Below are 69602 nucleotides of genomic sequence, written 5' to 3'. Positions count from 1 at the left end.
AGTGGGGATAGCTACAGGGTCCTGGTGGATGAGGCAGGGCCTGATATGCCAGGCCGCGTGGAGCGTTATGGGGCAGATTCTGGTTTCATTAGGACTGATGCTCTGTAACCCATCATGTGTCCTTCAGTTCCTGAGTACTATTTCCCCCTTCGCTTCCTAAAAAAGAAAAAAATCTATAGTTTTGTCTTGGCTGCAACAATAAGAAAAAAAGATTTATTCACATCAAAACCAGATTAAATGGAGAAACAAAGGGGCTCCTGGGTCAGGCAGGATGGTGGTAGCTGGGTCCACAGATCCAGCTGAGGGCCAGAGTGGTCCTGGAGGGCCTAGCATTGGCGGGTACCCGCCTGGGAACAGCTTTGATTAATCTTCCCCACCCTCCAGGGATGACTGCTCTTTGAAGATCTGTGTCATCAATCAGAGTGGCAGGAACCCTCCACCATGCAGCAAAGATCAAACATGATGCATTAAAACTGAGGACAGAGGAGGTACCCACAGAGCCCTGCCCTGAACAATCTCCCGCTCTTGCCGGTCTTGCGAGTCCACCACTGGGTCTTGATGGAGAAGTCAGTGGCCATCATATGCTGCCACACTGATTCTGCAGGACCAAAGGGGCCCCTTGCCGCTCCTGATGAGATGCCAAGGCTGGTCCTCCAACAGGGCAGCTTGTGCCACCCTCTCAGCCTGGCTGTTGACCTAAGGATGCTCAGGCCAGCCCTTGGTTGAGATTCTTGCCCACCAGCCCCCTTCCCTGAATTGATCTAAAGGCAGTCTCCTGCCAGGGAAAACGGCATGTAACCAGCCACAAGACCGTTGCCCCAGAGACGCTGGGACCAAAATGGAGGTCCAGAGAGAAAAGAGGAAAGAAAGCTGAGAACAGACTAGGTGAGGCTGGGCTTGGGGGAACTGAATTACATGGCAGGCAGGCCTCTGTCAGGAGAGGAGGGACTGAATTACAGCTGACAAAGGAGCTAGTGAACTTGAATTTGATTTGGGCTTGGATAACCACAAGGAGGTCCAGCTGGCAGGTGGGGCATTGGGCTGGGCAGACTGCTGATCCTGTAGTGGTTGACTTCCTGCTCTTCCAGCTGGCAGTACTAACCACATGCAGCCAGTCATTAGAAAAGGCTGTAGCCAAAAGCAAGAGGGAAAACTTCTAATCCAACCAACAGCTGGTTGGATGTTCCAGGGAGCAGAATGGGCCATATCAACCAATGGAAAAACTCGGGCCCAGTCAGGAGCTGCCTCACCCTTCCTAGGAGATATCAGAATTTCTTCAACTGAGTCAGTCCTGGTATGGAAACCCAAGAGACCAGCTGCTGGACCGGCAGCCTGAGATCCCAGCTGATGGCCCTCCCAGGGTCACCAACATGGGCTCAAGAGCTTCTCAGCTGTAAGAATATCACCCTGGACATTTTGGACATTAAGTCCATTTCCTAACAAATGCTCCTGGGACTCCTAGACAAGTCAACCCATTATTCTCACTCACAGGAGACTGATTAAGAGTTAAGGGTCGGGTATAGCAGGACTCAGGGTCAGGCAGGGAGCACACAGCAGCAGGACCAGATCCGAGGGTGGCAGGGGCTCTTTGCCTTGGAGAGAACTAGAGAATGTCCAGGGAGCCACGAGCCAGCTGTCAGCCCTGCCCCTCCCTTGGCCTCTCCAAAATACTGTCCCCCATTGACACCCTTAATATACTTGTGTCTTCCCACCCAGCAGAATTCTGTACCTCAGATTCAGTAACTGATGGCTTGAGGCTGTGTCTGGCATTTTCAGTTGGTTTGGACACAAGGTGCTCAAAAGAGGCCTGGGAGGCAACGGGCAGGTGGCTGGGTGATGGGAGGGCCAGGCTGAATGGAGGCTGAGAGCTGGCCCTGCAGCCCTAGCTCTGGGCACCGGCTTCCTGGCAGGATGGCAGCTGCCCATCAGACGCCAGCGTCTGTCAGGAGTGGTGTGTCTGCAGTGACAACCCTGGGGCCAGGAAGCGGGGTGTGGGAGCCAAGACGAGAAGAGGAAGGCTCCAGCCTGGAGAGTTGTGGGGAAATGGAAACAAGGCCCTGGCCTATGGCTTCTCACTAAGCTTAGGTGCTGGGGATCTGGTCTTCAGCCCTGAGACCCTCTGGCCCCTTGGCTGAGGAAAGGCAGAAGCGACCGAGCTGGGTTCTTTGCCAGACAGGAACCAGTGGCCCAAGAACAGGGCCTGGTGGGAATCCCGTGGGTTGGCAGATCGGCTCTTCTCACCCAGCTGCTTGAGGGGTCACAGAGTGGTCAGTGCAGGAATCGCCCGAGCTGTCCACCACAGTGCACCCTCTCCAGCTCATGGCTGGGGAGAAGGGTAAAAGGGGATCTGGGTTCAGAAGGATTTAAGGTAACATTTAGGGAGAAATTTCTGATATGAAACTGGGATGCTGTTTTGTGTAAACTTTTAGCAATAAAGAGAACAAGCCCTGTTTAATCGAACCAGTTAGCCAGAAGCAGGAGGATGGAGACGCAGATGACCTCGACAAGCAGATGCCCTTGACAAGCCTTCATGGTAAACTCAAGCAGGGGTGCCAGGACAGAAAGACCCCTGCACTCCGGTCCACCAGGCCTCAGCCTAATGCAACAGGAAAAGAACAACTGAGATGTAATCCTTGTGTTCTGCTCAGTAGAAGAGGTGATGAGATGGCCCTGCTGTGGCCTAGCCTGGGGACCCCTGGGTGGTAGAATCACAGATTGCCAGAGAGAAAGGGGAGCTCAAAGAACAAGACCTGCTACCCCTATCAAGACACTGGGACCAGAGAGGTAACTTGCTATTTTCAGCCCTATTTTGGAGGGGTTTCCATGCCCATGGACCCCTGGGAGAATGCCTTCCAGGAGAGGAGCTGAAGCCCAGCCCAAGGAAATGAGGGAGGACAGCCATGGGGAGCTGGGTGTGGGGAATGGTCCCCAAGGCCCCAGCCAAGCTTCTGGGCCCCAGATGAAGAGTGAATCGCTGGTTCCCCCTGGAGGGGAGTAGTCAGTCACCCCGTAGAAGTTTATTTTTATACATGTCTGATCTATTTCACATCCTCTCAGATATTTTGACACATATACAGGAAATGTAACTCTCCCCCATATGGCAGTGTTTGGTTGGCCAGCCCTGGGGAAACTCAATAGGGTCACAGAGGAGCAGAGGGGAGCTGCAGCATCAGGGAAGAATGCCAGAGGCCTGAGGCCACAATGGGCACCTGGGGCCAGCAGGCCAGGGACAGGGGTCAGAGCGAAGTCAATGCAGAAATCCCCCTGCCTGGGTACAGGGCCCCAGGGCCCCAAGCCTAGGAGGCTGAATGTGCTCTGGCTGCTGCTCCCCAGGCGGGATGAAGCGATCCAGGAGAGGGCAGCTAGAGCCAGGCAATGGGGCTGCTAGAAAGACAAGGACAAGTCAGGCCTGAGAGCCAAAGGCTGAGACACCTCAGACATCAGCAGGGCTTTTCTCCCCGCCCCCCCCCCCCGCACCCTGGCCTCCGAGCACGAGGACTGAGGGAGACCTACAGCTCAAATGAAACAAAGGGAGGGGGAGAGAGCTCTGGGCTGGGCACTACCCACCTGGACCTTCCCTGACTCATTGAACTTCTATTGGCCTCAGTTTTCTCATATACAAATCAGGGTTGATATTATTCAGCTGGGAGGCCGGGAAGATTAAAGGGGAGAATGAATGTACAGTTTCTCAAAAGGGTCTGATAAAGGAGAAGAGCTTGGCAAATGCTAGTTCTCTGTCCTGAACTATAAAATGCAGAGGATGCTGGTGTCTCCTGCGCAGGGCAGTGGGAGGTTGAAATGGGACGATGTGAGTGAATCACCCGGCACGATGCCTGGCTCCAGGGGTGGCCAGACTCTTTGGTTCTTTCCTTCAGAACACACTGGGTCTTTACACAATGCTGGCAGTCCGCGTAGGGGTGTGAGCACAGGACGCTGTGGAAGAATAGAGAGGGGCAGCTTGCCCCGCCACACGGGTCAGGGAGGGTCCTTCTCAGCTCTCCCAGAGAGGAAAGTAAACTCATCATTCCATGAGGGACAGTGGCCAGAATAGCACACTCACTTTATGGGGCCTTTCCCTTTTTTATTTTTTGAAGTTTAAATTCATGGACATCGCATTCCTACAGGGTGCCCTGTGGAGACAGGCTGATGGACGGGCATCCCTAACTCACAGAGTTGAGATGGGGGCAGATGCCCAGCGCTCTCCCCATGATCCCTTAATGCTGGCATCAGACATAGGGCATGGCAAGATGGGCCATGGAACAAACTCTCCAAATGAAGCCATTTGGATTGTCCTGCTCCTACGTGCTTGAAAACCACACGGGTAGCCTGGCCTCTGCCTATGTTTCCAGGGCTTCCTTCCCCCTGGCTGTGGGCATTGCTGGCCTGGAATATGTCCCTGCCTTGGTCACCACTGCCCCAGCGAGCTGGTTCAGGATCTCAAAGAACCGAGGAAGAGCCTCACAGTCGCTGCTTGGTAAATGGAGTGTGACAGCTGAGAAGTCGCTAAGCCCTCCCCTTCCTCCCTTCTCCTCTGGGACCCAGAGGGTTGAAGCTCCGAAAAGCCTGGGGAGTGTCAGTAGGTGGAGGCTGCACTTGGCCTCACCTCACCCCATTCCCCCACCCACCTCCCTGTAAATCCTGGCGACACAACAGGAAGGCCCTTTAACTAGCACATAAAAGTGCTTTGGGCTTTCAAAGGCCTGCTCTGCATTTATGGGGAGCCCGAGACTTTTACGGGCCATTTCTAGTCCTCCTCTCCCTGACCTACTGATACATCGTGGTTTCTAGCTGTGGTGTGGGGAATTGTCACAGCCCAAAGCAAGTGATCATGGGGCAGGGAAGGAGAATGAGAGAGCCCTGAACCTGAGAGGTGAGGATGTCTCCGCAAGGCCAAGCTGGCCACCCATCCTCAATGGGCCAGGCAGCCTGACAGGGTGTCCCTCTGATTGGTCCCTCTGTCCTTCAGATAGGGCTCAAAATAAGGTCGCACAAAGTTGGTATTGATCAACTGACTGATTTGCACTCACAGTAACTGTGGATCAGTCTTGGAAGGGGCCCGGCAAACTCCTCTGAAGGACAGGGAGGGTCTTGTCCTAAGAGGTATTCAGCCCATTCTGGAGTTGGCCAGGCAGGCGAGCTGTTCAGACTAGCATTCAAACAATGGATTTTTAAGATCTTGTTTAGCCCTGAAAGACTGAAGCTATAGACATCTAAGGATTTGGGGGAAAGATGATTAAGCATCTCTCCAATGTAGAGCTACAGCTTCATCCCAGCAGCCTCACAGAAGAGCCCAGGAGAGTTTTCCCCACCTGGGCCTCTGATCCTACTTGGTGAAGAGATTTCTCTGGCTCAGTGCATGGGCAGTGGGGATGGGGTGGGGCAGCCTGGGAGCTGACAGAAGCCTGGTGGAGAGGAAGCAGCGGCCAGGGTCTCCACCTGCTCCCAGGGTCTCCCTGCTTCTCCTGCCTGGAGACCTCAGCCAAGGAGGAAGCCCAGCCCTACAGGCTCCCAAGGCAGACCCAGAGACCCCTCACTGACATCTGCCTGTGTCCCCTCTCCATCCTGCTCACTGCCCCTCCTTTCTTGACTGTCTTCTCTATCAAGCTCCTTCTCTGTTATTTTTGTGGCTGCTGTTGTTAGTTTTTCCTTTCCCTCCTCATTCTCTCTTTTTCCTTTGCATTAGTCTCACCCCTATTCTCATTCTCTGGATCATTCCACTTTGTATGTACCTTTTCTTTCTCCTCTTTCCCTTTCTTTTTTATTTTATCTAACCATCTTATTCCCTCCTCTCTTGGACAAGACTGTCCCTTAAGGTCTCATTTAACAATGAAATCACATAATTTTTAAGATTCAATAAACACAGCACTTTCGTGGTTATTATTACATTTAAACCTCACCATCATTCTCTGAGGTTGAGTCTGCTCCCATTTTACAGGTGCCAAACTGAGGCTCAGAGAACAGGTATGATTTGCTTAGAACCACACAGCTATTAGACGACTGATCTAGGATTACCTCTACCTGCCTTCAATAATAACAATGATCAAGATTTCTTATAGTAGCGGTATATAGTAGAGTGCCAGAATACAGTATAGTATATGCCAAATACAGATGGTATATTTAGTATAGTATACAATACAGGGCCACATACTGTTCTGAGTGTTTGTGTTCCCAGCTCACACCCCTATGAGGTAGGTACTGCTGTTACTACCCCATTTTACAGATGATGAAACTGAAGTGCAAAGAGATGAAATAACTTGCCTACATAACTAGTAAGTAGCAGAGTAAGATTCAAGCCCAGGCACCTGGCCTCCGGACTCTGTACGCACCATCTGCACCATCACTGGGCCCTCCCTCCCCTCCATGCTCTCCAGCAGGCGGTCCCTTCATCAGGAAATTCAGGGTGATGCAGACATCACCTCTGGCTCAGACAGTAACAGAGTTCTTAGGGGCCTATGGGCCTAGCCTACCAGGGGAAGGTGTCCACAGTGTGTGTCTGGGTCTGTGTGTCCTGAGGAACTCCAAGGCCAAGTGCTGAGCAGGGATGTCACAGGGGTCGGCTGAGACAAGAGGATTCTGTCTCATTTCCAGACTAGAGAGAATAAAGGCCTCTATTTGGAGCCCCTGCCCCCCATCTGGCCACTCTGCTCCCAGAAGGGCCTCTCGTTCCCCTTCTGGGAAGGCCTGGAGAATCTGTCCCTCCTCCTGACCTGCCCGGGGAGCAGCAACTGAATCCTGCTCAGGGAGGGGCCCATCCACTACTGTCGGACAGCACCCCACTTGGACGCATGGCCTCCCCAGCTGCTGGGGACTTCTTGGCGGGTACCTGGTCTGGCTCTCCCCCCCTGGCATGGCGAGGAATGTGCTTTTGTCATCCTATCCTCCCTCCCCAACCCTAGCCCAGCGCACAATTGGATTAAGAACAAAAATATGAGCTGTGTTTGTTTTAATCAGCTTCAAGACTTGGGGGCCTTTAAAGGGAAGGAGAGCAGGCCGGAGCTGGCCCCGGGGCAGGCAGGCTGGGCGGTGATGCCATCCCAGGGTCAGGAGCACGCCGAGCGGTGAGTGCATCTGCAGGTCAGATCCTGGGGCAGATAAGGGCTGAGAGGCAGAGGACCTGGGGGGCCAGGGGGCTGGGGGCTGAGGGAGGATGAAAAGGATAGGAAGGAGGGAGGGAAAGACACAGGTTTTCCCTAAGAGTGCAGAGGGCTGGCAGCCTACAGTCCCCGTGCTGGCACTGGTGTGAGGCAGGAGGGGAGGGTGCTGTGAGGCTGGGGCAGCCCCCTGGAGCCCAGAAGAGCCAACGGGGAGTCATTTTTTCCAGAGAAGAGGCTTCCCTCCTGGCCTTTGGAATGAGGGATGATGGGAAAGAGGTGAGGGAGAGTCAACCCCGGTCTCCACCACCCAATGGCAGGAAAAACCCTTGCCAGACTCCACCACGGAGTCTGAGCAGTGGTGTCTGGACTCAAGCTTCATGCCAGATGTGCCAGCACCAGAGGGGACAGGTGCTGACGGTGAGTCAAACACGCAGAGCCCAGTGGAAATTGCGAGGTGTCAGGGTCAGGTTGAGGGAATCAAGGCCTGAAGGAGCAAGAGGCTGGAAAAATAATGACATCCCTGGGCAGATCTCAGGTTTGATGAAGACCTGGAGGCTGTGGGGTGTAGAGGAAGGGCTCTGATGTCGAGCCAGTGGGTGCTCTGGGATCCTGGAGCAACTGCTTTTTAAAAAGCCCCTGTGGCTACACTGCTGTACACTTGCTATCCGAGTGGCTCTCCTCACATTTGCCCTGTGAGCCAAGGAAAGCGGCCCAGAGAGGTTCAGGGACTGGTCCAAGGTCACACAGCCAAGGAGAGAAGAAGCTGGTACAATCACCGAAGCCTCAGGATATGTAGCCAGTGCTCCAACCCCCATGAATGGAACAGCCTCGGCTAGTTCTCAGGTCAAAGCCTCCAGATGGAAACAATAACGTCAGACAGTTAAGGGCAGAGCCCCCAGAGGCCCTTCCCAGAACCCTCCTGCTCCCCGGCCTTCCGAGCACCAGGAGAAAGGCCTGGACTGGCTCTGCCCATGCCCCAGTCACACTCCAACACTTTGGGCCACCCTTGCCTGGAGGCGACTATGAGGTGATAGCTGGACCTCTGGGCCAATCCTCACTCCCCCTTAGACCAAAGCATGGGCTCCCTGGGACAGAACTGGGTCTTCTAATTCAGGTCCAAGGAAGGGCTTTTGTCCACGATGATGCTTTTACCAGTCAGAGGTGAAAGAGAAAAATCGATAATGAATTCTGTATATGGTAACATTTAGTCAGCTTTTAAATTTGAAATATCGTCCCTTTTCTGATTTAAAATGTTCTTCTTTCTTGTTACAAAACATGATGAAAGTAGGACTTCTAGAAAACCTATTCTTGGCAAAATTATAATTGTCAAACCTATGTCCATCCCCTTAATTTTTAATTGGTCCATAAAATCCACAAGTTTGGGAACAACTGTTATTATTTTATTTGGAGACATTCTTACCTAGCCTGAGGCACAGTTCAGACCTCTGCACGCTGCAAGTGCTTAATACATGTGGAGCATGGGACATATTACAGCCTGGGTCAGCAGGGACTTGGGGTGGGGAGATCTGGGCCATGGAATCTCAAATGGCTGGGCAAGCCTGAGCAAATTACTGCACTTTCAGCCTCAGTTTCCTCTTCTGGAGGAAGAGACAGAGGAGGAGACAGGACTTTCAGGCAACCTCAAAGATGAATCCCAAGGGCAACATTCCACGGCTCCGGGAAGGGTGACTGAGCTCCCGGGAAAGAGACTGGCCAGTCTCAAGCGCTGAGTCTGCAGCTCTGCTCCAGGCAGAGGCCTGAAGGGGGTAGGGGAGAGGCACCTGTTCAGTCAGCCCACATGAGAGAAGTTCTAATAACAACAACCAAGGGTCTGCTGACCATGAGAAAAGAGCTTAACTGGACAGTAGCCAAGACTTAGGCCCAAACCAAATGAATGCCCACTGGCCCACTGGCCCACGCCTTTGGATGCATCTCTCAGCCCCGCCAGGCTGGGACCAGGCTGAGAGCCGTCCTTCCACTGTGAGTCTCCCCACCCCTCTGTAGGTCAAGTGGATCTAGTCCAATGCAGCCAGCCTCCACTTAGCCCCTGCTCTGTGCCAAGGGCAGGGGACACACACATTATCCAGGAAAACGGTGCATGCAGTAGTGCCACATCAGTTAAATTTAGAATAGAAGAATTCATGAGTATCCAAGTGTGTTAAGAGGCAATTAGACTAAACAAAATACGAGCAGTCTCCACACTCAAGGACCAGTCCTCGGAAAATAACCCTACTGACCTGAGGGGGATACAGAGGAGAGAGGAGACCCAGTCCTCCCCTAACGAGAATTCTGGACAACAGAAAAGGTGGCTGTCGTGCACAGACCCAGCAACAAGGTGAAAGCAGAGGCAGAAGGCACGGACTGTTGGCCATCCATGGGGCCTGGGATGCAGCCATCTCTCTGAATGCCGGAGCAAGATTAAAAAGGACGTGTGCCGGCCCAGAGCCAGGCACTGTCACCCCAGGCACTGTCTCCAGCGTGTGGGTGACTTTTTAGCCTTGGTCCAGTTGTGAAGCAGGAAAGAGGTGTCTTTGCCAGGGTCCTTGGGTGCAGGGCAAGTGGGCACAGATGTCTGCACTGAGTATGGAAGGAACAGGGAGCCGTGGGGGCAGGGTGGTCATAGCCCTTCCACCCCCTCGGGCGGCTCAGCTCTGCACAGTCTCAGCCCCATTCCCCAGACACCAAGGGACACCCGCTGCTGACACCATGGCATTGGGTTTCCCCTGGGCTGGCTCAGGCTACTGTCACCAGGCCTGCCAGGAAATTGCTGCTGACACTCAGGGAAGGGCCCCGGGAGTAGGGAGGCTAGGGATTGTGAAGTCGGTGAGTTCTGAGCAGGCATTAGATGGGGCTGGAGCAGGGGAGTCAGCTATAGGTCTGAGGGGGATTCTAGCCATGTGAGTACAGGGTGGGAGTGTGGGAGTCCAGCCAGGGGACCCCAGAAGGTGATGGACAGGTCCTGGTACCAGGCTGGCAGCCTCCGACCTTACCAGCTGGCAGCTTGGAGCCTTCACCCCAAAGACAGGTCTCTCTCCAGGAACCCCTCAAGGGCAGGGATAGAGCATCTCTGCAGATGACCAATCCATCTGTCCACCCATCAGCAGGTGTTTTAAATACCTGCCATAGGCCTGACACAGTGACAAACAAGCAGAATTTTCTCGAAAAGGCCTATCTCTCCCTCAATCTAGGAGACTCAGGGAGGCACCTGAGAGCAGCGCCGGGCAGGGGAAGGCAGGGGGTGGTGTCTAACTTGCTTGAAATTATTATTCAATGTTCTTACTTTTCATTTAATCAAGTAAGGATATTAAAGAACAGACAAAAGAAAAGTATTTTAACACTTTTTTAAAAAACTAAAGAGGATAAAAGACAGTTTTTCCCAATATCAGTTAGTGATAGAGGTTAGACTAAGGGTTACTTTGTGGGGAACTGAATCAAAGGGACAGCAGGAGGCCTGGGGGGCACTAGGCAAGTACTAGTTCCAGATCTGGGAGTACATGGAAATTTGTTGATTTGTACTCTTGGTTAGTGCACTTGGCCCACGTAAGTTATACCTCAATGAAAAGAGCAAATAGAGACAGAAGTCGGATATTAGGTTCATGGAAGCTCATGGACTTGGGGCCACGCTTCATGAGTTCAAATTCTAGCTCCACTTCTTGGTATCTGTATGACTTTGAACAAATTACTTAACCTCTCTGTGCCTCAGTTTCCTCATCTCTAAATGAGGATAATAATTATACTTTAAAGAGTTCTTGTGAGGGTTAACTGAGTTAATACATGCGAAGCCCATCAAAGTGTTTGCCATGTAGTAATCACTCAGTAAGTGCTAGTCATTGTTATTAATATTATTCCAAGAAAGTGCAGCTGCCAACTTCATGCTGAAATATAAAAATAGATTAAACAACCTCAAATTAAGAAAACATAAAGTGACATTTTATAGTATGAATTACATTACATGATACTGCTTTCTTACACAAACTTATTAGAGGCTCTATATTTGATTGCTCATTCACTACTCAAGAAATATTTATTGAATGACACTAGCTTCCAAAACTATTCCAGACAGCGGAATAAAGCAGTGAATTAGACAAAGTCCCTGTCCTCATGAATTCACATTCTCATGTGGGAGACAGTCAGGACAGAAATAATCAAATAAGTATATAATACAGCATCAACAGAGGACACCAAGCAGGATAAATACCAAAAAATCTACACAAAGCCACGCCACACTGAAATGGCAGAAAATCAAGACAAATAGCAAATCTCGAAAGAAGTCAGAAGGAAAAAAAATGCTTTACCCACAGAGGAATGAGGTAAGAACTACATCAGACTTCTCCTCAGACTCTTCATCATGCAAACAAGATGAAAGGGGAGTGAAATATTTAACGTGCGGAAAGAATTCTGTATCCCGTGAAATTATCTCTGTAAAGTGAAAGAGAAATAGACTTTCTCAGGCAAGCGATGTCAACAGTGGTAAATGCCGTGAGGAAAAAGAAAGCAGCATAAAGGGCAGGTGCCGTCTCAGAGAGGTCAGGGCATCTAGCAAAGGAGGTGCCATTTCCATGGAGACCTGAATAAAGGGAAGGAGCAAAGCAGGAGCCGTGTGAGGATCAGGAATGAGAGCGCCCGGGCAGAGAGAACAGCAGGGGCCACGGCCCCGAGGTGGGTGGGGTGTTGGAGAAGTAGAATGAAGCCAGCACTGCTGGAGCATGACGAGCCCAGGGCAGAGGGTGCAGTGAAGAAGGAAAGGCCCAGGGCCCGGGTTACGGGAGGAGTTTGAGTTTCGTTCTGAGTGCCAGGAGAAGCCACTGGAGGAGTCTGAGCTGAGTGGTGATACAATAAGGCCTCTCACTTCCAAAGATCACCCTTGGCCTTGGTGTGTGGAGAACGGGGAGGAGCAGGGAGACCAGGTACGGGGCAGAGTCCAGGCGAGAGATGGTGGGGACACGGAGCAGGACGGGGGCAGAGGGGGTGGGGAGAGTCATTGGATTCTGGATACTTTTGGAAGGTGGAGCCAACAGGATGAGGGATGGACTGGATCTGGGGAGTGAGGAAAGGGGTCACGTGGGTCTTTGGCCTGAGCAACCGGGGAGGGGCAGTGCCTGTAGCTGAGGGGGGGCGCCTGCGAGAGAAGCTGGTTTGCGGCGGAGTGGAGAGTTCTGCTTTGTTGAGACGCCTTTTAGGCCTGCAAGTGGAGAAGACACACGGACAGCTGGACATACCAGTCTAGAACTCAAGGGAACAGGAAGAGCGGAAAATACCACTGGGAATCAGCAGCAGCAGGAAGTCAAGCTCAAATGACCTGCCTGTTCTCACGCTTGGGGTTTTCTCATAATCATGGAAAATTGCCTGTAGCTCTGCTAAGAAAAGTGGAAACATTCTTTCTAGGGTTGTCTCATTAAGGTTGGAATACTCTGCGCAACATCAGAGAAGGGGAGACCGGCACCCCTTGTCTCCAGCAACTCCATCAGTCCTCTCCCTGTGGGTGGGTGAGCAGACCTCTGACGGCAGGAGCTCCAGGAAAGGTGTGGTCAGGAAATCAGCTGAGAGGGATGCTTTGGGCCAGTGGCCAGAGAAAAATACCTCCTGGGCAGAACCACTCAGTGCTCTGGGCAGAACTGGAGACAATCTTAGATGGTGCCCTGAAGAGACAGTGAAATAATCATTCCGGTCCAATTCTCTCTCGGACCTGATCACAATGTGACCTTAGAATAATAGCTGCATCTGGTCACTAAAACTGTGGCCGATGGGACTTTAACTGCCGCTAACACTTGCTGACATTCCTGTTTAAGGGAAGAAAGCAAACCTTAGACTCAAAGCCTTCCAAAGGCAACTCTAGCTACAATGTAATCACATTCTATGCTTTAGTTTTATTTATTTTTCTGGCTACCCTCTGTTTAAGACAAGTGCTACTGGTGTCCCATTTGGAGTTAAGAATGTACAATGTCCTTTTGAAAGATATTTGTGTGTATGTGTGCATGCATATGTGTGTGTGTGTGTGTGTAGTCAGTTAAAGAAAAATGTTAACAGTACAAGTGGCACTCCTTTGTGGCCAAAATCATGAAGATGCTACTCATATGACTACAGCCTGAAAAACCATGGCTATAAAAGATGCAGAAATGGAAATAAGAGGGCTTCCCTGATGGTGCAGTGGTTAAGAATCCGCCTGCCAATGCAAGGGACACGGGTTCGAGCCCTGGTCCGGGAAGATCCCACATGCTGTGGAGCAACTAGGCCCGTATGCCACAACTTCTGAGCCTGTGCTCTAGAGCCTGCGAGCCACAACTACTTAAGCCCGCGAGCCACAACTACTGAGCCCGTGCACCACAACTACTGAAGCCCGCACGCCTAGAGCCCGTGCTCCACAACAAGAGAAGCCACCGCAATGAGAAGCCCGCACACCGCAACGAAGAGTAGCCCCTGCTCACCGCAACTAGAGAAAGTCCACGCGCAGCAACGAAGACCCAATGCAGCCAATAAATAAATAAATAAATAAATAAAATAAGTTCATTAAAAAAAAGAAAAAGAAATGGAAATAAGAGCACTGAGCCTCATATTCATACACAAAGCTCATAATCTCCCAAATCACCCGAGATCAAGGGCGAGAGCATTTTCCTTTCCCTTTGTAGCCCTGGCAGGCTGCAGGTGGATAACTTTTTCTTTTCAATGTTGCTTTTGGTATTTGCTGTGGCTAGATTTCACCAAAGGCAAAAATTCTCCGCATATAGAATTCTCACCATCTCAAGGCCACGAATTTGATGTTACCAATGTTATTTCCCCAAACGCTGCAAACTTACGAAATGCCTTCTGAATCAGCAAAGATTATTACGTGCCCTTTAAATAACAGCTGCATCTGATCACACTTCTAATTCATGGGGATGGAAGTTCTGGACCAAAACGTCCCCAAATGATGCACTTACCAAAAATAAGGAGTGGGTTTGGGCATGACTCAGGGCCTTGAGCAGGGCCTGGCCTAGACCAGACCTCAGGTCTGTGTATCAGGTGGTCCCTGCACCGCATTGCCTGCCCAAGTCAGATGACAGTGTCCACGTGCGGTCCATAGACCCAGGTAGAGAACAGAGCTCGGGAAGAACAAGAACAGAAGATATTCAGATGCGAGTCCTGCTGACCTCTTAGGACCCCAAAGAAGCCACCACACCCCTTCCCTGGAGACCTCTTGGCCCAGTGATGTTATCCCAAAAGTAGGAATTGTGGGTCCTGGGTTCTCAGCACCCCCAGCTGTGCAGCTAGGCTGAGGGAGGCACAGCTGTCTTGCCCGAGGCTGTGTCTCTTGCGAAGGAGAAACATCCGGCCAATTCCACCAAGAATGTCAGTCAAAATGCAGCGCAGGACTCGGTCAGCTCAGCCATCCTGCCCAGCAGCTCTTGTGTCCTGGGAGCAGGCGCCTGGACCGTTCTCGGCCAGGATAGGGAGAGGCTCGTGTCCCAAGGGCTGCGGCCTTTGCAGCCCCCTCATCCCCGCAGTCCTCTCCCACCTAAAACCTGCAGCCTGGGGGAGCTGCAGGACTTGGAGGATGTGACATAGGATGTGGGGACCCGGGGGCTCCGTGGAGAGATATGCAGAGGTGAAAGGGCAAACCTGCTTCTAGTCTCCTTATCAGGAATGGCCGAGGGAAAGGGAAGTGGGTAGCCCTGGAGGTCAGGCTGGGGGGTCATGGCTGGGGCAGGGTAAGACCCAGGAGACCTAAGAGGAGACCCTGCTGGGTTGGGGGAAAAGGAGAAAGGGGTGGGAGACTAGAGGAGGGCCAAGGAGGAACCAGCGGCTTGGCCCTTTCCCGAGGGGTTGGGGGGGCAGAAGCTAGGGTGGCCAACCCTCCAGGTTTGCCTGGGACCAAAGGGCTTCCTGAGAGACAAGACTTCCAGGTTTAAAACCTGTATGGTTGGTCACCCGAGGAGTAGTCCTGGCTAGGGACTCACCATGCCACCCTGTTGGAATGCCTTCTACTTCTCCCCCTCCCTTTATCCATGCAACAAAGAATAAAGTGTCCCCTCTGTGTCAGGCCTGCTGCCAGGCACAGGGGTCTCAGCAGTGAAAGGACAGGCATGACCTGGCCATTGAAGTCCGCAGACTGGGCCTCCCTTACAGCTCAGGCCCCTGAAAATGGGGACTGCGTCTAGCTCATGGCTCCACCTCCCACTGAGCTGGCCCTGGGCCCTGAGTAGGACAGGTGCTGAATACATGTCTTTGGCTTGAGGGGCTAAGGCACCGAGGGCAGGCTGGAAGTGGGGACACTTCGGCAATCGGTGAATGCCCACAGCCTCTCACCCACACCAGCCCACAAGCACACGCACTTATGCACACGGGCCCACCTAGTCTTTGAGCGACATTCTTCCTGACCCAGCACAGAGGGCACCCACCCCTCTCAGCTGGGAAGGGGGAAGAGGACACACGCAGGCCTGTAGGCAGACGCCAGCCTAGGTTAGGGGAAGGTGGTCCCCTAGATGAGGGGTCCAGAGCTGGCTTGTTTTCCCCTAGCTGCGAGGTCTTAGCCTCGGGCTCCAGCATCCTGTTCCCTCAGGGGCCCCACCTGCAAGGAGCCCACAATAGTCAATGTACCCCACGTATGTCTGGGGTCATCACGGGAAGGCAGAGCCAAGCCGAGGCTCCCTTGGCCTTGGTTCTTGCAGCTGGAGAAACCAGCGGGGACCCTGAGCGGAGGCTAGGCCTCTGGGGCACAGCAGGGACTGCTGGGGTAGGGGGCGGTGCTGGAAGAGGCTAGGGGTTCCAGCTACAACTCCGACTAACTCCTCTGCCCACTTAAGGAATAGGGAACTATATTACTGAAGTCACCATGGGACTGTAAGTTTCTTGCAGGCAGGGGCTATGTGCACTCATCTTAGTCTACCCTGAAGGGCAGTGCTTAGATGGGCTATGGACTCTCCACACTGTCCGTGGACAATGCCCTTAGAGAGCAGCACCCCACGTTTCTGTCCTGCCCCCTGGTGGCGTTTTATCATATTGCAACTCATGAGATACAACAAAAAGCAAGGGGTAGAATTTCTGATCGGCTGCGTTCAGCCCACTGTACTCCCAATTTGGGGAGCTGGGTCTTGGGATATCATTAGGATAAGACCCTCTGAGTGTTCTAGTAATAGCTGGAACCTAGCCACTCCCAACCAGCTGAGGAGTGGGAGAAAAGAGCAGGATGTGGGAAGACAACTTTAGAGAAAACAGCAGCCTGGGACCTGATACACACTCTATCCACAGACCACAGACAGACAGTGAAAGCACAGAAGGGACCTTGGATCTTTTAAATCAAAACTTAGGTGTCCAGAATTAGATTATCACAGTCTTTGGCAAACACACACTCATGCTTTCATTTAGTTAACTATTCACTTAGTTATTTTTCATAAGTCATAAGTACCTATGAACTAGGGATTTTCTTTCTTTCTTTTTAAGCGGTAGAGCCCCGCTTTTCTTCTAAAGGAAATTTCACAGGAACCCCGGTATATAAAAAGTGGAACTGCCCTGGCTGCAGTGGGGGCTGGCTGCTGGCTGCTTGGCCTCCCTTTCACTGCCCCAACGGCCCTGAGTAGCCCCTTAGAATTCTGTGGAACATGATCTATAGCAACATGATCGATCTATGCCAGGATGGCAGAAACCTGTCTCCTTCATTCCTATGCCCCAGTGCCCAGCACATGCCCAGCTCGGTGCCCGGTTTCAACGAATGTTGGGTGAAATGAATTGAATGAGAGAAGCTTGCTCTAATAACTGCCCAGGTCTGATTTGGAGAGAGGGCACCAAAAAGTGCCTCTGCCTCCAAATGTCTCCCCCATCAGCCTACCACAGTGCCTACCGTTCTGCATTACCACGCAGTCTAACCCTGCATGTTCTCCAGGACCCAGAGCAGACGCTACCTCCCCCGTGAAGCCTTCCCAGATGTCTCCAGCCAGAGTCATCTTGCTGCCTTTGAACACTGGGGCCACTTTATTACACTTCTTTCCTGCATTCTTCACACTCACTCAGCCCTCAGCCCAAGTTATTTGCATACATGTCTCCTTTCCCCAACGGTGCAGATGCTGCACTCCTTAAAGGTAGGACACGTTTGACTGACATTTGCTTCCATCTCAGTGCCTTCGAACAGTAATATTCAATACATTTGTTTGAGGAAGAAGGAAGTCTCCTGACACTCCTAAGGACACTGTGTCTCCAGAAAGTCCCGTTAAAGTTCTCAAGAAAGGCACCTGGAATCAATTTGACCTACTGAGACACGAGCATGAAGTGGTTTCTCCACTTCACAAACCGTCACCAAGCAGAGAGCATGGAAGGAGATCCAAAATAGGCAAGTTTGGGTGGAAAAGAGACACCTAGAGCCGCACTAGTGCCTGAGCTGTGTGCAGAGGATGGGTCCCTGGCCCTGAGAGAGATTCGAAAAATGTGGCCATGGAAGAGCTGGAGGAAGGGGCCACAAGAGGAGAGAAGGGCTGGAGGAGGGTCCTGGGTCCTGAGGCACTTGAGTTCGCCTCCCCACGCCCGTCTCCAGTGCCTGACAGGCTGGGACAGGGGAACTGGTTCCCTTTTTCTCCCCCAGAACATCTGGGGCTGCATCAGACATAACGATCTGGTAAAGAAAATTGTTATGGAAATATGTAACCGTGAGACGTTATCAAAGGCGTCTTTAAAGTTCCTTTCAACCCCCAGCCGGGTGGAGGGGATTGGAAATTGGAAAACTGGGAGACGATTACAGGACCATCAAAGTGGTCGAAATTCAATCCAATCTGCAGGTTTAAGGATGGCTAGCAGACCCCTGCCCCAGCCCAGAAGGCTGCAAACCCACTGTTTAAAAACCAAATCAACGGCATCATCAGATCCGGGTCTGGAGCAAACAAACGGCGCCCACAAAGGCTTCCCTGGATTTCCCTTGCATTGAGGAAATCTGAGAAGTGAGGCCCTGGGGAGGCGCCTAGCCCTGGGAAGGCTCCCAGCTTCCAAGGCTTCTATCTTCTCCTCTCCAGCCCACCCCACCCCCATTCTGGGCTCCGCTCTTTGTCTCTCCATCCTTCTTGATGCCTTTCTTCTACATCTATTTGTGCCTACCCTTTCTCCTTCCATCTGTCCCTCTTCTCCTTCCATCTCTCTTTATATATTTCTTGTCCTAACAATGTTCTACCTCTCTCCTTTCCCCCTCTGTTTCCCTCTCAAAATCTGTCTTTTTGTGACATTTCCATCCCTTTGTTGTGAATTTCTATCCCTTTTGTCTTTCAGCACTGCATCTGTCTCTTTACATTTTGTCTTTTCTTTCTTTCTTTTTCTTTCTTTCTCTCTTTCTCTTTCTCTCTCTGTCCCTCTCGTTCTTTTTCTCTCTTTCTTTCTCTCTCTCTGTCTCTCTCTTTCTCTCTCTCTTTCTTTTTCTTTCTTTCACAGCAACAACCTCTTTTCTTCAGCCTCTCTTTATTTTTTCTGCCCTTTTTCTGCTTGTGGATTTCCTGTCATTTCAGGCTATGTATGAGAGGAAATCCTCTTTGGCTGGTGTATTTACCATTATGAGTCCTGGGTATTTCTCCCAAGTGTCCAAACACAAAGAGTGCTCCATGCATGCTCATCGAAGGACTCTTGTCCCAACGTCCATCGCCACGAACTGTCCATGGCGGCAAGACTACTGTGCCAGCATACACAGGCACACAAAATAGACATGTGGTTTTACCTATGAGCAGGCTCTGCAGACATGTAAATTTATGTCCGGAGGGGTGGAATGCTACAGCACATAAAATTGATACAGGCAGAGAACGTCGGTAATTTACAATTCTTTTTTATGTGGAGTGAGAGAAAGAGACTATAATTTTGCTACTAATAAAGTTCTCCATATTTATCCTCAAGATGTGAGGGTTTATCTTCATTCATATTTCTTGTGGTCGTAACTTTGAAGCCTCTATGAGATTGCAGGTTTATAATTAGAAAAGAGCTCAATTTGCACGTCTCATTGGAAACACCGGGGAGTTTCATTCCACCCTGCAAAAGTTGTCGGTGACTAAGCACGAGAAGAAAGCTCCATTTAGTCATTCACCCTAGAAGAATCGTTTTGGGGACGCAAAGGGAAACACACGTATGTTTATGGAAGAACGGAACGGAGAAAACGAAAGCAAACGCACAGTCCGCGCCGCAGGAACCCAGGGAACTCGGCGCGCACAACCGACGGAAAGTGGCAATTAGCTGCCGGGCCGCTCGCCACGGCCTGCGGCCCGGAAGAGAGCGGGACGCGAGCTGCAGCGGCGGGTTCGGAGCAGCCGGCACCCGCCCTCCTGTCTGCCACCCGCCCGTCGTGCCGTCTGCCCGTCGCGGGTCGCGGGCCCCGCGCGCCGCGCTCCCGGCTCGCGCGTTTCCTCTGCCCGCCGCCTCCAGCTCGGCTCCCGGAGAACCTCGACGCGCGGCGGACAACCTGCGGGCCGCTCTTAATTCACCAGGCCCCAAGTTCACGGGCGCCGCCCCGGTTCCGCTCGCGTGCGCCCCGGCCGGGCTCAGGCCCCGGGCTGCGGTGCTGGAATCCTCGGCCCCGGGTGGAGAGAAGAACGCACCGGGCGGCCGCGGGCTCGACCCCCGGGGCCCCCTGAGCCCCAAGGCCCCCGGCGATCCCGGAAGAAACCAAGCGCCTGTTCTCTTTGATCTGGTTTTATAGAGATTTGATGCTGACATTAAACTTCGAATGCTTTTATCTATTTCAATCTCTTATTCCTACTTTGGGCGGGGACTCCTGTGCCAGCGCGACAATGTCTAAGGGCTGGCGAGGGCGCGCGGTTGGGACTAGGGCACCGGGGTCAGCGGGCCCGATGGCATGTCGGCGCGAGGGCGACGCTGGGCGCAGCCATCTACCCACCTTCACACGCAACTCCCGATAGCCCCACGTATCCCTCCTTCCTCCCACTCGCGCTCCAGGCCGCTCTCTCCGCAACGCCGGCGCGGGAGGCCGAGCAGGGTTGAGGCGCGGCGGAGAGACCGGGGCTCGGAGAGGCGCAGAGCATAGGGCCGGAGAGGAACTAGGAGCCGCCGCCGCCGCCGCCGCCGCCGCCGCCGCCGCCGCCGCCGCCGCCGCCGCCGCCGCCGCCGCCGCCGCCGCCGCCACTCCGTTCTCCCTCCGCAGCCCCTGTACCCATGCCGAGACTCTCAATTACTTTCAGGTGTGGACCACTTAATAAAAGAAATCTTCCGGGGCAGGAGGCAAGTTTTCAGGGGCCTAATTCAAATCAGCAGACTTCGCATTTGTAAAGAGGGGCTTCCCTAAAATCCCTACGGTTGGGGGACGCGAGGGAGTCGAGAATAGAGGTCTCTTCCTGGGATGATACTGTCAGTGGCTGTGTTGGGGGACCCGGAGAGCCCCTCTCTTTGTCTCTTTCCGTCGCTCCTTGGCTGTGTCTTTTCTCTCTCTGTTCCCGGTACATCAGAACGGAATCAACCATTTTTGGACTGAATCACTGTTTAACTAACTAGAGCCCTCCAGCCCAGACAGGAGACCCAGTGGAAACAAAAGGTTCTGCCTCTCCCCACCCCCCCGCCCCCCACCCCCACCTCTTGCTCTCTTTTCTCCTCCTTTGTCTCCATCATCCGTTGCCCAATGTCCTCTTGATCTGAGATTTCCAAACCTGGTTTTGCAGCACTCTAGGGAAACTCCAATTATCTCCAGGGCTTTGTGAAATGCTCAAAATGAAATAAACTTTAATTAACTTGAATTATTTAACTGCAGGTTATGGACCCCTGATTGGCAGGAAAAGCAGGGGAGAAGGTAGGTGAATCAAATAACACACCCCTGGGCGTCACAGCTCCCTGAAGGTGAGAAATGCCAGCTTCAGAGATTTCAGGGCTCAGGAAAGAATCCCAGGCTCGGGAAAAGAAAGTCAAGTTCCCAGAAGGGCAGCGGGGAGGGCTCTCTAACAAGAGAGGCCAGGGACTCTGTCCTTCCCCCGGGCTTCCTCCCCTCACCCTCTTAGCAAACCATCTCCATCTAGGCCTTTGGAGGAGGAAGGGAGTGGGTTTCTCCCTTCCTACACCACCCTACTCCCATTTAAAATCCTTCAGTAAGGTCCAGTTTACACTGGACAAAGCAAACTGGTTCCTTCCTCTTTTGCTAGGAAATTTAGACCGCAACAGAATTTTTGTATGAATTTCCCAGGAATCTGAGCTGATGTAAACATGCTATCTATCATGGTTCTGCTCTTTTAGAGGAGTTACTCACCCCAAAGTCTTGAAGGGCCCCTCATCCTCCTCGCACCACCAGATCTAGGAAATTGCCCTTCTCCTGAGCACAGGTACGGGAGCCCCAAGAGGTGACCCGATGGCCATGGTGGAGGGCAACTCGCTCCCACGGCGTCTGACAAGGGCCCACATGTTTCCCGTACAGAGAACAAATCTGCCCCATTAAAGCGTTACTCTGTTGGGGAAAACACTGATGCAATATTGGAAACATGCTGGGCCCACTGTGAGAGCCGGAAGCAGAGGCAGGTCTTCTCAGGAAGGCAGAGAAGGCCAGTGGGCGAAACTAATCCCACCACGTCCACCCTTGCTTGGCCCTGCAAATTGAGGGAGGGATTATTGACCAAAACATCCGCACATAGAGAGCCTATGGGGCTGGTGGTGCAGTTACAGAGAAAGCGACTGGGGATAGACAGGGGAAGAAGGTGCTGGTGACTTGGGGGCAGCTGCAGGAATGGGACCTGGCTGCCTGGACTTGGGGCCAAACTGGAAGGAGAGTCCATTTCCCTGAGCCTAAACTTTACAACCAATAACTCCAAGGTTTGGGCCCCAGCGACACTGCTGATCTAAATAGTTTATTAACAAATGGAAAATATATAAACACATAACAATTGCCTCTAAGAAAAAACTTATTAAAATCCCCCCGTGTTATTTGCAAGATAAATAGCTGAGACCATATGGGTGAGGGGGAAAGTGGCTGTGTCCTAATTAGCTCTCTGCTCCTGGCAAAAGTTCCCTCTTTAGGCCTCAGTTCCCTCGTTTCTAAATGAAGATGACAACCTAGATCAGTGATTCTCAAGCTTTAGTCTGCATCTGTATCACCCGGAAAAAAACTGTTAAAACAAAAATTGCTGGCTCCACTCCAAGAGTTTCTGACTTAGTAGGTCTCAGGGAGCACCAGTAATCTGCCTTTCTCCCAAGTTCCTAGATGCTACTGCTGCTGGCCTGAGGACCATACTTTGATAACCTTTGGGCTAGATGATGTTTAAACTCCCATCCAGATCTAACACTCTATCCCCATGCCCCTGTATCTCCCCCTCATCCCTTGAGGTGTTTGGAGCCACATAAGAGAGGGCTGATGCTTTCGCACTCAAGCTTGTATCCCCTGTCATCAGTGCAGGATAAATCTTTCGCTGGCCAATAGGGACTGGTCACCCTGCCCACTGAGGAATCCCTGCCCTCTCAGTACACATATTCCAGTTTGAATTAACCCCAGCTGGCTGACTGCAGGGCCTGAATCTCCAACAGTGGCTAATGCTTCTTTCCCTTTGTACCAAGCAGGGCTGGGCCTAATCCTAGCTAAATCTCAAGCAGGCCTTCAGAGGGGTTGGCAAGGGCCCAGGGTACACCTTCAGGCCCCTCGATGTAGCCTAGTATCTGCCAAACACTTGGCCTGCCACACACATGCGCACACTCCGTCACACAGAGAACCCCAGTCGTCAGGAGAACTAGTTTTACTTTGATGTACCTCTCGCCGCACATTTGTTTCAGCTCCTCTCCTGGAGCCAGGGCCTTATTTATCTTCTTGGCATGGGTTCTTAGAATACTTCCATTCAGGCAGCAGCAAAATCACTCAGCTCCACTGTTTTACGAAGTTTATCAAACAGCAAAATATCCGGTCTCTTTGTCCAATGGATCTGGTGTGAATGTGCCTACAGAGCTGCCTTTCCCCAGATGCCCTGGGGTCTGTGTGTGGTTATAGATACCCTCCCCTCTGAGGACCCCACGAAATCCAGGGCTTGCCTACTTATGCTGCAAGGGGCCCCCAGAGCAAACGCAGGGCTTCGCGGCATCTTCCCGAATAGGGAGACCCAGCCACCCGTACTCCACACGCGCACGCGCTATGCTCACATCCACCAGCAGAGCCTCAGCCGCCCACAGCGGACTCACAACCCGGCACCTCACCCCCGTGCCCCCTCCCCAGGCCTGGCAGAGCACCCCCAGCCCCAAAGGACGGAGCTGCTTCTAAAATCACCACTGTCATCTCAGTCCTGAAGTTTGGGAGCTTGGTGGAGGGAACCACCTCTCCCGCAGCTGAGGGCTCAGGCCCTCTCCACCCACTTAAAGGCACCAAGGTTTCGACTCAGAACAAGGTCTCCTCCGCTGCTCTCCGCCCACCTCAATCATCCTGCTTGCTTCCCAGGAGTCATCCCCCGGGCTGGGCTCCCTACCTCCGACATCCCCTGCAGCCTCGAAGCCAGGGCTCTTGGAAAAGCAAGAGAGTCAGTAGCCAGGCCCACTCTCACTCAGCACCTGGGATGCCCCGTGCTGTCACCAGGATGGCACTGATCACAGGGTTCCAGAGTCCAGAAAGTCCACTCGGTGCCCTGCTCCCTCTGCCCCTTAAGGAGATCCCCAACGTCCAGCGGGTAGCCGGGGGCTTTGTAGATGCACTGGCTTTACAGCTGACAACGTGTACTGAGTGAAGGACCCCTTTCAGGATGGAAATCTGGCTCAGAGGTTCAAAACGTCCCCTGAAGCCATGTCTCTGTGCCCTGTCTCTGCAGCCCCCATTCTCTGGGCTGCCAGTCATCCATACACCCCACCACCCATGTGGCAATAAGTCTGGTCACTCCTTCCCACTAACTACCTCTTCCCTTCAGCCGTCCCTCTTCATTTCCTCGGCCACACCCCAGTCAGGCCTTAGTCACCTCATGCCTGGACCACTTTCCTATATGCTGACTATGTCCCTTTCTCGTATGTCCCCTGGCTACTTTGGGCAAGTTACTTACACTCTGTGTGCCCTAGTTTTCTCATCTGGAGAAACAATGGTACCTGCCTCATAAGGAATTACCATAAGACAATGTACTTAAAAGACCTGGCTCACAGTAAGTGTTCAATAAATGTCAGGTACCATCATTACTATTATTGTTCTGCTCAAGCTACCAAAATTATATTCCCAAAGCACAGCTCTCATTCTCCTGCTAAATAACAACAACAACGATGACAACGGTAATAATACTAACACTTACTGAACACTTATTATGGGCCAGGCCCTGCTCCAAGTGCCTCTCAATACCCTCCCCACTGCCCAAAAGAAAGTAGGCTCCATATTCTGCATGTGCCACCTTCTGGTGCTGCCCAGCCTATGTGTTTTCATGTCTGCTACTCCTTCACAAAACCCCCTGCAGGAGGCAGCCGAGCTCCTTGTGCCCAGACGCACCCTGCCCACTTGACCCACGCTCAGCAGCTACCCTCCTCTCCATCGGCCCACATTTTCCTGGCCCTTCACATTTTCCTGGGCTGCTCAGAGATCTCCCAGGATTCCCTGAGAGGGGGAATGATCCTTTGCCTTGGTCCTCGGGGTGTGCAGTTGGGAGTCCAGGGTTCGGTGCTAATGTGCTCATGACCACCGAGTGGTGTCCTTCTGCACCTGGAAGTGACCTGGGAGTGCAGCAGCCCCTCCCTGCTCACGTCTGTTCCTCAGCAAGGGCAGCCTGTCTCACCCTTAGCAGTTATCTTAGAGGACTACTGTTCACGTGTCCAAATCTCATCTCCCCAGGAGAAAAAAAATCTCAGAAGAAGGACCCACTCTGGCTTTGGAGTCGGGGTGCATCCCCCTGGCCTGCAATTCTGCCCAGCACGGTCTCTGCCTCACCGAATGTTCAGATCTGCTGAATGGCTGGAGCAGGTGCGGCCCTTGTCTGTCTTCGAAGACTCAGGCAGTGTGCCTGCTGGAGATGGTGCAAGCTGACCAGGCCACCTGCCTGGGGGCCTCCCGGTTCTGTCATTTAGGAAGTATGTGACACCTTGGGCAACTTACTTCATTTCTCTGAGTTCTATATTGTCATCTGTAAAGTAGAAGTAATAATAGCTACCTCCAGAGCAGATTATATGAAATTTTAAAATGTAGAGTGCCTAGTTCAGACCGACCTCACAATGGGCTCTCAACACTATTTCCCCTCCCCATCGCTCAGCTCAAACTCTAAGGCCAGGGTTCCCTCTGCTAAGCTGACAGCAAGGCAAACAGGCAATCTGAATACGCTTCTCAGATGAAAGGTGAGTCTGCTTCCTTCCTTCACCCATGTGAACAAAGAGCCCCCGTGGAGCCCTGATATCAGCTCACTGTACTGAGGGAGCCCCCTAGGAGTTTGCCTGCTGTGACAGCTGAACACTCAGAGTACACAAACATGTATGGTCCCATTTGGGGATCTCCCCAGTCTCCCTCAGGACAGTCAGCGTGGCTCTCACTGCCCAGTGGGCTTTACCACTTGCCTGCCAGGCACCCCATCATGCCCCTTGAAGTCCCCTTCTTAACCCATCAATGCGGCCACTCCTCCTGACCCAACATCCGGCATTAGAGCCTTGCCTTCGGGGTCAGGCAACTTGGGTTGGAACCCGAGCAGCACTCAGCAATGGTGGGATACACAGTGGCACCCAAGGAGCCGCAGTGTGGGATCCTCTCCTACGCAAAATCGGGACTGATTTGTGTGGCCAGTAGAATATGGCAGCAGTAATGGTGTGTGAGTTCCGAGGTTGGGCCATAAACGGCATCTCAGCTTCTACCTTGGTCTCTTGGCTCATTCTCTGTGGGGCAAGCCAGATGCCAGGGTATGAGGACACGCAAGCAGCCACGTGGAAAGGCCCACATGGGGCGGAATCGAGGCCTCCCGTCAACAGTCAACACCAACCTGCCAACAATGTGAGCGGGCCACCTTGGAAGCAAATCCTCCGTAGCCTGGCCAATGTCTGACATGGGGTCATGAGGCACCCCGAGACAGACCACTCAGCCAAGATGCTCCTGAATCCCTGACCCACAGTCACTGACTATTGCTGTTTTAAGCCACTAAGTTTTGGAGTGATTTGTTATGCAGCATTAGATAACTAATACACAGACCAATCTCAGCTTCTTCATTCTGTAAAATGGGAATATTAATACCGACTTTATAACACAGTTAAAGAGGATAGGAGATGGTGTGTGCCTGGCACGCTGTAGTTGCTCTGTGAGTGGTGGATACTATTATTATTACCCATCCTGCTCCCTCTCCTTCCCAGGAGACTCCAGAAGAGGCTGGGCAGAGGCCCTTCCACCCCCTTCACTTGCTTTTCTCCCAGTCCCTTGTAAGATTCAGGCCCGGCCTTCATATTCTCTCTTCCTCCAACGCAGGAGCAGACCCTGGGCTGGAGTGGATGTATGTGTGACATGGTGGTGAGCTCCATCCAGAACCCTGGGGTGGGTTCTGCTCACATTTCTAAGGGTGTTCAGTGGTTTGTGTTTGCATTTCCTTTGAAGGGCCCCAAATGTGATAATTACATACTTGTTAGCCCTGTAAAATAACAAATCTGGAATCTACACTCTGGAACCAATGGATTTCCTGCTGAAATGAGTTCAAGGGGTGCCCTGACCAGCATTCCCGGTAAGAGCCCTGCCCCACGAGGTCTTGCAAACCACCTGTCTGCCCACATCCCTCAGCTCCTCTGCCCCTCCGCTCAGCTCTCCACCTCACGGCTCTGGGAGCAGGTGTGCTTTTTTGTTGCTGTTGTTTTCATGTTTTCTTAATATCCGCCCTCTGGGTGTGGCTCCTGCATTCCCGCTTAGCATAGGGAGGCCTTTAGGGCCTGGGGCTTCCTCCTCTACGTCTCCCACTAGCCAATCCAGTGCTTGCAGCTGGGCTTGGCAGATGCTAGGGACTGACACCTGAGGTGCCAGCCTGCCCTCCCCCCAGGCCTTCCCTTGATTCCTGTGGACTCCTCTGCCTTTGTCTGTCTTCCTCCCACCCCACCCTTCCCAAACTCTCTGCCTGCCCAGGCCCCAGCAATATTCAACAAATCCAAGTTCCCCAAACTTGGCTTCCTCTTTCTCACCTCTGGGCTGTTCTCTCTGGAATACACCTTCCCCTGGTTGACCCTCACTCAACTTTCAGGTTTCAACCTGGAAGTGTTCCATGGCCAGCTGCCCCCAGCCCAAGGCTGGGACAGTGCCCGTCTCATGGCCCCCATAGCCCCCTGTGCTCTCCTGCCTCAGCACAACATACCCTGCTATATTACGTGTCTGTCGCTCGGTGTCTCTCCTGCTGGTGTGGAAAAGCCCTGAGAAAAAGTGGTCTGTGTCTCTGAGTCTATCCCCACCGCACAGCCCCACTGTCTGGCACGTGGCAGGCATTCAACAAATGCTTGATGACTAAACGAATACATAAAATCAATTGATCAAAGTGTGAAAATTGCCAAGAAGTCTAAACCTGCCCCCCTCTGTTTCACACCAAGAAAGAGTCCATCAAAAACACCCTCACAAAATGACTTCCCCTGGTCCGTGCCGGCACTTGCCTCAGAACCCATTCACCTTCACTCAAAGACAGTAAGGCACACATCAGGGCGAACCAGACCCTTGGGACACTGCCACATCCCAGACATAGCTCCACCTCGCTGGCCCCTGCCCCATTCCAACCCGACCCGAGGGAGGTGGGTGGAGAAAATGAGCAGACAAATACAGGTTTGGGGGGACTCAGGCTCAAGAAACATCTCTATGAATACTGTTTCATTCATTCCAGAAAAGCTGAACTATGGAATCATTCCTCTCAATTTTCCAGGGGAGAAACTGAGGTACAGACAGGTTAACTGGCTCTCCCAATGAAAGAGATCAAATCAACAGAAGAGGAAAAAATAGCTCTCTAACTTCCCAGAAATTTTACCCCAAAGCACAGACTTCAGCCTGGATTGTCCGAATGAAAGCCAAGGATTCTGGGTATCCACAGCACAAAGCTGCTGCTTTCTTCCCCCCCCCCCCCCCCCCCCGCCCCCCGCCCCACCCTTCCTTTCTTTCTTTTAAATATCATGGATGAGGAGGAAGTACCGGATCTGAAGGTTTATTTACCATTCCTTAGCCTGACCTTCCAGGAAGAATGTCACTAATGAGAAACAATCTACTTGGGCTCCCCAACCCAGAATTTTCATAGGGATCAATTTAGGATTTCAAAGTCTAAACAGGACAAGGGTAATACTGACTGTCTTGCCTTCAAAGAAAAAAAAAAAAAAAGCAACTGAGTTTTTCCTGTCTGGAAGGAAGTTTTGTATATGTCAAACAAATGTCAGATCTGAGGTTCCATCTTTCCCGTTGTTCTGACCGCTTTTGGACATCCACTGGGAGAGAAAGGAGCACATTTGCCTTCGTGTGGTGTAGGCTGAGAGAAGTCAAAAAGGAAAGGAAAGCTGAAGTTGGGACTGATGTTTCCCTAGTTCAAGAACTGACCTTACAGTTGAGCCTAGAAGCCAGGAACTCTGCTCTGGAGACCAGATTCCATTCTCATTCACATCCAAATGACGATTTTTTTTTTTCATTGTGGAGGAGACATTTCCATTCCAGCAAAGTTTACACTCCATGAAAGCAGGGGTCATGTCTGTCTTGCTCTCTGCTGTATCCCACTGCCAGCAGATGCCTGTCACATAATAGGTCCTCCTATTAAATGAATGAATGAATGAAACAATCAGTCACTGTAAAACAGTTGCCTAGAAACAGCCAATAAGTATCATTTCCTTTTTTTTTTTTTTTAATTTATTTTTTGGCTGCATTGGGTCTTTGTTGCGGTACGCGGGCTTCTCATTGCGGTGGCTTCTCTTGTTGCGGGGCATGGGCTCTAGGCATGCGGGCTTCAGTAGTTGTGGCACACAGTCTCAGTAGTTGTGGCTCGCGGGCCCTAGAGCACAGGCTCAGTAGTTGTGGCACACGGGCTTAGTTGCTCCGCGGCACGTGGGATCTTCCCGGGCCGGGGCTCGAACCCGTGTCCCCTGCATTGGCAGGCGGATTCTTAACCACTGCACCACCAGGGAAGTCCTTCATTCCCATTTTAAAAGTAGGTTTTCCTCAGCAGGTGGAAACATTTTTTTTACATGATAGGACCCAGAATTGTCTGGATCATCCTATCAGCTCATCTCACTGAGTCTTTGGACACTACATCAGTGACAAAATGCTATTGTAATTCAGCTGGTTATTAAATAGCACGAATGGTGAACTCACAAATTCTCTTAAAACTCTGCCCCACATCTGGCTGTGTTGGTGGGTCGTAAAACCTCTCAGGTGTTAGATGCTCTGTTTCATTTGGTCTCAGCTTAGCAGAAACCACCCTCCACCTACTGTCCTGGCCACCACAGCTGGGTATAGCGAGTCTCAATAAACTGTCACTTGGTGATCAGAAAGGAAGCAGCACGGCTCCATCTTGGACTGACTGTCTCCATCCACTCTGGCCTCAAATTCCCTCCCAGGAAGAAGTTCTGACCTTCCTCTGGGAGAAGGAGGGTGTGCATCGAATGATTCCAGCTTTGTCACGTTAGCTGAAGAACGACTGAGAGACAGCTGGTATCAGGTGGGAAACCATGGATGTGAGCGTAAATTTTGGTTCTGCCACTAAGTGGTTGTATCTACGCTAGACAGATGGCTCCCTTCTGTGGCCTCAGCCTCTCTCTGTAAAATGGGGATAATAACCGTGCCTCCTTCCTGGGGTTGTTGTGAGGGTTAAGTAAATCAATATAGAGAGGATACATTAGATAGTGCCTGGCACACTGTACATACTATGTGTTAGCTGTTGTTTTTATCTGTAAAATGAGGGCCCCTATACTTCATGATCTCTCAGCCCTCCTAAGAAGGGAAAACTTAATAACTCTGAGGTTGCATTTTTGTTTTTTCTATGCACCCGCCCAGACCATATATGGATAAAGGTAAGAGTTTGCACTAGTGGTTTAAAAGGAGAGAAGGAAAGGCTCCTCTCAGTGCTCTGTTTTGCATGGTCCTGGAAGAAAACCCTCCCAGAGGGGCAACCCCATCTACCTAACCCAACTTAAATGTAATCTGTGATTTCCTGCCACCTCAGTTCAATTGGCAACACCATCTCAGCATGGAAACTGGTTCTGTTCAAAGAGCGGGAGAATGGCAGGAGGAACTTCTGGGCTTGGGAAGGGGTGCAGGTCCCTAGGTCTCTCTGCTCAGCCCCAGATTCTGGCCCCTTCCATCTGGGGTCAGGAGCCTTCCACCAATTCAGTGATGTAACCCAGAAATCTGGGCTGCAGTTTCTGGATCGCTTAATGATAATAATAAGCTCTTAAATGAACACAGCTCATCACAGCCATCAAGATAAGTGCTTCTCAAATATCCCTCGTCCATGTGTGTGGCCCATTTTTATGATGAGTAGACTGAGCCTCAGAACGGTTATCACCGGAGGCAAAACACTTGGCATTTAAGCTAAGCTGCCTTGTTTAGACTGTTGATGATGTTTTTCCTGTGTCATACTTCCATCTTCCACAGTAAGCTGCTTGATTACTTTGTTAAACAGAAGAGGTGTCCTGAATTGACATTAACATGCTCCTAAAAAAGTCAACAATATCTACAGCCCTGACCCAATATCTGTTATTTTTTAAATTGAGGTATAGTTGACTTACTAACCCAATAACTATTGAAAAACCCTTATTAATGGGCAAAAGTGATCAATACAAGTTGGTTGCCCAGAGCTGGGATCCACTGGATCCTACAGAATGGATCCCCCTGGTGAGGCCAGAGAGGAAGCTTAATTCCAAGCTAAGCCTCCCTCTTGGCTGGAAATAGCAGCCCCAGGTGCTCCCATCTCACTACCCGAGTCTGCAGTCTGTGATTAGGGGCCCTAATGGCCATAATGCCTCCAATGTGGTGTTTAAACCAATAAGGCTTCAGAGAAGTTATGGTACGTTTAATAATGGCTTAATGACTACTTGTGAGATGCAAGGCTTCTGGTTCCTGTTTGGCCTTGATTTACAGCCCAACTCTGGCTGAGGACAGCCAAGAAACCCCCTCTAAGCCCCCAGCGGAAGAGGGAGGTGTTCACACCAGGGCCCTTGGATTCCTTTAAAAATTGAGAATTCAAATGAAATACAAATGATGTTTGACTCCCCACCCCTCTTGGTAGTCTCTGGAGGCATTGAAAATAAAAATCCGTGTAACCAGACCTAGGGACTCCTCAATCCACTGAAGTAAGCAGGGTCCTAGGGCCCTTGGGTATTTCTTCCCAGATCTTAGGTAGGGTGGAGGTTGTTTCACTTTTCGGAAATTCTAAGCTACTGCTTTAGTCCTCTGCTTCCTTTTGGCTAGGGAGACCCAACTCTTAGGAGACGTGGTTCCTACCTTGGCCTCCTTCCAAAGTGGCAGGCCTGGGGCAGCAGAGCCCCAAGGTCTGAGCTGCAGACAGCCTCTCTCCAGTGGTTCCCCAGGTACTTCCAGATCATTTGCCCACGAAAAGGCATTCACTCCCTGCCTGCTGTTCAAACACAAAACCCTCTAGGTATTCCTCCACCTGCTCCTAAGGTGACCTCTGCTGGACTCTGTTCAGTCCTGAGCTGCCTCTGGGAGCCCCCCTGTCTGCTCTGGCCCTGCCTCTGCTTCTGAAACCCACCAGGAATATACAGAAAGACTATGAGGATTGACTCTGTCCAACCTCCACAGTCAGATGAGGACACTAAGTGGCTAGTTCAAGCCTCCACAGCTAAGTAATGATCGTGCCCAGCTCCCAGCCCCCATTGCCAGATAAGAGCTGTTTCCACACAACACTCCCAATGACTCCTCTCCCCGAAACAAGAGCTCTCTAACGGAGGTGTTTTTGCTGGAGGCAAGTTTTTCCAACTCCCAGTAAAGAGAGTTAGATAAAGTCCCAGCCCAGCCCCTACCTGCTGCCTGGCCATTATCCCAGGCTAATGTCAGGAGACCAGGCCTAAAAGTATTTGTTGGGGGTGGAGGTGGTCTCTACCGCCGAACTGCCTCACCCCTCCAGGGTCAAGAGCCTCCGGGCCAGATATCAGGGCCAAGGGTGCTGTTCTAAACAAGGGACTCACCAAGATGGGCAGACAAAAGGGACTCTGCCCTCGAGAGGGGGTGCTTTCCTCCCCCTCTCCAACTGCTTCTGATACCGCGACTGGAGTGAATCAGGGGGCTCCCGGGCTCCGAGGGGTTAACCCGCGCGGGGCCGCACGTGACGTGGATGGTTCCAGCATTAAGTCAGAGTGCGGCCCCCTCCCCTGTCCCCCGCCCCCCGCGGCGCGCGCCGCTCCCGGGGGCTCCGCGCCCCCGCGCCCAGGTCCCTCCCCCTTGGCGGGCGCTCACAGGCCGCGCGGGCAGCGCGAGCCCCGGAGCCCCCGGCGGCCTGTGCGCCCCGAGCCGGCATGGACCCGGAGAGCTGCGCGCCTTTCGGCGTGGGGCCCGGGCCTCGCCCCTACGCGGCCGCCGGGGATGAGCCTCCGGGCCCCCAGGGAGCCCCGGCCTCCGCGCCTCACCTGCACCCCGCGCCACCCCGCGGCCCGCGGCTGACCCGCTTTCCGGCCTGCGGGCCCCTGGAGCCCTACCTCCCGGAGCCGGCCAAGCCGCCCGCCAAGTACCTGCAGGACCTCGGCCCCAGCCCGGCGCTCAACGGCGGCCACTTCTACGAGGGCCCCGCGGAAGGTAAAGCGCGGCGCGGGGCGTAGCGCGCAGCCCCTACCAGCTCTCCGTCTTCCACCCCCGGGCCCGCAGGGGCCTCCCCGCTTCCCTCTCCCGCTCGCCTATTCTTAACTTTTTACCTCTCTCGCCCTTCGCCACGGCTCCCTCTGAAGCCGGACCGGCGCTGGTCCCGGCCGGGCGAAAGCCAGCGCGGTGCGGGAGGCAGAGCCACGCGTGCCTCTGGTGGCGGGAATGGGAGGCGGGAGGTCGAGAGAGGGTGGAGTGGCGACGGCCCGGGGCCCACTCGGGCCCGAAGGCGGCCGGAACCGGGAAAGAGAGATCGTGCTTGGCCGGAGTTGGGCTGGAACTGACACCGACCCCGAAGCCCGGACCGGGCCCAGGGCCCGGGCGCTACACTTAACTCTTGGCCCCGATGCGGGGAGAGAAGCGCGGCTTTTGTGTCTGGCGCCCGCTGAGGGCCCTGAGGCGGGCCCCGACCTACATTGGCCACGCCGGGACTCAGCCGAGGGCTGCGGCCTGGCCTCCCCGGGAAAGGCGCTGCTGCCTGCGCCTTAGGCGCTCGGCGCAGTGGCCGCGGCTAGTGCCGCAATGCCGGGGCCGTTCTCAATACGGAATAACTGTGTTCTTATTTCCCAGACTAACCTGGCCTCCCCGTCGTTATGCACGGCGATGGCCGCCCTTCTCGCAGTCTTGGCTTCCTCGCACTGGATCGTCACCGCGGGGCCGTCGGGAGCGGGCCTAATCCCTGGGTGCCTCCGGCTCCTGGGCCGGTGCCCTATTCGCTAAGGCCAGTTGGACCGCGCCGTCTCCCAAGAACGCGCCTGAACTCCGGGGCCTGGCGGGCGGGTTCGCAACCCCGCCGCCGCCCGCTGCACCGGCTGACCTGTGGAAATGTCGGTGCCCGCGCCCGCCTCATCTTTGCTGCCACATCCCGCAGCTTAGGCCCAGAGCTGGATCCTCCGAGATCGGCTGCAACCCGCCTCCGCCCCGCTGGCGCCTCGCGGGCCTCCTCGGAGAGGCCAGGCAGCTCGGGCCTTCGCCCAGTCGGGGCGGTGGGAATGTGTAGGGGAGGGCTGGGAGGTGTGTGGGGGTCAGCGGAGGAAATGAGCGAGTCCGCGGAGCTTCGTGTCTGTGCCCTTTGAAAGAGGCTCTCCTGATAAAAACCACAGTTGGGACTTAATGAGAAGCAGTTGGCCTGGCTCCTCTGATCCCAGCCAGACGGCGGCGGCCGCGCAGCGCCGTGAGCACCGCCGGGGACAGGTACCCGGCCTGGCTTGGCGCGCCGCGTCCGGCAGGACCCACCCTGCAGGTCCGCGTCCCTGCTGGGCGCGACGGATCCCGCACGGACCGCCAGGATCGCGACCGGCCCCGGCCCCGGCGCCGAGCAAACTACGGAGAGCGCTGGAGCAGAACGAGCGGCGGGGAGGAATCTAGCGACGGCGAGGGTGTTAACAACGAAATGCGTGGAAAGAAAACCAAAAAGTGTAAACAACCACCAAAAAGAGGGAAAAGGAAATTGGACAAAACAACAGAGGAGAGAGGAAAGAAGGAGAGCTAAAAGGCGGTCGGCGAACTGGGCAGAACGGAAAGGAATAAATGAACGAATGAAAAAAAGAAAGCAAGGGGACGATCGAACGAAGCGGGTAAATGGAGAAGGAGGGAACGGAGGAAGAGAGAAGCAGCAGACAGACAATACGAAAGAAAGGACATCCTAAAAGAGTAGAAAATAGCAAAATGGGAACAAGTGGGAGAAGGAAATTAACGATTCCAATTGAGCAGAGGACAGACCAAACGAAAAGGAGGCGCGGCGGGTGCGAGCCGAGACTGGGTAGAGACCCCGGCCGCCACTGGCCTCCCCAGTGCCCTGGCCTGAACTCGGCAGGCGGGCGGGTGGTCTGCGTCCGTGTGGCAGAGCTGGGCTGCTAGGGAGGGACAGCCCCGGGGACTGGGGCCGCGCGGTCTGCTTGGTGGGAAATGTTGGTCAAAGGGGGAACCCGCTTAATTTCTTGGCTTTTAAAATAACGAGCTCCGAGCGTTTCCAGTTCAGACCAGTGGGCGCGCAGCTGCGCCCATCTGCTGCGCGATCCTTGCGAGGCCGGGCAATTGCGCGCTCGAGAGCCTGGCACGGCGCTCCTCTCCAGCCCTTGGCCGCCCTGTGCGGAGAGCGCCCAGCCCCGGTCTGCCCCGCGGTCGCGTCCTGGCGGCGCCAGCCATCTTCGCGCCCTCAGCGCGTGGCTGCTCAGAGGGACGGAGAAGTGCCTGGCTCTTCCTGCTCTGCCGGGGTCTGTCCCCTAGCTTGGCTTCTTGATCTTGGAACGCGCCCGCCGCCGCTGAGGCCCTGAGCCAGATAACCAGGCTGACCGTGGTCTCCGGGCCGGCCGCGGACTTCGAGAAGAGTCCTCAGCCGTTGGCCCCGGCTGAGGCCTCTAGGGCAAGACTGGGAACCTCGAGGGAGAGCACCAAGGCCCCACTGGGGGTTTACAAACGGCGTGTAGGTCCACACCAGCTTCGGATATTCAGCCGGAGCAGCGGAAGCCCAGGCTTCAGAGAGCTCTGCGGGTCGCTTGGGAAAGGGCGCGCGCGCGGAGCAAGGCTGCCGCGAAAGCTGAGAGCCGGATGGCTGGTCCTGCGGCGTCGATGGACGCCATCCATGGGGCCAGCGGGGCTCCCGGTAAGCAGCCCGAGCCGTGCGGCTCCCGACCTGCCAAGGCTTCGAGGCAGCCGCTAGGGGCTCTGGCAGCCCCCCGCGTGGGGGAGTGCACGGGGTGTGAGAGCCGAGTCAGGGACAGAGCTCTGCTGGTGCTCCTCCTGACTCTTGTCTTTCAGGCCCAACAGTCTGCTGCTGCGGTTCTGCGGTTGTGCAGGCCACGGACACCCCAGTGCTGAGCTCCGAGGCTTCCTATCTCCAACAGGAGCACTACCCTCTTAATCACCCAGTGTCCCCACCAGGCGCAAGTGACTCCTGTACAGAGCCTGTGCACATCTTAAACACGCTCTGGGCTTACAGTGCATCTTTCCCCTGATAAGCTTAGATTCCAACTGCTGGCTTCTATTCCTGCTCTGCCTTTCTTTGATCGCTGCCCTTCGTTTAGCCCACCTCCATCTCTTTTCTCCTCTGGGCCTTGCTCCTCAGGACGCTGCTTGGTGTTCTATGAGGCATGCCCCTGTCTCCAAAGTGGGGGATTGCTGCCCTTACACTGGAGACCTCCAGGTGGATGGAGGTTCCAGGACAATGGCAATGAAAAGGGAAGAAGTTCTGTGGTCCTCTGAGAGGGCTGCAGAATGGGCAGTCCTGGGAGGCCGACTCCCAGGAGGCCAGCAGGGGCCGGCAGGCTTGGCTCTTTTTTTGGATAGCTATTCTGAGACGGCCTGCTGCATTTTCATCCTTTACCCTGGTAGCTGGGTGGCTTAAGGTCAAGAAGGCAAGTCCCAGAGCTCCAGGTCTGATCACTTCCAATCTGGGCAGATCCTACTGAGACAGTCACTGAGGGCCCAAGAGGCAGATGAGCAAGCCCCAGAGCTTTGGGGAGCCCTCTGCAGTGACATCAGTGCTCCTCTGACCCCGTCCCTGAGCCACCCTCGCCCTTTTCTGCCTGGAGTCCAGTTGTCCCTCCCGCTGAATCCAAGATACCGAGACCCCTCCCTCTCAGGCCTGCTGTGTGTACAGTGCCCCCTCCCAGTCTCCCTGGTCTTCCTGACCATTTAAAATTATTTGGTTCAACTTCCATTGAGTCCTCCTTCCTCAGGTCCTACCAGGTGGAACTACCCCAGAACCAAAATGTGTTGCCCAGGAATAGAAGTCAGGGACTGAAGCATTTTCCCCACCTATGCGCCACCTGAATTATGAAAGAAGCCTGGTGTCTGGGCTGTCACTATGCACCGGCCTGAGGGCAGGCCCTCCCTGACTCTCCCCAGCCTCCAGGACACACTCGTGAAGCGTAGCTTATTTCACAGCCTGGGTGGTCCTGGGAGGTCACCCACCACCTTCCAGCTTGGGGGGACCTCGCCCAACTTGTCCTCCACAGGCAGACAGGAACCCATCAGACCCAGAACCCCAGAGCCCATCTCTCCAGTTCTATCCCCGCCCCCCACCCCCCACCCCCCCAAGCTGTGATCCCAACACTAAGTCCTGGGAAAGAAACTGCCTCTTGGTGCCAGCTCGCTGGGCCTCCTGGGGGCCAGGCCCCCACTGGGGATGGGCCTGGGGCCAGGGAAGAGGCTGTGTGAATCAGTGGGGCATCTTGGTGGCGCTGCTTCTGCCATCCCAGAGGACTGTTAAGAAGAGATTTCATGGCGACGCTGCTGGGGGTCCTTGCCAGAGGGAGAGGGCGGGGTGATCAGGGTGACCTATTTTTCACCATGCCCCAGTCGTGGTAGAGCTCCATCAAGTTTCCTGAGTGAGGGCTAGCACGTCAGAGTGGGGCTGCTTGTTAATCGTGGGCAATGGGGGAGCCGTCAGAAACTCCTGGGGAGGGGAGGGGCAGACGATGACACGAATGATGGGCTATGGAACTGTGCCCTGTTTCCACACTGTCCCCTACCTCTCCTTCTCCGAGCATAGCCTGTCTCCTATCTCCTGCTCTCTAATGCTGGAGCTTAAGTCCTTGCCCAAACATCAGTATTTTCAGAGGAATCTGACAATCCTTCTTGAAGCTTCTTTGCCCCATCTTGCCTTTCACACCCCAGGGCAGGGGGATTTGACATTGTCCTGAGACTTGGGGTTCAGAGAATAAGGCCCAGCCAGATCAGCCAAAGGTGGTCTGAGTATCCCTGTCCCTATCCAGTCCTGGAGCAGAGGCGTGGGCATGGGAGCCAAGGCCTGCAGAGTCAGGGGCAAGGAGGCCACCCCCTCTTCCCGCCCCTGTGCTAGGCCCTGCCATGGCATCAATCCTGGCACCTCCACGCCCTGTGGGACGCGCCACCACAGAATACTTCCCCGAAATGAACCCCCCTCCGTCCCCAGCAGATCCACCCAGACCACAGAGCACATGGTTCCCCAGGGCCCCCTCCCCAGCTGGAGGCTCAGCAGGCAGGCCTCCGAATGCCAGGCTCCCTTGAAGGGTGGCTGCCAGGAGGACGGGAGGAAAAAGGAAGGGGGAGGCGGGGACTGAAGCGTCAACGTTCTTCCCCCTCCCTCTATTCCACCCACAAAACCCCCCGGTTCGGTTTCCATCCTCCTTTTTGTGTTTTCCATTGCAGCTGAGGAGAAGGCCTCCAAAGCTGCCAGCTTCCCCCAGCTGCCCTTGGACTGCCGAGGGGGCCCCCGAGACGGGCCCTCTAACTTGCCAGGCTCCCCAGGCCCCTGCCTGGCCAGCCTGCGTGTCCCTCTGTCCCCGGGACTCCCTGACTCCATGGAGTTGGCCAAGAACAAGAGCAAGAAGCGCCGTAACCGCACGACCTTCAGCACGTTCCAGCTGGAGGAGCTGGAGAAAGTCTTCCAGAAAACCCACTACCCTGATGTGTATGCCCGGGAGCAGCTGGCTCTGCGCACGGACCTCACCGAGGCCCGGGTACAGGTGAGGGCACTCCGGCCACAGGGCTCTCTGGCTGCCTCAACCATCCAGACCATAAGCCGGGCCACGGAGGGGCTGGGAGAGGTGGACGCTGGCACCACACAGAGTCGGCCTGCCCCCGTCGGCCCTCCTGGGCTCCCCTCCACACCCTGCTCTGCTGCAGCCACAGGCTTGCGGCCCAAGTTGAGGCTCCTGCATGGGATGGGGGTGACAGGCTCCTGGAGTCAAAAGACCTGTATGGGAGTCCTAACTCTGCCACTTCTAGCTGACCAGGTGACTTGGGGCATGTCACTGAATCTCTGTCTTGGTTTCCCAATTTAAGAAAAGGGAATGATAGTACTACCTGCATAAGGAGAATCTTTGAGGATCACAGATGTGTGCATTTTGGAAGACGTGAAATGCTAAAACACGAATCAGGGCTTCTCCCAAGGTAGCTGCCCAGAGTGGGGAGGGTCCCTGCCGGGGGTCTCAGGATCGGTGATGCTTAAAGCCATCCTGAACCAGTGACCTCAGTCCTGCCAACTCCCAGACTGTGGCTGGGAGAGCCTGTCCGGGAGCCCCTGCCCACAACAAACTCTTCCCCAACAGAAATCAGGCCCCGGGGCGGGATGGGGCTGTTGCCAGCTTCACTAGGGTGGAGCCCAGCCTGTGTAGATGGGGTGGGAGGATGGAGGAATGCTGGGAAAGGAAGAAGGGAAGGGAATCCATGTCCAAGGCATGCTGGAAGTGAGCAAGAACGTGAAGGTGGCAGACAGGAGGTGGGGATGGAAAAGGAGGCTTCAATAAGAGTCTGGCCCAAGAGGAAGATGGTCACTGCTGCCTTGCTCTGAACCTGCTTGATATGCAGCAGGCTCCCTGATGCCAAATAAGAGGCCCCGGGAGAAGGGTTGGGTTTGGGCCTCTTGGGAAAGGTGAGGAGGTGACCTCTAAGCGGAGGACAGTCCCTCTCCCGGCAGAGGAGACTCAGTAGGGGCAGAGCTCACGCTTATCACAGTCTGGGTGGGGCCCCTCCAGAGGCTCCGAGGGCACTGGGGCAGGGGCCAGCTCTGGCAGAATATGGGAACCAGCAGTCAGTCTATAAAGAGGCCAGCTGCGGCCTAGCAGAGAAGGCCCTACAGCTGGATTCAACATAGGATGAGAGGGAGTTGGGCTGTTTCCCCTTCTCTGCTGGGTCTTCCTGCTTCCATGTTCCTACCAGGTGGAACCCAAAACAGACTTCCAGAACTGTTCCCCAGGGCTCCTCAGGGCCTGGGGCCATCAGGGTAAGAGGCCCAGCATTCAAGGTAACCCCAGACCACATAAGCCATAGAAGTCCAAATGTCACCTATCCAGACACCCCAGCAGGCCTTAGTGGGGGTGGGGGGACTCTGAATAGCTGCCCCGGTGCAACTGCTTTGGGGAAGCGGAGCACACTTACCCCACTGCTCTTCTAGGCCTTTTCAACCCTAAAAGTGTGGAGGCGTGGCCACAAGGCCCCCCAGACCTAGTCTAGAAGCTTCCGTGATGACTGAAGCCCAAGAGTAGGGATGCTTGGCAGACGCATGACACCACCCATAGACCTCACCCCGTTGGGAGGAATAAGGGGACCACTCGGGACAGTGCAGGGGGCAGGTTCAGAGCGAGGAGGGGAGAGCGGGTGGTGACAGGGAAGAATTCCCAGAAAAGTGATCAGCAACTCCAGGCTCTTTCATCTCCTGCAGGGAAGGGAGAGTAGGGAAAGGAGAGCCGGTTGCGGGTCCTTCCTCAGCCTTGCCCCAGGCCTGCTCTGGGATCCTGCTTGCATGAGAGGCGGTGTGGGGAGTGAGGGACTCAGGTAGGGTTACTTTTACACGCTCGCAGCTTCTTTTGTTGTGGCTCCCAGCTAAATCCCTGGAAAGCAGGAGGATTTTTTGGGTTTGGTTTGGTTTTGATATTGCCAATGTCCAGCCTAGAGCCTGACACATAAAAGTTTATTATATGATAGAAATACACAATACGTGCACCAATACACATAGGGCACATACCAGATGACAAATCCACCCCAGATATGTGCACAGCACACGGGTATGCCATCCCACCCTCCAAGAGCTCACAAATGAATGGGAAAGGCAGATTCCAAAACAGATAATGGTAGTGGGATGTGGTAAGTATAATGAGAGCAATGCTGGGGTATTTAGGAAGTCCAGTGGAGGGTGCCCAGCTCAGATGTATGGGGGGGATGGGTAGCGCAGGCAGGGAAAACGTGGGCAAAGGCAGGAGGAGCAAGATAGCAGAGTGTTTTAAAGGCGAGCTGGGGTGAGAGGCAGCTAAGAAGAATTGAGAAGAATTGAGTGTTGTTGCCTGACAGGAGATGAGGCTGTGGGGAGGGGCAGGGGTCAGTGCCAAGGGGCCTTGTGAAGGAGCTGGGCTCTAGGCCGAGGTCTCCCGGGAACCACTGAGAGTTTAAGCAGAAGCAGGACAGGACCCGAACAGAAATATCTTTAAGATTTCTCAGATGCGGTAAGGTGGGAACACTGGGAAAGAGATGAGGCAGGGGGGCTAGAAACCCAACATATGTGTACTGGTCCAGGGCCTCTGAGGCCACGGACCCCAATGATACCCTTACCAGACACAGCCAGGCTGGAGAACCAGAGAGTGACTCAGCCCCGGGAGTGGGGGAGGGCCCATGGGGCCAATAAACCCGCTCTGGGCTTGGGCCTCTCTTAGGCCCCATCCCAGCTCCCTCCCTGGCCCTGAGGACGATGTGAATTTATAAGTTCCTGCAACTCAAGATCCTCCAGCCTGGAGCCAGCTCCCCACCACCCCACAGGAGGATGCAACCATCAACTCTCTCCCCAGTGGGCTCCACGCCTCAGGGCTGCTTTATCACCCCCTCAACCTCTCCCAACCTGCCCCCAGGTCTGGTTTCAGAACCGCAGAGCCAAGTGGCGGAAGCGTGAGCGTTATGGGAAGATCCAGGAGGGGCGGAACCCCTTCACGTCTGCCTATGACATCTCCATGCTGCCCCGAACCGACAGCCATCCCCAGGTGAGACCCCTCCCCACCCAGACTCGGGGCCTGGCAATTCCATGGGGAAGCCAGCAAGAGTGTGAACTGTGGCCCCAGGGAGACCTGGAGCAGCATTAGGGCTCCAAGTGATTGTGGGTAAATCCCTTCTTCCTCTGCAAAATGGGCTTTCACCGGTCTCATGATGTATGCAGAGCAGTTGGTACAAAGGAATCACTAGAGGAAATCTCGTTTTGAGATGTAATGGCAGGGGCCTTCTGAGATGCCACTGCAAGTGTTGGGGGTAGGAGGGAGCAGATTCTAGACCGGGACCAAGTGGAGTTTTCTTGTAAAGTTTCTGGAGCCGTAAGGGCAATGAGAGAGTCCCTAGGTAAGGAGGCCCCCCAGGCTCCTGATTCATGGGCTTTCTTTTTCTCTCTCTCTTTTCAGCTGCAGAACTCCCTGTGGCCCAGTCCAGGGTCTGGGAGCCCCAGGGGGCCCTGCCTTATGTCTCCAGAGGGCATCCCCTCCCCATGCATGTCTCCATACTCCCACTCTCATGGGAATGTGGCTGGCTTCATGGGGGTACCAGCCTCTCCTGGAGCCCACCCTGGCATCTACTCCATCCATGGCTTTTCCCCTGCCCTAGGGGGCCCCAGCTTTGAGCCCTCCCCGGATGGCGACTATAAGTCTCCAAGCCTCATCTCACTCAGGGTGAAGTCCAAGGAGCCACCCAGCCTGCTGAACTGGACCACATGATCTGTCACGTGGACATGCAGACTGAGCTGCCCAACCCCGTTTCTGTTTCCAGCTGCTCCCACCCCACCCCGGCCTGGATGCCAGAGAGGACACACCTCTGCCTCCAAGGCCCAGATGGTTCCTGGAGGCCCCGGCAGAGCAGCTGGGACCCTCAGGCTTCCGCAGGGAACAAGCTACAGAATCTTTTCTGTTAGAATAAGGTGAGGTTGCCCAGGAGAAAAGGGGCTTCAAAGCAGGTAGGACTCTTCCTACCACACACTGGGTCCCCTCCCCCAAACCCTGGGCCAGAGGGAAAAAGATACTGCCCTGCTTCCTTCAGACTTTGTCTGAGTTTAACTGTCATCCCTCCAGCTGAAACAACTTAACTGGCACTTCATTCAGGGAATGCAGGAAAATGGGAGGACGAAACAGGTTGAACTGGGCGGCGCTCCCTGCCTCTTAGGGGAAACCAGTCTTGTATGACAACCTAGGGCCGGCCTCACTTCCCCCTCCCACCACAAGGGGGCGTGCACCCAGCGTCTGGCACTGACAAGGGCCTGTAAACTGGAGGTCAGTGTAAAAGGTACCCCTTCTCCCCTGCTCAGCCATCTCTACTCTTGACCTGCAACATGTGCCCCCTCCTGCAACATGCTATGGAGTCCTCTTCCCCCTCCAAGGGGCAGAAATTCCACCAGAAACCACCAAATATTTGGATTCTCTTCCATGAGATCAGGCCAGAGCAATGCCATGGAAACCTTAGGCTCCCTTGGTTTACTCACTGGCTGTTGGTAAGAATAAAACAGATTTCCACAGACTCAGCCCCTGAGATTCCAAACCCCACTTTTGTAAAGGTACTTTTGTAAAAAATGTGCTGCCCAGCATAATAATAAAAGTGGCAGTATTTTTTATACCAGGTGATTGTGTATCCTCAGGGTTTGGCACTTGGCTGCTCTAAGGCTGGTCTGTGCCTGGGGTCCAAGCAGGGATCCTAGAGGCTAGGGGAAGATGGGCCTGCGGCCAGCCCTCAATGTGTGCCATGCCTGGCTCTGTCACCTGCTCGGGGTCCCTGTGGCTTCGGCTGGTACAAGGAGGAAGGGAAAAGCCCAGCTCTAGGGTTGCTGGGCTCATCTGGAAGGGAAAATTCGGCATGGGAAGGGGAGTGAGAGAGCTGAAATAAGCTCGTGGCTGAACTGACACTGGAGGGGAGATGGAACGGAAGTCCAGGAAGCCCACCGAGTGTTCTGAGCTCCCCTAGGCTGGGACCCCAGAGTAGTGGGGGTGTGGCCATTCCCTGCTCCCAGACGCCCAGGAGCATGTCTGAGCTGTAGGGCAGAGACGAAAGCCAGGACCCTTTCTTGTGGTTTCAGAGTATTACCCTTTCTATCCTTCATCCCCGCTTTCTGCCTTATCTTCCTGGAAGGCAGGAAAGAAGCAGGCCTGGCCCTCCCACCCTCCCAGTAAACACAACCACATTGCTCAGAGCAGCTCAGCCTCAGCTAGCAGCCCAGCTCCCCGACCCCGGGCCTCCTCCTCCAGGCCCGGAGAAACCCAAGCACACAAAGATTCCGGTGGCCAGGGCCGTGCTTCTTCCCAAGGAGAGTGCAAATCCATCAGATCGGATTTACCAGCCAAGACAGTCACTGTGACAAGGCCCAAGCATCACCCAGAGGAAACCAGTGTCCTCCTTCTCTTCCCTTCCCTTCATTTGAGGGCCTGGCTTCTGAGGTCCAGGCGTGAGCCCCATGTGCACCAGGAAGGGAAGAGTCTGGGCAGTACGGAGAGGCAGCCCCAGCTACTGCCGATGAACAGAACCACCTTCGCCCAGCTGGTCAATAATGAACTGGGGTACAAACCCACACTTCTAATTCCAGGGCTAAGAGAACTGCACTAGAAGTTTCTTCACCCAAGGAGTGGCCAGCAAAATTTTGGACTTTTTGTCTCACAAAAGTTAAGAGAGATGCAGAGAGAAAGATTAGTTTGTTCTACAAATATTGAGTGCCCACTTGTGCTGGGTATTGTGCTGGGTGCCAGAGATAGAGTGATGGTCAAGAAAGACCATGATTCCCTCTCTCACAGCTTAGAAAGAGGGAAGAGGAAAGAATCTGTGAAAGCAAAGGAAGCAGAAGTGGGGAAGAGACAGACAAGAGAAGAAAATAAAGTTGAGTCAGAGATCAGTGCAGCAACGGCAGGAGAGGCAGGCAGAGGCCAGAGCGGGCCCTGTGCGGGAGGGAGGCCCTGGTGGGGGAGGGCACAGGGAGGCCAGAGACCAGCTACTGGCTCCCATCCAGGGGCATCTGCCCACAGCTCATATTTTTCTGTCTAGTGACAGCTAAATGAAGAGAAAGCTAACTTTACAACCGCCCACTTCACACATAATGAATATGAATGGGCATCCCGGAGCCTGTTCCCTAGGATTATCTGTGAGTTGACGGGTTCTCCCACTGACTGGGCCATCCCAGCCAGCCTGTCCCCTGGCTGGGACTCAGGCAGCCCTTCCACCTGCTTCCCATTAGCCGTCCTTCCATCTTCCCCTCCTCCTCCACACCCTAGGCGTCTCACCCCTAAGACAGCCCCCAGGTCTCCAGACGCCCCTGCCCCCATGGCCTCACTCCAGAGGCAACCTCAGCCCTCAGCCTAGGCCCGATGTTTTCCCAAGGCCAGGCTGGGGCTCTGGTCGGCCCCTCTGAAAAAGAAAAGGGAAGTGGCCCCACTTGAAATCTCAACCTAAGAGAGGTGCTAGGCTCGGTCTCCCTTTGCTAAGGCTCCTCTCTGCTCCTGTGAGGCCCACCCAGAGAAGCCCTAAATCTTGGTCCTGGCAGGGGCCCGGACACCAGGCCCGGAGAGGAGGGCCCTAGCCAGATGGTCCTTCAGTCCCAGCTTCTAGCCTCAGTCCAGCATCAGGAAATGCTTCTCATTAGAGGCATTCAGTCTTCGGCCCCGGCCTCCCCCAGTCCTTTACACATCAACCTGAATTACAACCCCAAAGTGCAGACCCTCTGTAGCTCCAGACGGGAACAGAGCCCAGTATCCCCAGGAACTGAGCATTTCCTGTATCCGGCAGAGGGAGAACGTACCTCACCCCTGCTCCAGCCTTGGCCACGGGCTCATCCCAGCCATGAGCACAAAGCGTCCGCTCTTGGAGCCCTTGTTCCTGATGCTGGAGCCCCCTTGCCTTCCCCTCAACAACTGCAGCCTCCCCTCGCCCTGTCCCTTCTCCAGGAGGTGGGCACCAGCTGGGAGCAACGGTCCTGTGGAGCCCTGAAGATGTCTGTCTCAGTACCTAGCACATTACTGCTCTTACTTGCTTTTATGGCCAGCTCTCCATCAGCTGTGAGCTTGTCAAGGAAAGTAAGAGTGTGGTGTCCTATTCACCTGGACACTCAGGGCACCCAGAACGGGGACCGGCCCAGAACAGGCCCCCAAGGTATGACGGCAGGGCTGATGCTCCAAAGATACTCCTGTACAAAGACCAGGCTTCAAACAGCCAATCTGCCCAGAGCACCCTCTGTGGCCATGGTAAGGCACTTCCCCTCCTGGGCCAGCCCCTGGGCCCACAGAGGCAGGATCCACCTGCCCGAGCTTTACAGCCCTTGCAGCTTTGATATTCTGTGTTCTTTTTGCACAGATTTATATAGAGATATTTACAGACATTTGCAAACCAAGAGGGAAAATGGCACCTCTAGTTAAGGTGACGCTTCAGAGAAGCTTCAGAGGAGAGATTTGGGGAAATCAAAAAATGGGAAGGAGGTCAAAGCCTCAGCCAGACGGCTTCAGTAAGCCAGGCTACGTGGTCAAACAAGAATGTGAAAATCCAACTTACTCAAACTGCCACCTCAAGATGCGTACTTCCTATTGACCCTAGTAAGAAACAGCAGAGAATCCACTGTGCACACATAAATTGTGTCAAAGTCCCTTGTCCTGTGCAAGTTACTTTGTGGCAAAGGCCAATCACAGGGACTTGCCATCTCCTAGGCTGTGTGACTTACATACGGAGCACACTGCTGGCTCCTACCCGGCTGCTCATAATCACACTGGCGCATAAAGGCCTGTCCTAGAAGCCCAGCTCAGGGCCTGGACTGAGGCTCAGTGGACACGTACTGAACGGAAGAGCCAACAAAGGGGAGATTTCCCCCAGAATACGTTTCTTTTCTTAGTCAAGACCCTTTGGAGACTTAAAGCCCCCTATAGGTGGCCTACAGGTAAGATAAGGGAACTTTAAGCAATTCCTAAAAGGGAACACTCCTTTTCTCAGCATCAGAATGGTAAGATCCTCAGAAGCAGAGCCTCAAGATCGAGCAAGGTGGAGGCAGACATGTCCAGGGATCTGAAGGCCAGATGCAGGCTCCGGAAGCCTCAAACTGACACCGACCACAAAGGTGTTCGTTGCTTCTCCCTCAGCCACGCGGGCTCCTGGGCCTCCCGACACTCCCTTTCCCAGGACTCCTGATGGTCTGCTTCCCCAGCCTCTGGGCACTTAAGTTTCCTCTCAGGTCCCATCTGCCCCAGTGAGGGTCCAGCACAGTCGACCCCCTCTCTGACCTGGCCCCTCCCTGCCTAATACTGAAATTGGTTTGGCTGAGTCCAGCTCAGGGGTGTGATCCAGAGAAACCTGGGGCACCTACTGTAATACCTCTAACCCAGGGGTGCAGACAACTTACAGCTCCAGCAACCCAGAGCCCTGGGGCTGGGAGCCCTGGAGCAAAACCAGACTGATGTAGGGAAAGAACACTTGCGGTAAGTGCCAACTCCCCCTCCCCTTCCCCCTCAGATGAGAAAGGTGGGCAGCTTGGCAGGGACAAGGGGGTGACCTATCAATGCTGGCAAGAAAACTCTCTTTCTAGACCTGGAGGAGATATTCAGGGGCCATATTTCCTGCAGACAAGGCAATGGGCATTGTTTTTGCTTCCTTTTAATGTAAACAGAATACACAAACACATTAAAAACCCCAACATGACACAAGAGAACACACGCAGATTCATATATATTTACAGAAACTTGCACACCAAGAAAAAAAAAAATGGCACCTCTGGTTAAGGGAAGCTTCTCTTCCTGTCCCAACCCCATCCAAAACCAAACTGCTGAGGCAGCTGCAGGAGCCTCTGCAATTGCTTCTGGATGAAACTTAGCAAGAGGCTGGAATGACATCAGAAACCCCCCAAAGCAAAACCAAGATTCTGACTTTCTGGCCTGGCTCTAATCCTAAGCCCTCCTCTTTGGCAAGCTGACATGCCAAGGATTTGTGTGTCTCAGGAAGAGTCAGCATGACCCCTGAAATTCAGATGCAGCGGGTTCCCAGCCCATCCCAGGTTTTCCCAGCCTTCGGTGGAATGACAAATGAGCTGCAACCAACTATGTCCATGAGAGGAGGGCGCGGAGGAGTGAAGGAAGAGAGGATCCCAAGCAGAGAGATGACCACTCCCGAGCAGGACGCTGGGAATCAATGAGAGGTCAGATGCAGACTCCCCAGCCAGCCCAGCGCTGCCTGGGAAGGGCACAGTGGGGCTGTGCTGCCACCTGGAGGGGGATGGGAGCACTGCAGCAAGAAACCAGGACAGCCCCTGGGGTACCTGGCGATCACCCCTTCTTTCATTTTCAGTCTCTTGCCCAGGAGCCTCACTGCAGCAGCTCTTCCCAGGAAATGGGCTTGGAGAAGACCTCCCTTTCTAACCAGAGGTCGTAGTTCATCTGGAAGTCCTCAGGGAGGTCCACCCGCTGGCCCAGGACACTTTGCAGGCAGTTGTCCACAGGCAGGAAGTCGGGGTTGCTGTGGACCCGGTCGTACCGCCGGGCGTTGAAGCGCTCGATGTTGGCACGGAGGGCACACTCCTCTGCCTGGAAGTCCCAAGGCCGGGCGTCAAGATCTAGGACAAAGCAGGAAGCCATGGTTAGGAGCCAAGCTCTTGTGGCAGCTCCCCTGGGGTTCACTGCAGCTTAGGGCCATGCCGGCCTGGGCTTGGAATGTTGACTGTCAACCAGGAGCAGGAAACCTCCAAGCCCCATCCTCGGGAAAACTGACAGGACTTCTTTCCTAGACACACAGGTAAGTCAGGTCAAAGGCGAAAAGCCAGAGCTACGGAGAAAGAGGCTACACTGCAGTTTATGTGGATCCAGTGAGGGAAAGCCAGGGGTACAACATGCTTCTCTCAAAGTCATGCTCTCCCTGGCTCTCTGGGATCAGAGGCAGGAACCTGCAGATCCCCTCATTTGCTTGTTCTCTCAGTTCCCTGACCAGGTGCTGTGGGCCACCTTGGCTCTGCACAAATTCAGGGCGTTGGGAGTGCAGATGCAGCCATATGGTCCTGGTGCTGCGGCCAGGAATTGTAAGGGTGTGGTAGCATGCTCAGGGGACACCGGGAAGACCCACTCTGCCAGGGAGGCCAAGGTGGGGAGGGGAGGAACACATGCAGATACAGAACAATTAGGGGGTACGGGGAGGTACCCTGCCGGGAGAGAGTACAAAACTGGGGGGAAGCATGGCCAATGTGCACTGACTGTGCCCAGAGCCCTAGGTGTGATGGGAGCTGGGCTGAGGGGAAGCTGGAACAGATTAGATGAGGACAGGGAGGGACAAAGTGTGGGCCTTAAATACGTTAAGAGTTTGGCACTAATTCTTAGGGAAATCAGAAGCCAATGAAGGATTTTACTCAGGGAGGTACCACCACTGGATCTGCATTTTAAAAAGATCACTACAGCAAAGTCTGAGGCACTGATGGAGAGAAAGGAACTGGCAGGGAATCCATCAGGAGCTGTGAGAATTTCAGTGACCAGAACCACGGCAGCTGCAGGGGGGAGAGAGGACGAGAGGACAGCGAAAGTCTTGTGACAATTTCTGGAAAAGGAGAGGGGAGGCACAGAGAGGAATGGGTATGATCACAGATGCCAAGCCTGGCAGCTTCTCCAAGTCCTTCCCAGGGCTCCCATCCTGATGCTACAGAAGCAGGAGCTGGGCTCTTCCAGGTTACTCAGAGGGAAGCTTAGAGGGAAAGCTGTCACCTCCCCGCGCCCCTCCACCCCCGCCCCGCCCTGCCCTGCCCTGCCTCGTGGGGAGCCTCACCATTGCCGTAAGCCCAGTCGTCGTTCAGCCGATGCCGCACCTTCTGGTAGATGGCAGACATCGTCTTCATGTTGCTCTTTCGCCACTGCCGCCCCAGATACTTGGTCTGCACCTTGAGCAGCTTCAGCACATAGAGCTGCATCATGGCCTGTTTCACCTTCAGGGCCCGCTTCAAGATGGGGGCTGACTTGAACACCACCAGCATCTGGGAAGGGTTACAAGGGAGGCCCACGTTGAGGGCAGAAATAAATGCCTGCACCACCACCATGCTGCTATCCCTTCTGGGGTTAAGGGCAGGGTGACCAACTGTTGCAGTTTTCCCCAGACTGAAGGGTTTCCTGGGACTTGGGACACTTCCACTGCTAAAACCAGGAGAGTCCCAGGCAAAGCTGGATGGTTGGTCATCCTAATTATGGGTCATTCTGGAATCTGAAGAAAGCTATGAACTCCTTCACCAGAAATATCCCTATGTGCACATATACACAATTTCAGAGGATTCATGGACCTCCCCACCCCAAAGGTATCCACAGACTCAGGGTTAAGGAGACTCTCAGAACCTTGGTGGAGAACCAGTGGAGATTAAGAGGATACAGAAAATTCCTTCTATATATGTAGATTTGTTTCAGCGCATGACTGAGCCTCTTCCAGCTTCCAGTTCAACTCATCAAGGCACCAGAGATCAGCCCTTAAAATGCAAGGATGTGGCTATAGGAAAGTTAGGTGAGAAGGATGCGGCTGCAGCAGCAAGCCCACCCTGGGGACCCCTGGCCTCCAACGCGAAGGGGACCGGACAGCGGGTGGCACGCTGCTTTGAGCTCCAAGATTCATGCCTGCTGACCACGCTGACTCACCATCGTCCTCGAATGCTTCCATTTGGTCAGCTTGTTCAAGATCCGAAGCAGATTAATACAAGAAAAGAGGTTCCTCCAGCAAAACTGGTTATTGTCACCTGCTTCCTACAGGGAAAACCCAGGAACAATCATCTCCTGCACAGCTGCAGGTGCTCCGCAGTTTCTAAGGCCCTCCCATCTGTGACGTCAGCACTGCTCAGTCTCTCCACGCGTGTACCAGAAACCCCCTCCTCCCCTCAGCCCAGGGGGACCTCCATCCCAGAAGCTGGCAGAGGGTAAGGGGTGCTCCCTAGAATTTTCCTGCAGGAAACATGGAGCATGATATTGGGGGCTGTGGCCTTGGCCCCCACTACCTGGGGCACCCATGCTCCCTCAGAGCTGTGGCCCCAGAGGGAAACAACTCGACCAGGTGAGCTCTGGGTCGGCAGCACCTGAAGACCACACTTCTGAAATAAGCCCTAAATCCAAATCTTCCCACTCTGCAAGGTCCGCCCCTCAGCCCTTCTATGCAATTACAGTGCTTCAAAAGCCAGGCACTCAACAGTGACCGCACCTGTGAAGAACCTCTACCCCTGTGAGGGGGAGGCAGGCTCTCCACCACAACCCTCACACCAAAGGGACCGCCGGGGAAGAGGCTAGCCACTCACCAGACTCTCGGCAGTCAGCTCTGGCAGCTCATGCACCACGCACTGAGGGTAGTCTAGGACAGAGATGCTGCACGGGGCAAGATAACCCAGGCACCCACCCTGAGCAAGGGCTGGGGTCTGGAGGAGCAGCCGCTGGCTCCTGGCCTCCCTCCCTCACTCGTCGGTGCAGAAGCAGTAACCGACCTTGTCCGCACCACCCCAGTTTCCCCAGCTCTAAGACGGGGAAATACCTGCTACTAGTGAACTCGTAAGATCCCTCTGTAGCCAGAGACAAGCTCGTAATCTTCTAAGGGGTGGAGAGAGCACATTATCCCTCCCAACAATAAATCTGGAGCGGGGGGCGGACTTCTCAAGGCAATTAATTTATGCCAAGCCCCCACTGGAGACTGTGTCTGGCTAATAGCTCAGCTTGTGGTGTATCACACTGAGGAGCCATCAATGTCAAGTGCAGCTGGCGCCAGGTGATGGGGTGGGGACAAGACATTACAGTGCACGGGGCCAAACTCCTTTGAGAGCAAGCGCCCAGCCAGTCTCCTCAAAAAAAAAAAAAAAAAGGGCACAGAAGGGCAGTGAGGGCAGTATTGGAGCCCAGGATGAGAACCCTCCCATCCAGGCAAAGACAGACTGAGTCACCTGTCACTAGACTAGCTAGACTCAGGTTTGACAAACTGGCATTCTCTATAGGCAGGGACCATGTCTCATTCATCTTTGGGTCCTATGCCTGGCAGAGCACTGGCTTGTGGGTGCTGAACGGGCTCAGTGGGAGAGGCCAGCTGGGAGCCCTGCCATCTGGCCATACCCACCCCTTCCTGATCCCTGGTCCTTATCACCTGTTCTTGGCAGTGATGTAAGACATAATGTTTTGATTGAAGAATTTCAGGATCAAAGGGATGCAGTTGGCAAACACCAGGTGCTGTGCCATGTACTCAAACTGCAAGCAACGGGAAAAAATATAAGCATGCCCCATGGGACCTCACCCTCCTTCCTCCAGTGATAAAAGGCCTTGGTTGGAGGACTGTGTCTTAGAACATTCATGCAGAGCTCAAGGAGGTTTGAAGGCCAAGGCCTCTGTTCTTTGGGGCTAGAGGAGCAGCACTGCCTGAGGCGCTCGCCCAGTGGACAGAAGGAAGGGGCTGCAGGTACCTGGTAGACGTGGTTCAACTTAAAGTGCTTGAGCAGCAGCAGCAGGACCGCAGAAATGGCCTTAACAATGACCTCTTTGTGGCGGTTCACATCCACTCCCAGCTTCATGCTCTGCAACACTGTGGTGCTAGAAGCACAATCACGCAGGTGGGCCCCCAGCAGGTGCAGCACCCTCCTCTCTGGTGGTCCCAGGAGAGATGGGATTCCTGAGCCTTCCCTGGGCAAAGCTCCCACCTCACCCCCACCCTACGGACATCTCAGAGGTTAGGCCCAGCTCCACCCACCCACCTTCCAAGCAATCTAGCTCAGCACAACTGATTTCTTCCTTGTGATGCCCCAAACACATTCTTAGCCTATTTCTTTGCTTTTCCTCCAAAAATGAACTTCTCATCTCAAGATCTCCCCTAAGCTTCTGCCACCATATGAACTTGTGTTCCTCAGAGTGTGTTCTGTGGAATACCAGTATATTGAGATGTTTCATATTATGGGGAAAAGGGGTTTTGGAGTCAGATAAATTTAGGAAGCATTTACTTAAATCAGTTTCTCGCAAATTTAGGAGCTCTCACTATAAATCTTTATAAGAGGAGATCAATATTTGACCGTGGAGTCCTTTTCCTAAGGACCATCACGATGGCCTGGTGCTCCATGACATTCCCTTTGGTGTTAGCCAACCCTGCCTCCTCCCTCACTTGGCTGTCACACCAGACGCAAGGGGCCCACCCACCAGGGAACTGGCCTCAGAGCTGGGTGGTACTGGTAGGCAGGCAGGAGATCAAGTGCCCAGGTCCTTCTCAAAGCACAACGTGATCTTGGTTTGTACTCTCACATCAAAAAGATGAGGTCAGTGCCCCAGGGAGGAAGAACCCCTAAGGATTTTACTATCACCCTGAGACATTCAAAAATATTCTGCATGCCAGTTCACTGGCAAATAGGAAAGAATCTACACCCAGCTCAGGTCCAGCTGTTGGCTGATTTTTGTCCAGAAGCTAAAACTGTATGTCCTGGATGTCCCAATCACATAGCTTTCAAGGGAGCCTCTGGGGAAATGTCAAACAGTCCGATTCATTTTATAGAGGAGGAAGTGACTTTCACCAATTCACTCAGATATTCACTCAGTGGCAGAGTCTACACTAGAATCCAGGCCAGCCAGATTAAGCCACCTCCCCAAGCAGTAAAACTAAATTATTTCACCCAGTACGTTTTCTTTCTTCTGAGCCAGGAATACCCTAAACTTAATCTGCAGAGAAGCTGAGCCAAAACAACAGCAGCAGCAACAACAACAAAAACAAAGAATGACAACAGCAAACAAGCTAGCAAACAGTGGGACCAAAAGGCAAACACTTCCCCTTTCCCCTCTACCCTTCTGCCCCTGACCTGCTCCATTCCTAGGAACCACACACACTCAATACTCAAGACTTGATACTCACGGCATCTCCTCAGGCAGGACATCTGCTAGGATGTTGATTGAGTCCGTTTTGGCCTTTGAGGTGGGGGCTGCGGCCAGCAGGATCTTCAGCAGCGCAATCTGGGGAGGAGCAGACCATTCACACGGCATGGGTGAGAGGGGCCAGGGGCAGCACTAGGCCCTGAGAGGTGGTCCTTCTGGAGGTGCTCAGGCAGCAGAAGGAGGGGTTAAAGGACACTGGCGGGCATGCTCTCAAGGCCAGCGTTGTCGGGAGGGGACCCCATGGCAGGTCGAGCACTCAGGAGAAGTGCACTCACCATGTACTGCGGCAGGCTGGGGAGCAAGCCTTGGTAGAGGGTTTCTGCAGGGACTTGCTCGACTTCCTCTTCTCCCTTTCAACAAAATGGGTACAATGGGTACAAATACAAAGCCCGGTCCTGACGATGCTCTCCTGAGCCAGCTTGCTGGTTGGCTGGAGGAGAATCTGTAAGTATGGATGTAAATGATGATAATGATAGCAAACCTTGAATAATACAACATGCCAGACACTTTACTTGTAAAAACACATTTAATCCTTACTACAACTCTACGGAGAAGGTACTATTGTCATTCCCATTTAACAGGCTAGGGAACGAAAGCAGAAGGAGAGCCAGTACCTTGCCTAGGTTGCCACCCACTAAGTGGTGGAGCCAGGATTCAGAGGAAGGTGGCTGGCCCAGAGTCTGTGCTCTTAAGCCCTGTTCCTGACACTCACCAGCCCTGCAGCGGGAGCCAGACTGGGAGCTTTTGGAGGGCAGGCCTGGGGCATTTTGCGGTCTAGGCCCAGCACAGTGCTGGGAACAGCTGGGATCCTGCGGACCGAGGAGGGCCTCCAACTCACCCCTGAGAGAGGAGAGCGAAGGTACTCCTCCTCCATCTGCGCCTGGACCTCTGCAATCGATGTGTACTTGTGCTGGAGAGAGAGGGAAAGAGGCGCTGGGGAAAACACCCCTCATTCTCTGGCCAAATGCCCACACCTGGCAAAGACCCCACACAATTTTCTTCAAACACCATCTTCTCAAAGAGCGCTAAGTCACCATACAGATCCCGAACTGAAATCCCAAACCTGAAATATTTTTCTAAGTGGGCACCTACCTCTTAAAACCAGTGTAAAAAAGCACACAATAGATCAGAAAAAAAAGCAAATTAAAGGAGAAAAGGGGGTTTTCAGACAGTGACAATGACAGGAGGAAAACAAAAGCAGAATCAAGCACCCAAGTACTCAGAATCAAGTACTCAAATGCTCAAAAAGCCCCTGCATGAAGCCCACTCGGTACTACAAATTTCAAAAATGTATTTCAAAAACATATAAACATTTACATTCCAGACATGCTATTAGGGGCCACACCTCTTCCCCACTCGTGCTGCTTCCTCCCAGGTGGAGGGACACGAGTGCACAGAGCACTCCTGGTCCCTCCCCGCCCCTCCCCCACACTCACTCCTCCCCTCCCGGACTGGCGACTGGCGAGTACGGGAGGAGGAACAGGACAGTCTCAGCCCCTCTTTCTCTTCTCTCTTCAGAAAAAAGAAAAGCCTGTAAACTCTTCTGCTCCTTGACCAGGCTCAGCAGGGTTCTAGCACTGCCTGGTCTGGGTAGGCGAGTCTGCCTAACTCTGGAAGTGAGGTAATCTGGACACCTACTGTTGTGTTCTCATGCCTCATTCTCCAATCACTCCATGGGCAATAAAGCTGGCATTTAAATCTCCCTCTGCCTACTCCCCTAACTCAACCGCCTTAGGACTTGGGCAAGGAAAAGGCAGGCTATTTACTAAGCCCCTTAAAACTCCAACTGTCAAGTAATATAATCTTTCATGAACCCCCACTAAGTGCCCAACAAAAGCTCAGTTAAAATAAGTAAAATGAAAAAAAAAAAAAGTAAAATGCACGAAAAACTGTTTTAAAGGTTGCTGCCACTGTCCACCTATTCCTCCACCCCCAGTTCCTTCAGGCGGACAGATGTCTAAAAAGGCTTCTCCCAAAGGGCTGGTCTCATTTTACTCACTTGGGACCAACCTAGGCCAAAAGCTCACCCAAAGCCACCTACCTGCTTCAGAGTCTTGATGCTTTCGTGGATTGGCCTGGGCAGCCCCACCACTGTGTTCGTGTCACTGGAGAATAACAAAGGCCCTGTGTTAGGCCTGGGTCCCCAAACACCAAAGGCTGGGTGACCCCACTACCTTTCTTCAAAAGGAACTCGGATCACACTCACCTGCCCAGAGTGTAACCTATGAACTTGCTGCGGCTGGACTCGAGGAACACCTCGATGTCCTTCTCTCTGCCAAAGGAAAAGACTGCGGCTTTCTTAAATGTTATCTCAAGGCATCATAGTTAATAAAACACAGAAAACACAGAATGTCCAGAAACTGTGAAGCCAAAAAGAAAAAGTCTCCCACAATTGTTTTTCTTTTTGGAAAAAAGAAAATAAAAAAACAAAGAACTGAAATCTTCAGACTATTTTAAGGTCCTTCATAATGCTGTTGGATCAATAATCTAAAAATGTATTATGTGTAACTAGTTTATTCATAAAATTAAGGTGATACATCAAACTTAAAAGCATACTTTATTCAGATATTAATAACAAGTTTGTCACAACAGAATTTCTCAGATATTTACAATTTTTACAATTAGAGCTGTAAGCTACTGATTTTTTCATGAGTCACACTGTCCTGTCTCAGACAACCAGGCTAGCTTGCATTTTCTGATGACTTGTTTTGTATTCCCATCACAGATCACTGAAAACTGGGGCTTTAACCTGGATCAAGAAAATGACCCCTATATCTTTTCACATGTTCATCTATTTCTTAAGTTGGTGCCCTTTCAAACAGATACCATTTATATACATCCAGGAACCTTGACATCCACTGATTCCCGCACATATATCTCAAACATCTTAATTATGGTTCTAAAGAAATTCTTCCTTAATCTATAATTTTCTGTCAAAAATCATATACAACCCCAGGGTGGGTGGAGATGGGTTCACTTAAATGTCCTTGTTTTAATTTTTTCCCATTCCCTTTCACTAGTATCACGTCCAATCAAGAGCTAACCCAGGGCTTCCCTGGTGGCGCAGTGGTTGAGAATCTGCCTGCCAATGCAGGGGACACGGGTTCGAGCCCTGGTCTGGGAAGATCCCACGTGCTGCGGAGCAACTAGGCCCGTGAGCCACAACTACTGAGCCTGCGCGTCTGGAGCCTGTGCTCCACAACAAGAGAGGCCACGACAGTGAGAGGCCCGCGCACCGCGATGAAGAGTGGCCCCCACTCGCCGCAACTAGAGAAAGCCCTCGCACAGAAATGAAGACCCAACACAGCCAAAAATAAATAAATAAATTAATTAATTAATTAAAAAAAAAAAAAAAAAAAAGAGCTAACCCACGTTACTGACTCAAGAGCCATATAAGGGCCTCTCTGGGCAAGGCCAGCACCCTGACACCCCCAGGGCCAGCACTGGGCACTTTAAGAGAGGCTCATCGCAGAGCCAAGGCCAGCATGGCCCTGCACAGGACCTCATGTGACAACTCAGGCCCGGTGCCAGGCGTGGGGATGTGACAACACTGGTTTCAGGAGCAAAGAGTGTTGCGGAGGTCTGAGACTCACCTGACCTTGGGAGCCCACGGGAGCCCCTTTGGGCAGGTAAGCCTGTCAGTCTGGGGGTGCTGCAGTGGGGGAGGCATCACCTCATCCCGCTCAAGGGGGAATGTCTCCCCCTCCAGACTGTTGTCGTCATCATTCTCCTCTTCCTCCTCTCGAGAGTCATCAGCCTTGTAGGGATCCCGCTCGTTGAAGGCATCCAAGTTGTCCTGCTTTATCAGAGCCTGAGAGCAGAGGGACGGGAGAGCAGACAAGAGCCAACTGACGAACTAGATAAAAAGGGGCACGGAGGCTAAAGAAGTGATCACACAGAAAGGTGGTAGGAAGAGAGCCATGAGCAGTGGAAAAACCTGAGAGGAAGTCAAGGTTGGGCCCAAGTGACAAATCAGTCCTTGCCCAAGTCCCTCAAAAGTGCCACATTCTGAGTGCCCACTATAAACTGGGCCCTGGGCTGGGGACACAGTGTCCCTGCCCTAAAGGCATTCATTCTGACTTGCTGATCAGAGGGGACTTCAACAACCTTCCAACAACCTGGGGCGCATCCAGTGACTATGCCACTGCACCTGTGCACCCTGAGAACTCTCAGGAGTCGTAGGGACCTTGTCGCCCTCACCTTGTGCTCCCGACGGCCCCGTTTCTGCTGCTGCTCGATCAGGTCAGAGGCAGAGGCTGGCGGAGAGGCAGCCCTCATGTTGCGGATGACTTTGATGCTGTCCTCAGGCAGCGGGGGGAGGCCCAGGATGGCACGCTTCTCGGCCTTCATGCTCTGCAGCTCCTCAAAGCCGCCCAGCATGCACTGTGTCACAGACAGGCGCGGAGCCGGGACAACATGTCCGTAAGCGGGTCCCTGTGTCAGGCTCAAAAGCATCTGTGACACCGTGACCCGTATCTTTACAGAGACCCACACAACCTCTGAACAAGGGACTGAATGCACCCCCAGGAGAAATGAGCGACATCAGCATGGGGGAGGAGCAGAGGGGGCAAGGAGTGGAGACGCGCAGGCTGACTGAGCCTAGTGCAGAGGTACACCTAGCTCCGTGTGTACAACAGACCCTCGAGTGCGACAAAGGCCATCTGAAGAGCTTAACCCTTCAAGCTCCTAGAAAAGTAGGTGGGACTCAAATGCTTCAAAAGCTGTACATGCCAGTCTTTCAAAGCCAAATTGGGAATACACTGTTGGATGTTCAAATTAAAAAACAACAAAAAAAATAAAAACCCACCTTCATCTAAACATCCCCCTAGAAGCAAAACCTCAGCAGCGTTCAGCAATTTTAGGCTGCTTAGTTTCACTGTTTCTGAGCAATTCAGCTTTCCTCTCTGGCTTCAGTGAGGCTTCCTGGGGAATCAACAGGCTTATCCCGCCAAGATCAAATGTGTAGCGCACTCTAAAGAGGCCTGACCTCACTGAGCCCTGGCTCCGCAGAGCTGGCCCCTTCTGAAAGAGGGGAAGGCGAGTCTCAGGAAGAGCAGGAGTCCAGACTCCAGCTCCGCTGTCTTCCCAGGTCGTTCCTCCTGGAGAGAAGGGCTCCTGGTTTGGCCTGGGCCTGGCTGCTGACAATGGCTCCCAAGCCAAGGGTGCTAGCCAGCCCACTCTCCTGGACCCACCCCTTCACTAGCTAGAAAAAGAGTCAGCTTTCACACCGTACCCTGAGGAAAATGTAGGCACAGGTCTCACTCTTTCTTCTTTCAAGTGACATCTGACTGAGGGGGCCCCAATTATACCAGCTCTAATTTTGCCTCAAATCACTTTAAAACTCCAGGTTCATGAGCGGCTTGCCTGGAGAGACGTGCCCTATGACTGCAGAAAACAGCTTCCAGGAACCAGGGAGCCAACAATCTATTCTGATTCAAAGGCCAAGCCCCCTTTGGCTGCAGTGAGGCCAAAGTGACACTTTTTTTGTCATCGCCTTTCAGGAATCTTCTTTCAGAATTTTTTTTTAACCGAAGCAGTTATATATTCATATAATTCAATATTCAAAAGGATATACAGTGACAACTCTCCCTCCTGCCCTGTCCCCTAGCACGGGAATTCCCCTTCAAGGACGCACTCACCAGTACTGTCTTCCAGAGCAGCAAGAGAACCTTCTTCATGGGGAAGTGAGGGGCATGGCCGCTGCAAAATTTGGTCACCATCCCAAATAGCATGATGGCAAATGGCTCGCTGTTGTACAGAGGGGAACCTGGGGTACACAAAGGTATCAGGACCACAGGCAGGAACAGGACCCTCCCAAAGCCCTCCAGCCTCAATTCCCAGGCAGGGCCTCAAGCCAGGATCCCCAGAGTCCTACCCAGCTCAGCCCTGAAGGTCTGTCGCATTGTCCTCCATTCGGCCTTATCACCCTCACATTCCTGGTGAACGGTCTCCACAATCAGGTACATGATGTTTAGCAAGACCCTGGCGACAAGAGCCAGCTATAATGAAGCAGGATGGGGGGGTCAAGGGAGCACCCCCTGGCTTCCTCACATCCCACACGACATGAGAAAGGCCTGAGCACCAAGGCTGGCTGGGGGGGAGGGCTGTAATGTAGAAAAAACTAAAAACTCAAGAGTCCCACAGAGCACCTTGCGGTGCTTCCTTCTCTGTGTCTGGTGCTGAGGTTGGGACCAGATCGTCTTCCATTTCTAGCAGAGTGCTTGCTCAAAGCAGGTGCTTAATAAGTGGCTGCTGAATGGATTGATATGAACAAGAATGGCCAAAAGCATTTACTACCCTAAGCTTCCCGGAATGAGAAAAACACAGAGGCAGGCGTGAGCTATGGAAGCCAGTGTTGGATGAGATAAAGCAGTGGATGATCAAGGTGAGAGCAAGGAAGTGTTTACCATGACGGAGGGGAAATCAGGAGCGAGCAGGGCGATGGCCAGGGACCCTAACTACAGTGGGGAACACCACCAACATCTAACCTGAAAACTTCCACATTCACAAAGAGTCAGATTCTAATCCTCACAAAAATGGGAAGGTGATCTTGTTGTTTAGCAGTTGCTATTACTTCCAGCACAGCCAGGAAACGTCATGAAGTTGTCAGGACTAACCCCACACAGACAGGCATCAAGCTGTGCACGGAAAGGCAGAAGCAGAAGGAGCCACCTCATGTGCTTTGTCCAAATACAAAATGCCACTCCACCAGGTTTCCCAGCAGTGGTGTGGGCAGGAGGCCACATTTCACTGTGGCTCTATTAAGCATCTTCACCCTGGATTTCCGCTGGGAGTCTCAACCCAGGGCCCCACCTAGGGAGCGCCCTCAGTAGGGCCTACTGATCACACTGAGTCCATCACGCCTGCAAATTAGAGGGTGAGCACACACAGCAAGGAAACCCAAAGGTACCCGCCCATGCCCTGCCCTGCCCTCGCTCTCCAGCTAGAGCTCAGGGAGTCCGGGCTTGCTGCTCGCCTCACCTCAGGTCTGTGCTATCAGCCAGGGAGATGGCCGGCTTCCTCACCGCACTGCTGCAGGCGGCACTGTTGCTGCAGGAGAGATGCGAGAGTCAGTGCCTTCCCCCAGGAAGGAAGAGAAGTGGCTCCCCCGACAAGTGCCGCCCAACAGGGGGATAAAACCCTATGCTATGCGCTTAGATTGCAGAAGAACCCACAGGACCCAGAGGGTAAGGACTCAAGCCCGAGACCAGACTGCCAAGGTTTGAATCTTGGCTCTAACACTTACTAGTTATGTGCCCTTGGGCACTCAACTTCTCGGTGCCATAGTTTCCTCATCTGCAAAATAGGGACGGTAATAGCAGCTAATTCATTAACATGAATTAGTACATGTAGTGTCCTTAGAACAATGCCTGGGACATATAAGCACGCAATGAGTGCTTTTATTATTGATGGTGTTTTCCTCAGATGAGCAGCAGCTGACCTGTCCACCAAACAAAGGACTAGTGGAGACACAGGCTAGAGCAGGCTTTGTTTGAGCCCATGTGTCAGACTTGTGCCTGGTCTCCTGCTCAGGGGAAACTTGCGGTCAAACACAATGGAGTCTGAAGGTTCAAAATGAGAAGGCTTTTTTATTTTTCTCAGGGGCACTGTGGGCCTGGGCAAGAGCTGCAGTGTCTGGCGAGCTCTCTGGTGTTAGCGGGCTGCGAGGCCCCTCACTGGTCTTCAACGTTTGGGTGAGCATCTCCCGTTATTCAACCTGGCTGGTTAGAACAGAACCCCATGTGGCGCATATAACCCTCTGAAAACCAGTTCTGCAAGCTCTGTCCCTCCGCCGCCCTCTCCCTACTTCAGCCCCTCAGAAGAACTCACTCTATTTCCATGTTCAGAAGCTCCACCAAAGCGTTGAATGTGCCCACCTCCAGGAGCAGAAAGATGTTGTAGCGCATCCAGGACTGCACCTCTGCCTCCGAGCTACACTCCCCGAAGGTGCCTGCAAACACAGGGCACAGCTCACTGAGCCCCTGTCCATATCTGACTGGGCAGCATCACTGAAGTGGGTGCCGGGGTCCCTGGGTGTCCACTCAGACCTTGGGCAACGTAGAGAATCGCTCGAGCCACCTTCAGCCTCTTCTCCCTGGCAGTGACCTCCAAGCCGTCCAGGAGCCTCATAGCGTGGGTGCGGTGCTGGCTGGTGTCCAGCTCAGTCCACTTCTTATCTGTCACTGCCGGGCAAGAGACAACTTACACTGGAGCCCAAAAAATCCTCACCGTGGGGCGGACACCATGTTAACCCATCAAATTCAGGACTGCCACAGAACCAGAACACTCAGGAAGATAAATTACTCTCTATATAAGGGATGAGGTCACACTGCTGCCCTATGAATTTGAATTTCCAGACTGAAACACTGCTGCCCTATGAATTTGAATTTCCAGACTGAAACACTGCTTTTTTGGGTGCAATTTTAATCACATAAAGTTTTTTCCCCCCAATACTCACATTCTGAAAAGGCCCCACCAGAGTACCTGCAAGCCCACCCTAAATGTCACATCTGGCCTTGAATAATCATGGTTGAGCAGGTTTCTTAGGCCACTCCAGGATGACTTAGGTCATTCAGATGACTAAGAGAAGCCCTGCAGAGCTCTCATGATGCAAGCTGAAAGAGCCAAGAAGCAGGGGGAATCGTCTCACCGTGCATCCAGAAGTCCTCCTCAAAGCATTTTCGATTCATCAGGAATTCTGGCCCTTCTGTATAGCTGTAAAGCTCTGTCAAGAACAAAGTGTCATCATCTCCTTGTCCACGTCCTACAGCAGGTGTCACATGTAGCAGAGAAGGTATGCTTCTAGGCCCAGCTCTGTCCCTGAGTCACAGTGACTCCTGGACTATGCTGTCTAATTACTAACGGGGTCTTAGTGCTCTGATGTGCACAAAGGAGAGAATGCTGACTTCCCTTGCAGCCGATAACCAGATGCCAGTTAGGCATAAAGCCAGGCATTTCCAGTCCGACGTGCATCAACCCCACCATGCCATGCCAGAGGCTGACCGCCACCGTGAACGTGTGTCTGTCAAGTGGCTTGAGAATAGGGCCTGTGCTATGGAGGCATGAGAATCAGCTCAGGCTGACTTCATATTACACGTGAGCAGCAGTGGCAGCGACAGATGGGCACAGGTGCAGGCACACTTGCTGGCACTCCTCAGGACCCCTGCTCTAGGAGAGACCACTGTCAGGGGGATTGCACATGGCCAAGGAACATCAGTGTCCACACTGGGACTGGGCCACAGCCAAGTAAGCTGATCATGCAGAGACACTTCATAAAAGTAAAGGACAAGCCGAAGTTATGAGATACAAAGGGCTTGAATCCAATAATTAACATGCTTTACATATACACATCACTACTAGGACTATCTAGGGGGAAAAAATGAACTCCAAAATGACACTCACTCCTAATTTTATTAAAGACCAATAAGGAAAAAAAGCACCCCCCAATAATAGGAAGGCCTGTGCTTTACCTGAGAGCTCTGCAGCCCACTTGTCTGTGTCAGCATACTCAAACTCCAGGTCTGGAGACTCGGAATAGCCCTGTTGAGAAAAGGAGAGTTATGCAAAAGATCACTGTGTTTTCTAAAGGAACAAACACATATGCTTCCAGAGACACTGTTGTGTTACAGGACGTCCTTGCCTCCACTTTTCTAATGTTGTATCGCAGTATTTTGTCTCCTGGGAAGTTCAGGTCTCCCTAACAAGCCCTCTCAGAGCACCTTGCACTGCTCCTTCACAGCACTTATCATAATTCATAATCATATATGCGCATGTGTATCTGTTTAGTGTCTGCCTCTCCATGAGACTGCCAAGTTTCCTGAGAGTGGGAATTTTGTCCATTTTGCTCACCAATGATTCCACAATGCCCAGCACACTACTTGGCATGAATGACTAAATGAATGAATAGCTTATACTCAAATAAATACTTGTTGGATGAATGAACACTAAAGCTTCCATGTTTTCTGTGCAGTGAAATGACCATTCCACATGGTGCTAAGATTTTGGAAGCCTCATTTCTTTCTGGCTAGTGGGCTATCAATAGCTCAGAACAAAATGAGTATTGACACCCTCAGCCTTCCTGCCCTTCTCTCAAATTTCAGTGAGAACTGACAGAGAAGGCAGCGGCTGAACAGAAATGGGTTCCCTCCCACACAGAGGAGAGACTATGACAAAGAGAATCTTTTTACTGCTGGGGATAGGTGAGTACTGAGAACGCACCATCTTGGAAGCCTTGTTCTGGGAAAAGAGAAGAGGCGAAGAGAAAGGTAGTCCTTGAACTTAATTACAATTTACTTGGGAAGACAAAGACCACCCACAAAATGATACAACATACCCACAAACAGTGAATAACATGAAGAACTCTACTCCTTATTCGACTCAACAGAGTGCACACTTTCATAAGTTCCTGAGCTTCAGTTTCTTCATTTATGGAATGAGGATGACAGAAATCTATCTTGAAGGTTTTTAAGGACTAATCAAAACTGTGTAGCACACAGTGGACTCTCATCAAATATCTGCCTCCCTGTCCTGCAGGCATTCCTCATGCTCCCAGCCTACTGATTTCAGCTATGACTCAAAAAAGAGCCACATCAGTATCTGTAAGAAAACAGATTTAAGCAGGTCTCTCAGCTTAAATGTGTTCTCTGACTGACCTTCCACGTGTTGGGTCTATATAGAAATTAAAGGGCAGAATGAGCAAGTGCATTTAATGGCCACTTAGGAAACTTTTTAACTATTTTAGAACTAGGACTCCTCTCATGATGAAAGTGGATTCACCCCTACCACTTTCATAATCCTCCATACTTGAAAAATTATTAAGAAGTCGCCACTGATGTGCAATAAGCCCACCATGCAAGGGCTACTAAAAAGTCAGTTTCATTGCTTTTTCAAATAATTCACTTCAAGCTCAAAGTGTATCTGATTGGAACTTGCCAAATTTTGATGTTTTATCAGAGGTTTGCTCTTGCCAACAAAAACCCAAAAGCTTGAGAGGAACTGATTTCACATGTCTAAAGACGACATCATCACTCTTTGGTATGACCTGGTACATTATGTCTGGACAATGAGGAATTCCCTCTCATTAATAAGCACCTGACTGCTAATCAGCCTCGGAGTCCTCTCAGGTGAAGAAAACCTCACAGTAAGTGCTCTGGGAACATGGTGATTAAGAAGCCCTAAAGCGCTGCGACGTGCGTGTCTTCATTCATGAATTCTACAACGGAGGCAGTGGGAGTAATTCTTTAACTCGGGGTGAGGTGACTAGTCAGCTCCAGACTACCGTGTCTCCGGAATGGGAGGAACAGCCCACTAGCAAGAGAAGAGGGATGCTGAGCCCTAACGCATGTTTAATATATATTTCTAATCTTTAACAGTTCAGCATCGGGCGCACTGGGCACACCAACCACCGGGCACTGTCAAACCGTGGCCTGAACCCGCAGTGGCTAAGGTCAGAGAGAACAGGACTGCTCCCCCTCCTACTCTCGCAACCTCGAGGCGCACAGTGTATACTATTAGTGCTAATTAGCTCCGTCCGTCTTCCAGGTGCCTTCCCAACCCTCGCCAGTCCCTTCCCTGCCCACACACGCCGTCCGCCGCGGAACCCACGCGACCAGAAGCCGGAGATGACTAGGGGGTCTGGGGGTGCAGCCGCCCCGCCCTCTGGAGCGCACGCAGACCACTGACTCTTCACCCCTGAACTGAGGCAGGGGGCGGATTCCCCAGGGGCTGGGACCCGGAGGTCGCGCTCACAGCCCCGGCCGCAGAGGAGCGAACGAGCGGACACCGGCTCGGGGAGGATCTCCTGGGCTGCGAAGCTCCGGGAGGGGACCCCGCCTTCACGCCTCCGGCCTCGGGGAATGCCAGCCTTGCTTCCTGCTCTTTTCGCTGTAAATGACAACTCCCCTGCCGAACCCTCCGGGAAACCCAGCCTGGACCCGAAAGTGGCCCCGGGCCCGGACCCCCCGCCGCCGCCTGCCTGGTGTTAGCCTCGCCCCCCGAAGCTCCTGACCTCCGAGTCTTTGCGCTGGTTGCGGTTGAACTCTCGGGCTTTGCCCCCGGGCAGGAGGCTCCCAGCGATCCGCGGTGCCCCAGCAGGAGGCTGCGCCGTTGCGGGCGGCGGAGGTGGCGGCGGCTGGGGCTGCTTGTTGTTCATGATCAGCAGGCCGGGACTGCCGACCGCCGGCTCCATCTTGGCTGCTCCACACCCCCGGCTCAATTCACAGACTGTAGCGATGATGCAACTCTCGCGTGATTTCCTCCTGGAACGGTCCCTGGTCGCCATATTAAGTGTGGCGGCAAGCGGCAGAGCCGTCTTGGCTGCCCAACACCTCGCGAGATTTCCTCTGTGGACTCTAGTTCTTCTACGTCTTTTTAGTTTCTACCCTGTTTCTTTTCCAGTTTAGAGGTCGTTTTATCTGTGAAGGTTCCCTTAGCCCCTTCAGTCAGTTTAGTGCCCCTCCCCTTCCTTTAACATTGCTTTGCACTTGTCACTTTTACAGCCCTGTCGGGGGTATTGTAGTGAACAAAATGGACACGATCCCAGTCTTCACAAAGATTACATTCACGTGGGGGCGATGTGGGAAACAAATGAGTAAATCAATGAAACAATTACAGTTTTAACATTAATTAATCATTCATTCAACAAACATTTAATGAATGCCTCCTAGGCTCCAGGCAGTGCGATAGAATGGGGGACAAAATCAAGTTCCTGCACTAATGGTACATAACATAGAGCCTAGTGGGAGAGACAGACAATGCGGTCACAATTAGACAAATAAGTGCTGAGAAGAAATGAAGTGTAAGGGATTGGAAGGTGACAGTGATGGGGGCGGGGGAGGTGCGGCAGGGCTATATTAGATAGGCTGCTCAGGGAAGGCAGGCCTGAGAGTGCGATTTTGAATGAGTTCTCAAGTGAGGGAGAGCCACACCAAGATCCATGGAAGCAACACAGGCAGAAGGACCAGCTAACTGCAGAAGCTCCGAGGTGCTGTGGCAGGAACTGAGTGAGCCAGGGGAAGAATAGTAGGAGATGAGGGCCATGTAAATGCAGGGGCCAGATAAGTATAGAGGCTTGAAAGGCATGGATCGGAGTTTGGATTTTATTCTAAGTGAAATGGAAAACCAGCAGAAGGTGTTAACCAGGCAGGTGTAATGGTCTGATGTTTAAAAGACCAATCTGGCTGCTTTTAGAAAAGGGATTGGGAGAGTAGGTGCCAGAATAGGTGGGGGTAGACAGGTTAAGAGACTATATAGGTGGAAATGATGGTGTTTTACACCAGGGCAGATCATTGGGTTGATATGGTATTTCTATATTGTGTAGGTAGATTCAACAGGATTTGCTGAAAGACTGGAATCCTATCAGCAGGATAGAAAGGAATAAAGGATGAGTCCTAGATTTTTGGCTTGAGCACTGGGTGGGTGGTTGTATTGCTTATTAAAATAGAGAAGTCTGGGAGAAAGAAAAACGGGTTTAGGGGGAAGATCAAGATGTCTGTTTTGGACATGTCATGTTTGAGATGCCCATTTGACATCATAGAGGTGATGTGTAATAATTACCTGTCACTATGTTGTGAAATCCTTAAAGGCATTTTATTCATCTTTGTCTCTCCAGAACTACATTTTGGCTGCTCCACACTCCCAGCTCAATTCTTGTAAAGTCATTGTGATGCAACTCTTGCATGATTTCTGCCAAGGTTCCACCTAGTAGGTGCTTTAAAAGTCTTTGTTGCAAAATAATGAGTAAGCCCAAAGCTGCTGTGCTGGCACTTCCTCCTACCTGTCCTCCTGTCTTTGGCCCCTGTTCCTTCTCAAATCCAATAATACACTTTATAAATTAACATTTCATCCAAGCTGGGCTGGGTCAAGCTGATAGGAAAAACTAAGGAATTTGCAGGAAAAAGACCAATACTGAGAGGCTTCTTAGATAATACCAACAAATCCCACGCAGCCCAACACCTGACATCTAGTTTCAGTGACCACAGTTTGGTCAAGTTCTAAGGCTGACCAGAAGCTTAGAAGCTTTGGTCAAGTTCTAAGACTGACTACCACAGGTTCTATCACCCAGCACAGCCAAAAATAAAATAAATAAATTTATTTAAAAAATAGTACAGAAATAGTATTCCATTGTTTATCCAGTCACCTGTTGATAGACATGTGGGTTGTTTCCAGTTGTTCTCACTTGTTCAAACTTAATATCAGGAAGTAACATGCCTTTTTTATAAGAATTGTCTCAGCTTGTGTGGAAATCTTTCCTGAATGAAATGCAAGGTCTCCCAAGTTGTGACCAGCTCAAGAATTCTAAATAGGAGAGCTACTTAAATTGGCACCACTTTTGAGTTCCAGAGAGTCCTCACTTCACCCTGGCAAAAACTCCTTGAACTGTATTCCATGTGGCACCTGGTAGGAAGAGGAATCCCAGATGTGAGGGAGCTGAAGCACAGCTGAAGAACTCACTCCCCACCTCCCCACTCCCCCCGCTCCCCCCCGCCCCGGATTGGCTAAGAAACTTTCAGAAAATTGCAACCCAGTAGAAGGTGGAAGTTGTAGAAGTGCCTTCATGCATTTCTCTTTTCTTTCTTCTTTCCTCACCTGTAAAATGAGGATAATCCCACCTCTCTTTGAGGCTATGGATCAAATAAACTAATTTATGGGAAATCATTTTAAAAACTATAAATCATTGTTTTCGAAAAGAGAATTATTATTATTACCAGGGGGTGAAGCCTATGATGAGAAGGCCCTTCCTTTGCCAGAAGCAAACATGGTTCAAGAGACCAGAGAAAGGGGGGACTTCCATGGTGTTCCAAAGGTTAAGACTTTGCATTCCCAATGCAGGGGGCCCGGGTTCCATCCCTGGTCAGGGAACTAGATCCCGCACGCCACAACTAAAGATTCCTCCTGCCGCAACTAAGACGGGCGCAGCCAAATAAATAAAATAAATAAATAAATATTTTTTTAAAAACAGAGAGAGAGACAACAGAGGAAGGGAATTCCCTGGTTGTCCAGTGCTTAGGACTTTGCGCTTGCACTGCAGGGGACCCAGGTTCGATCCCTGGTAGGGGAACAAGGATACCACAAGCCTCGTAGCCAAAACACAAAAAACAAAAAAGAGACCAGAGGAAATGAAATTTCATATTTGAGCCACAATAGCATTGCAGGAGCTGTACTAAAAACACGGTAGAGAACACGTCCTCAGCCATCCTCTTTCTGACTTACTTCACTCTGTATGACAGACTCTAGATCCATCCACCTCACTACAAATAACTCAATTTCATTTCTCTTTATGGCTGAGTAATATTCCATTGTATATATGTGCCACATCTTCTTTATCCATTCATCTGTCTATGGACACTTAGGTTGCTTCCATGTCCTAGCTATTGTAAATAGAACTGCAATGAATATTGTGGTACATGACTCTTTTTGAATTATGGTTTTCTCAGGGTATATGCCCAGTAGTGGGATTGCTGGGTCGTATGGTAGTTCTATTTTTAGTTTTTTAAGGAACTTCCATACTGTTCTCCATAGTGGCTGTATCAATTTACATTCCCACCAACAGTGCAAGAGGGTTCACTTTTCTCCAACCCTCTCCAGCATTTATTGTTTGTAGATTTTTTGATGATGGCCATTCTGACTGGTGTGAGGTGATACCTCATTGTAGTTTTGATTTGCATTTCTCTAATGATTAGTGATGTTGAGCATCCTTTCATGTGTTTGTTGGCAATCTGTATATCTTCTTTGGAGAAATGTCTATTTAGGTCTTCTGCCCAATTTTGTATTGAGTTGTTTGTTGTTTTGATATTGAGCTGCATGAGCTGCTTGTAAATTTTGGAGATTAATCCTTTGTCAGTTGCTTCATTGGCAAATATTTTCTCCCATTCTGAGGGTTGTCTTTTCGTCTTGTTTATGGTTTCCTTTGCTGTGCAAAAGCTTTGAAGTTTCATTAGGTCCCATTTGTTTATTTTTGTTTTTATTTCCATTTCTCTAGGAGGTGGGTCAAAAAGGGTCTTGCTGTGATTTATATCATAGAGTGTTCTGCCTATGTTTTCCTCTAAGAGTTTTATAGTGTCTGGTCTTACATTTAGGTCTTTAGTCCATTTTGAGTTTATTTTCGTGTGTGGTGTTAGGGAGTGTTCTAATTTCATTCTTTTACACGTAGCTGTCCAGTTTTCCCAGCACCACTTATTGAAGAGGCTGTCTTTTCTCCATTGTATATTCTTGCCTCCTTTATCAAAAATAAGGTGACTATATGTGCGTGGGTTTATTTCTGGGCTTTCTATCCTGTTCCATTGATCTATATTTCTGTTTTTGTGCCAGTACCATACTGTCTTGATTACTGTAGCTTGGTAGTATAGTCTGAAGTCCAGCAGCCTGATTCCTCCAGCTCCGTTTTTCTTTCTCAAGATTGCTTTGGCTATTCAGGGTCTTTTGTTTTTCCATACAAATTGTGAAATTTTTTGTTCTAGTTCTGTGAAAAATGCCATTGGTAGTTTGATAGGGATTGCATTGAATCTGTAGATTGCTTTAGGTAGTATAGTCATTTTCACAATGTTGATTCTTCCAATCCAGAAACAT

The 69602-nt window shown here is 52.5% G+C and overlaps 2 protein-coding genes across 3 annotated transcripts; one reads left to right on the top strand and one right to left on the bottom strand.

The window, feature by feature from the left end:
• The first annotated feature begins 32385 nt into the window (after window positions 1-32385).
• On the top strand, window positions 32386-42782 carry ALX3 (ALX homeobox 3). Of its 2 annotated transcripts, none has more exons than XM_068538116.1 (4): window positions 32386-32682; window positions 37879-38195; window positions 41070-41198; window positions 41870-42782. In XM_068538116.1, the coding sequence occupies exons 1-4, from the start codon at window positions 32406-32408 to the stop codon at window positions 42107-42109; spliced, it is 963 nt and encodes a 320-aa protein (XP_068394217.1). In that variant the 5' UTR covers window positions 32386-32405; the 3' UTR covers window positions 42110-42782. The 2 variants fall into 2 exon arrangements, with proteins under 2 accessions (XP_068394217.1, XP_068394216.1); XM_068538115.1 differs by having other exon boundaries at window positions 41607-42007.
• A 4005-nt stretch (window positions 42783-46787) lies between these two features.
• On the bottom strand, window positions 46788-65242 carry STRIP1 (striatin interacting protein 1). Its single transcript, XM_068540455.1, has 21 exons — window positions 65044-65242; window positions 62507-62576; window positions 61687-61761; window positions 61085-61219; window positions 60867-60987; window positions 60018-60086; window positions 58912-59018; window positions 58676-58803; window positions 57237-57419; window positions 56630-56847; window positions 55243-55308; window positions 55078-55141; window positions 53875-53946; window positions 53312-53386; window positions 53017-53114; window positions 51590-51716; window positions 51277-51377; window positions 50447-50513; window positions 49800-49904; window positions 48949-49153; window positions 46788-47755 (listed from the first exon to the last, which is right to left on the bottom strand). Exons 1-21 carry the CDS (start codon window positions 65221-65223, stop codon window positions 47508-47510), a joined length of 2514 nt encoding a protein of 837 aa, XP_068396556.1. The 5' UTR covers window positions 65224-65242; the 3' UTR covers window positions 46788-47507.
• Between the last annotated feature and the right edge of the window lie 4360 nt (window positions 65243-69602).

This window comes from Eschrichtius robustus, chromosome 3 (assembly GCF_028021215.1).
Source record: "Eschrichtius robustus isolate mEscRob2 chromosome 3, mEscRob2.pri, whole genome shotgun sequence".
NCBI lineage: Eukaryota > Metazoa > Chordata > Mammalia > Artiodactyla > Eschrichtiidae > Eschrichtius > Eschrichtius robustus.
This window is presented reverse-complemented; position numbering and strand designations above follow the sequence as displayed.

What these genes read in the sequence shown, in the direction of transcription:
- ALX3 (XM_068538115.1), top strand. Translation starts at nt 32,406, where the DNA reads ATGGACCCGGAGAGCTGCGCGCCTTTCGGCGTGGGGCCCGGGCCTCGC. An exon ending in TCACCGAGGCCCGGGTACAG is followed by an intron (nt 38,196 to 41,069) that starts GTGAGGGCACTC and finishes ACCTGCCCCCAG; the next exon opens with GTCTGGTTTCAGAACCGCAG. An exon ending in GAACCGACAGCCATCCCCAG is followed by an intron (nt 41,199 to 41,606) that starts GTGAGACCCCTC and finishes CTCTCTTTTCAG; the next exon opens with CTGCAGAACTCCCTGTGGCC.
- STRIP1 (XM_068540455.1), bottom strand. Translation starts at nt 65,223, where the DNA reads ATGGAGCCGGCGGTCGGCAGTCCCGGCCTGCTGATCATGAACAACAAG. An exon ending in GTGGGCTGCAGAGCTCTCAG is followed by an intron (nt 61,762 to 62,506) that starts GTAAAGCACAGG and finishes TGTTCTTGACAG; the next exon opens with AGCTTTACAGCTATACAGAA. An exon ending in TACATCACTGCCAAGAACAG is followed by an intron (nt 50,514 to 51,276) that starts GTGATAAGGACC and finishes TGCCCCGTGCAG; the next exon opens with CATCTCTGTCCTAGACTACC.